This window comes from Hypomesus transpacificus, chromosome 10 (assembly GCF_021917145.1).
Source record: "Hypomesus transpacificus isolate Combined female chromosome 10, fHypTra1, whole genome shotgun sequence".
Taxonomy (NCBI): Eukaryota; Metazoa; Chordata; class Actinopteri; order Osmeriformes; family Osmeridae; genus Hypomesus; species Hypomesus transpacificus.
In genome coordinates, this window is record NC_061069.1 from 4,986,024 (window position 1) to 5,046,971 (window position 60,948).

General features: G+C 40.5%; 3 protein-coding genes across 4 annotated transcripts; 1 reads left to right on the top strand and 2 right to left on the bottom strand.

Annotated features, from left to right (window-relative positions):
- Positions 1–7,739: 7,739 nt before the first annotated feature.
- Positions 7,740–24,293, bottom strand: fam49ba (family with sequence similarity 49 member Ba). 2 transcript variants are annotated; one of them, XM_047028011.1, is made up of 11 exons: positions 24,118–24,293; positions 14,732–14,821; positions 13,909–14,030; positions 13,034–13,139; positions 11,804–11,940; positions 10,837–10,914; positions 9,770–9,886; positions 9,545–9,624; positions 9,193–9,319; positions 8,866–8,936; positions 7,740–8,439 (listed from the first exon to the last, which is right to left on the bottom strand). In XM_047028011.1, exons 2-11 carry the CDS (start codon positions 14,802–14,804, stop codon positions 8,370–8,372), a joined length of 981 nt encoding a protein of 326 aa, XP_046883967.1. In that variant the 5' UTR covers positions 14,805–14,821; positions 24,118–24,293; the 3' UTR covers positions 7,740–8,369. The 2 variants fall into 2 exon arrangements, with proteins under 2 accessions (XP_046883967.1, XP_046883969.1); XM_047028013.1 differs by lacking the exon at positions 24,118–24,293 and having other exon boundaries at positions 14,719–14,798.
- Positions 24,294–24,613: 320 nt separating this feature from the next.
- On the bottom strand, positions 24,614–54,112 carry asap1a (ArfGAP with SH3 domain, ankyrin repeat and PH domain 1a). Its single transcript, XM_047027645.1, is given in 31 exon segments — positions 24,614–27,456; positions 28,051–28,173; positions 28,301–28,815; positions 28,991–29,055; positions 29,254–29,329; positions 29,996–30,148; positions 31,526–31,760; positions 31,924–32,031; positions 32,148–32,215; positions 32,392–32,507; positions 32,632–32,717; positions 32,873–33,059; positions 33,421–33,506; positions 33,813–33,895; positions 33,898–33,945; positions 34,943–35,109; positions 35,305–35,353; positions 35,730–35,817; positions 36,363–36,432; positions 36,553–36,653; positions 38,155–38,241; positions 38,430–38,505; positions 38,647–38,732; positions 39,101–39,230; positions 39,550–39,599; positions 40,351–40,425; positions 40,712–40,878; positions 42,281–42,353; positions 52,285–52,411; positions 53,540–53,641; positions 53,903–54,112. Coding segments are annotated over 30 exon segments (3,432 nt in total). The 5' UTR covers positions 53,602–53,641; positions 53,903–54,112; the 3' UTR covers positions 24,614–27,381.
- A 2,778-nt stretch (positions 54,113–56,890) lies between these two features.
- On the top strand, positions 56,891–60,285 carry tmub1 (transmembrane and ubiquitin-like domain containing 1). Its single transcript, XM_047027500.1, has 3 exons — positions 56,891–56,977; positions 57,934–58,658; positions 59,186–60,285. The coding sequence occupies exons 2-3, from the start codon at positions 57,982–57,984 to the stop codon at positions 59,535–59,537; spliced, it is 1,029 nt and encodes a 342-aa protein (XP_046883456.1). The 5' UTR covers positions 56,891–56,977; positions 57,934–57,981; the 3' UTR covers positions 59,538–60,285.
- The last annotated feature ends 663 nt before the right edge of the window (positions 60,286–60,948 follow it).

A 60,948-nucleotide genomic window follows, 5' to 3' on the forward strand; every position in this document is an offset into this window, starting at 1 on the left:
GCAGTAATATTTGCATTGCTTGCAGCTTAAGGGCCCCATCAGTAGTTTGACTATAAAGAACAAAGAGCCATAAAGGTTAACGGTAGAGGTAAAAAAAAAATGGTTGATGTGAATTGATTTGGAAGGTGGGAGAATCCAGGAGAAAGTAAATTGTTCTTTTCTGTACGCGTTCAAAAAGAACAGCCACACATACTGCATTTTTTGGGGACCAATTGAACCAATGAATGATGGTCATGGGGTCAGACTGGATGTACATGACATTCATGTTTAATAATAGAAATGCAGTGTAACAACTGTCTAAGAGACAGTTAGTGGGTTAGTAAGATAGGATAGGTCTGTAAATGCTGGGGTTTACCTGAAGGTGAAATAGATTGGAAAGAATATTAGTATTCACAGAAAGGTTGAAACTCCTACTGTACTGTACATGAGTACTTAGCAGAATCAATACAACAGGATGAATAGAACCCTGCAGTGCAGACCCCCCTGTGGCAGATATGGTCTATCTAGCTTCTGTGGCAGAGATGGTCTATCTAGCTTCTGTGGCAGAGATGGTCTATCTAGCTTTGGAAATACTGAGGGGACCAGCTGTATTTCCTGGCCAGAGGCCTCATGCATTATCTGATACCACTGCTCCACCTGCAGGAACATCACATTCACAGAAGACTTTGAAACACTTTTTAATGTTGTTTCTCATTATTTTGTCTTAAAATGGTTTTGTTAAGGATTTAACAATGTGATCTTGAATGTGGGCTAATATATGCATTGGATTTTACATACATCCACACAACACCTGCATCATATTAGTAAGCACTGTCTCTTAGAAAATGTTTGTGTAAACCTGAATATTCATTTATATCAACTGCTCGTGCAAAAGGCACCCTTTAAAACACAACCAGCAAAACCAACCACTGAACATAACAAAGGCAACATTACAGAATTAGTTGCATCAAGGAAAAGAACACCTCAATATAGACCAGAATCCATGGCTGTGTCCTCCTATTCCTCAGCCATCTAGAGTCTCCCAAACAATCTCTACCCCTCTCCACAAGTAATCCGTTCTGGAGATGGGAATATGGCACAAGAGCACACAAAATCTACCACTGTATTGTAGAAGCCAAAAAAAACAATCCTGTCTGCAGTGCATGATTGATTCATTATAGGGGGCAATGACATTACAGGCTGAGATATTGGCCCCAGTTATGACTGTACCATAATATTATTACCAGTGCCAGGTCTTGTGCCTGATTACAGTAATGTGATTACAAGACAACAGCTGCCATGATAACCAGACCCCAGAGCAGTCCTTGGTTTTATCATTATGTCCCTGTACATTTGCTTCCATGGTTATCCTGAAAAAACCTTGCTCTGAACTGACTGGTTGGAAATGTATCTGTTCCCACATGCTTTAATTGAATGTAATTGGAGTACATTGTACCACGGTATCAGGGAGGGTCTGTCTGGGAAGAAGGAGTGTCTACTGTTTCTATTGAAAATATTTCCAAGAAATGACAACAAATTCCTTATGCACTGGCAGCAATGTCCTCACATCATTCAAAGGAATAAAGCTTTTGGAAATGCTGATCATATACAGCATGGAGAAGAATAGTGAGGAGACAAGCATGCTGTGCATTATCATCCAAGTGCAACGAATGACAGCAAAATGGCATTCTAAGCTATACATAAAATTTGCAAGCTGAATGAACATAATTTCCAACCATAAAGCAGTATCAAACATGTCGATGTAAACCGGCAAACTGTTCATTTGAGATGACCCAAAGACCCATCTATAGATATTGTGCAAGCACACTATGGGACTCTACAGTTTTTGTTTTGCTCTACAGTTTGTGTGTGTGTGTGTTTATTTATTTGCCTTTGGATGACAAACTTCCTCTTACTGTCTGTCTCATTTGGACCACATACTAAAACAGGAAGTGGTCTACCCTGTGAATCAGCCTGCACTAGTGAAGCACTGCTCCACGTGGGCTTTCCTGAGTGAGTTTCACATCTGCTTTTCATACACTTCTTTATTCATGAGAGTGTGCAGACATGGCTCACAGCTGAATCAAAGGGAAGAAGCAAGGAGCAAATATGCCCATTTCCTGGCACACTTTTTTTTTGTACGGATGTATTTTGTGAGAAGGTTGTCCACCCAAGTTCTACATGCTGATCACCCATGTTGACTGAATGAATTGGTCAATTATATACAGTACCAGACCAAACACAGCAGCAAGCAAGGCAGCCCTGTAGTTAAAGGTTGAGAAAGAGCCTAGGGCGCGGGGAGTAAGGAGTAGAACATAAGAGCATCCAGAGTCTGATTCTTCCTTTATGCTTAATAGGCCTGGTTAGTAAAACGACCCTAACTACACCAGTGCAGCTCCTAACCTTAACTAATAGAGGTGTTTGTCTAACTTCAAAATTGCAACACAATCAAATGTTCAGAGACAAAAAAAAAAAATGTGTCTCTTGGCACAATAGATTATGCAATTAGGTTAATGGTCCTGGCATGAAAAGACAGGAGGGATCAGCTAACCCTGACCTTGGCAGCTGGTCCCCTTAGATCTATGTAGAGGGGTGTCTGAAGGGGTCCTCTCATTGGGATACAGTCTCTCTGGGTCTCTACCCTTTACGAGTGCCTGTGGTGTACAGTAGTCTACAATAAACTGGTTGGCATCCTGTACTAGGACTACACCACTGTTGGGTGGTATTTTTGGGTCATACTGTTAATAAATCAAATGTATTTATGCATCTGTTCCTTTATGCATTTCAAAGCTTTTTACAATTAATTGTCGAAGCAACGTTAATCTCAGTGAACACACCCTACATGGAACAAGGCTCTGAGAATGAATCCAGGTTCTGCACACAAGGCTCTGCAAGCTTATAATGCATTTGGTGTCATTGAGCCTAATGTGAAATCCACTAACTACTGTCCAGACAGATCTATTAATAGCTTTCTCTGTAGCAGACTACAGTTGGTGTGCCAGACTGGGTGAACGTCAATGAGGATGTTCTGCTTTTGATGTGTTAGAGATGGGGCAGGGGGAGGTGGGGGCGCATGGTGTATGTAGCACATGCGTGAGACTGTCCCCAGACAACAGCAAGCATCTGCTGCCACTTACAGATCCCTGTTGGTATTGATGGAGTTTATTGCTGAAGGGCAGGTGCTAACAGTCCCACATAACTGTCAAACTATACAGTATACACACTCAGTCACACACTGCTCGTAAAAACAAGGTCGCACGAAGACCCAGCGAACAAAGACAAGGAGTCTACCTGCTGGAGTCCACCGAGGAAGGCCGACGAGGCGGATCACCTCTTCTGATAAGTATCAACCTATTAATATTCATATTTAGATTATATTCCACCTAGAATTTATTCATAGCTAGCATGTGTTTCCTTAGCATTCCTGTTCATTACACTACCCGTAGACGTAGATATGTCACAAAGTATATTCGGTCAACTTCTAACCTTCACTACCTATCCAGATCTTCTCCACCTGCCCTCTCTCTTTCTTTAGGGCTCTGGAACTGCCAGTCTGCTGTGAACAAGGCAGACTTCATCCCGGCGTTTGCATCCCATGCTTCTCTTCATGCCCTTGCGCTGACTGAGACATGGATCCGCCCAGAGAACACTGCAACTCCAGCTGCTCTCTCCGTCAAACACTCCTTCACTCACTCACCCCGCTCAACCGGGCGGGGTGGTGGGACAGGGTTGCTTCTTTCCCCACATATTAAATACACATCCACACCACTCTCTGTTACTGCCAAATCATTTGAACACCATTATGTGATGCTAACTAATCCTATCAAAGCATGCTTAATTGTTCTTTATCGCCCACCAGGACCGCTTGCCGACTTTGTGGAGGAGCTGGACATGCTCCTCAGCGTCCTTCCGGATGATGGAACCCCCCTGATAGTCCTTGGGGACTTCAACATCCACCTCCAAGGAACGCAGGCTGTCGACTTCTTGTCTCTCCTGACCTCCTTCGACCTGACGCTGCTGAGCACACCGGCGACCCACAAGGCAGGCAAACAGCTAGACCTCGTCCTGACACGCAACTGTATCACTGACTTACATTTAGTCATTTACATTTAGTCATTTAGCAGACTTAACCTCTGTAACCCCACTGAACATCTCTGATCACTACACCCAGCTGCTTGTCCAAGCACTTGTCCTCTCCAAGTTGGACTACTGCAACTCGCTGCTCGCCGGTCTCCCATCATGCGCAACCCGCCCTCTTCAGAGAATTCAGAACGCAGCGGCCCGTCTGGTCTACAATCTACCCAGACGCTCCCACGTTACCCCGCTCCTCATCTCCCTCCACTGGCTACCCATAACGGCCCGCATCAGATTCAAGACCCTGGTACTGACCTTCCGAGCAGTGAATGGAATTGCGCCCGACTACATCAAGTCTCTCCTGCAGCCTTACACCCCCACCCGCCACCTACGGTCTTCTTCAGACAACCGCCTGGTGGTCCCACCTCTCAAGACCGCCCGGTCCCAGCACAAGCTCTTCTCCTGCCTGGCACCCCAGTGGTGGAATCAACTCCCCACCTCCATCAGAGACACGGACTGTCTCTCCACCTTCAAGAGAAGGCTCAAGACGCACTTGTTCCGGGAGTACAATGGTACTTAGGAATGGTTTGCTGAATCCAACGCTAGTTTCCTCAAGGTTCACAATGACTCTTGCTTAGACTGTTGCTCTTGTTGGTTAGTGGTAGCTGATTTAAACTGTTGTATTCTTCTTTTTTAGTTAATCCTATTTTTATTGCTTTCCTACAGGTACACCTGCACTTAGAGATCAATGTTGTGTAATTTTAACTTGTTTAACTACATGCTCTTATGGTCTCTTCCCTTTAGCACTATTTTTTGGTTGTTCACAATATGTACTTCTTGTCTTTGACTACCCGCAATGCTGTGGGGCTATCTTGTTGTTATTATCAGTGACCTATGCACTTTGTGAAGCTCTCTCTTGGAAGTCGCTTTGGACAAAAGCGTCTGCTAAATGAATAAATGTAAATGTAAATACATTCATTCACACACACTCTCTCTCACACAGGCACACAGACATGCATGCCTACAGTGAGCAGTTCATCTCTCCTTAAATTCACATCAAGTACATTGTTTCATACCTCATAGTTTAATTATTTTAAACCAGGTCCACTTCGGTTATAATTTCCCTCATAGGGAACGGACATAATTGAAGTCGAAAAAGCAGCGTGGCACAGTGTCCCCGCTCACTCTTTAGGTACTCTGAGTGTTAAAGGACGACCTCTAAACAAGGCCCCTGCTGCCAAGCAGGAGGTGTGAGATGGCTGTTGGCCTGACGAGCCTTGGCCTAGTTCTTCACACTCGGTTGGGTCCCACCCTGACTTTCCCCTCAGTCTCACACTAACGAGGACCTTTTGTGCTAGCAAAGATTTTGCCCTGATCAGATGGATTTCTGTAAGGGGTATTTGTGGAAGGTGTGAGTTGACAACTCCAGTGTCAGATATAGATTTTGTGGAAACTATGTTATACTGATGCAACACATTCTAAAGTGTCGTATGGACTGGTGCAATGATTTGATAAGTGTTTGAGCTTTACGCCACGAAAATGCATTCTGTGTAAAATATTATTTCAAAGTGGCCTAGTGTACTTGCAAGATGAGCATTCTTAGATAGTCTGTTGGGAATTTGGAATTGTAATTTATTTGTACGTCAAGTGATGGAATCAGAAGATGTCTCTTGAAAGCAAGAGTAGTATGCCATTGTAATAAAGAAGATGATAATCAAAGAAAAAGGGAAGAAGGAAAAGCAATATTCACTAAAGATATGATACTGTCATCGAGGCTCGGTTTTCGTTGAATTAACCTTAAAAAAAATGTTGTTGCTCTGAAAAGTCCATCTTGACCTTTCTGTGGCCATCATGAAATGCTTTTCAATGGACAATTTGAAGTTTGTATCCCCTCCACCATTCTTTATGATATGATTGAACGTAAATTGGAGAGGACACTTTCTGTATGAGGATAAATGCCAGAAACATTTTTAAGACGTTTCCTACTCATGTCCTCTGAGAACCTCCCTCTGGGTAAATCCTCATTCATCTGAATCAGCCTATGGAAAGGCCCCAACATTACTGCGGAATATAGTTTAATGTCAAGATGTATACATTTCCCTTGACATACTGTAACTATTGATCAAATATTTGTCTTTGTTGAAGAAATAGGTCAATTGAAATATAAATTGGAAGTTTGGAAAATGTGCAGTCAGGTAAATAACATAAAAGGTTTAAGGATGAGTGAATATTATGCCTTCATGCCCAGCCTAGTATGTGTGTTTGCGTGTGAATTCCCTGGTGTCTATTTGGCCATGCATGCCTACGTCTTTTAATACTTTGTTTATTTGTTTGTGCAGACAGCAGCAGAAATTGTACAATCATGTGTAACGTAAATGGCCGTCTGTGCAGTAGTCTGGCGTTAAAAGGAGGCCAAATTGTGGTGATATCATCCCTGACCTGGGGCTGACACGTTGTGTTTGGTCTCTGGCAGGAAGCCACACTTGGATCCAGGCTTTGTCTGGGTGCACACGGATTCGGGGTGAAGATCCAAGGGACAGTGAGGGGCCGGAACTTGGAGCGTGGGAACTTGGTCCGGAACCGGAATGGATGGGAAAGCTGTTAGGAAAACAAACTGCAGCTCGTCCTCATTGAAGAAGGTGAGAGAGAGGGAGGAGAGAACAATGAGGAGCTCGTGAAAAAGCTGAGGAGAGAATGGAGATGAGGAAGATGAGGATGCAATCATGGGACTCGTGTCACCAGTCATGATATGATGATTCAGTAACGTGAGGTACATAGGATTTTAATTAGGTCACCAATATGGTTTCACCTCAATTCAGTTTGTGAATTAACCGAAATATGGGTCACCAAATGCTGTCCATTTTGTATGCTGGTACCACATTTTCCTAAACACAGTGGCCAGCAGTGGGGCCTGGGGATGGGGCGAAACAACTCTTTTCACCAAAATAATTGAGTGATTAAGTTCTCTGCTGATGCCAAAACAATCAATGGCATGTATGAACTTTCCATTCCCAGCCAGCCTGCCAACCAACTCGCCTCACTGTCACAGTTCTGGTCCGAGCCACGCATGAATGTGGAATGCATTACTCACTCCACACGCACTCTGTGTTTCCGGGGTTCAGCCAGGAGGAAACACAACTATCGCCCTCCACTTTCTTTTATGATCATAATCCATGGGAGAAACAGCTGATGCGCAGGAACCAATGGACGGCCAAATGGTTGTTCCACATTCTATGTGCTTTGGGAGAGAGTTGAGTCTCCCAACCGACTTTATTACATGTGTGTAAAACGGAAATTCTTCATTCCTAAATTTCAGCCCACAGTCTTACTCATGTGGGTGGGGGTAAAGTAAATAGTTTAAACGTGTGTGTAAAAGAGGCATGCCTCAGATGGGAAATGGAAATAGATAAGCAATGGAATGTAGAACCTCCAAGACTGTAGTGTACACCAGGGCAAATATTTCTCACTTTAGTTAGAGAGATGACATTGAATAGTAATTCTATTCTTCTTATTTACACATGAAATAGCCAGCATTTTTACAAAATTGATAAACAAATATTATCTAGTATATATATATTATTTACACTTGGGATGTTTCCAAATCAAAAGCTTACATTTACTCAGCTATTCAATACTGAACAAACTGAACAGTACTGTAGGCCAAAGAGTAATGAGACAGAACCAAATTTAAAAATAAAAACATTATTTTTATTTTGTCACCTCAAACATTCTGTACCTCTTGCAAAAATAAAAATACATTTACATTAAAAAAAATGCTGACACTGTATCATACAAGTTTAAAAAGAAAGATGTTTTTGAGTGCTTCCAGTTATAATTAATACTAAACTGTCATTGTCCAGAGATATTTGTTTTGGCAAATGGGTACCCATCACTTCACAGCACTCTTGTTAAGAGTGTAATTTGATGTATAAGCACACTGTTGCAAGAATTGCAATCTGTTTTGAATATAGAACCATATGTAATTACACACTGCCATTTAATATGTTTGACAGTGAATGCATGTTCAATTTACAAGTTCCTCTGAACTTGCATGCACGAGTAATATCAAGTAAAGTGTTACCCAAAAATATTTTGAATATATAGATTTGTAATGCACAAAACCATATTTTTACAGTCAAATTGCTCCAGTGACATGACTTATGGAAATATAGGGCCTTACTACTTACCTGCAAGTCAACTAAAGGCCTGATGTCTGTTTTGTTGATTAATAAACTGCCTTTTTGAAATTAGACAAAATACAGCAGTTTAATTAACTCTGTCAGATAATGACAACTCCTGATACTGAACCGTTTCAGTTAATTGACTTGTAGCATATTCTTTATTTGCTTGGAGGTAGTCTCATCATTCAAATGCTTTGTTGTGTACCTGTGTGTAGAGGAATAGAGTTGTAAGTAATAGGTATGCAGTCGTAAGTCACTAGTTACCAAATACACAAATCTATGATTATTGACGTGAACTGGTAACCATTTTACCTTAGTTAACATGAATCATTATGTATGATGTGTTATATCAACACCTGTAGGAAATACACCTACTAAAGCTCAGCTACTAAGCACCTACTAAAATTCCCCTCCCCAATACTTTGTTTCACTTGTGTAGCTGATGTTTCTATACTGTAATATCATGTTGCCATCACATAGCCATGTATATGTAACTACAATGTTATCACTACCGGTGATTACATCCATTCACCAAAAATTGTGAATGGATGTAACATTGGTAGTTGTACCCCTGCAAAAAAAATCACAATAACGACATTAGTTTGTAGGAGAAAGGTTCCTGCCCTCTTACCTGAGAGCATTTAAAAGGCCCTCCACACTGCTTGGAGGCTGATCTTTGAGGACTTTGATGCATCCTTTCATCTATGTACAATATCATTTAGAAGATATAAGATACAAGTCCATTCATTAGTTTTTTTAATCTTAAAAGTTGCCTTGAATCTAGATGCTTTTGGGGTTTCGGCCACAGAAAGACTATGAAACGATCTTTTTTCACATAAAAATAAAAATTTGGGTTTATTCAGTTGAGCTTCATCCACAGATGGCATATCCAAACTGTGTCAGAATGCCTGATAAAGACAATAGCAATGATTCGATATTTGATCCTGTTTATACGTACGTCTATCTTGGAGGACCTGGTGAAGGCTCCTGCAGGGTGGACATAGTCGTAAAGGATGATTACCCCCACCATCACACGCAAACAGAAGGACACAGTGTCCTCGTTGGCAAAGCGGCTACGGTACTCCCTGTTGACCATACAACCATACAAGCACACATGTCAAAAGTAAATACTCAACATTTACATAACAGTGGTAGCCAGGGTGAACAAACCAGGTGAACAATCATAATACTGCTATCAGAATCCTGCATTCAAAGGTGTTGAATTGTATTTTTTGTATTTATTGTATTTTAATACACAGGAATGATAACTTGAAATTGTAAGTAAAACACAGTGAAGGCAACCAACTCACGGTGTCTCCAACATGACTTTACACACACTGGCCATTGTACTGAGGCAGTCTGTCGTGTTCTCAATGGGTAAGTCAGTGTTCTGAAAAATATAAGCAAACATAAAAAATAGGACATACATGTCAGAGACTTGTTAAAGTATGATGTTACCAAAATATACTGTACATGGGAGGTGTTTGATGTAAAACAAGCTTTGTTCCAGCAAGTTCTCAAGCTTCCACACTCACATCTGAGACAAATTTTGTTGTGGCGTCGCTTAGCGTTTTCAGCATCGGCGTGGCATTGGCATAGAACAGAGACATCCGATTGGCCAGTTCATTATTGACCTCGTTATGCTCCTCCGCCTGAAAACAGAATTACTTTTTACTATTGTTTGTATCAATGTCACAGACACTAAAAACCCAGGTGTTCTCAAAAGCTAGGATGGAGGAACTTTTTTGAGCATTAGGACCCAAGGTTAGACCATTGGCATTGCAAATTAAATCTATTCTGCTTTTGCTGCCTCTGCTTTTTAAATTGGTGTGCTCATTTAAATGTAAATCAACATGAGACGGACTACCAAATTGACTAAAAAAGCCGCATTTACAGCTGAGCCAACTCATTACATTAAGTGAAGGCAATTCATTATATCAAAGCTTTATAGAAAAGGAAGCAGTCAGCATGCAATCTGTATGCCTCATGCATGAAGCTGTACAGTATGTTGGCATTGGTGTAATGAGCCTGGGGAACTTAATGAATTATTCCCCAGCGGTGTGCTAATGGGGGGGATACAAGGTCAACGAGCCCCTTGTCTCATCCTTATCCATTGTTCATTGGTGTTCTCTTTTGATCATCCTTGGAGGTTTAAGGTGGTTAAAGGTGGGATGGGTGAGTTTTGCAAACCCAGCTATTTTAGCTTGAGTACAAAAGGATCCAACCCAAAATATCACACCCCCTCCCCCAAAACACATGAACGCGCTGCCTGGAGGTAGGTACACAGACAAGTAGCCCGTCCAATCATTGCATTAGGTCCGAATGCCATCCAATCATTAAGTTTGGTCTGAACTTAATCATTGGTCAGGTTTATTACTGTCCTGAGATGCCCAAAGATATTGGATTGATTTAATTTTACTGTTAAATAACCAATAAATCTAAAGGTTTATCAGGATGTGGATACACCACAACGTATTCTAATAATAATTAAGGTTAGGGCAGTTGATGCATAAATATATACAATACTATTATAGGCATTTTATTGCATAAAAGTTGTTTTTCTGATAAATGTTTTTCCAATCTATCAGTAATTTGTACTCACAGCGACATTGTTAATGCGCATTCGGCTCAGTGTCCTTCTATAGTAGCTGAAGTCATTTTGTATGGCGGGGTTTGTCATCTGTCATGGAAAGACACAAAATCACCCCCAAAAACTTGATCAAAACATGCTCCTACCCTGTGCTTGACATTTACACAAGTTATGTACAGTGTATGCCTGGAAATGTGAGGAGTATTACGGTTATAACAGAGGAATTGTCACGAAGAGTCTATAAAAGAGTCTATAGTAGATGTACCCCCAAGTAATCAGTTCTCTTAGCAAAGTATAATTCCAATACCTTACATTTCTTTCAGTGTATTGACATTTCTGAAGGTTTTTTATTGAGAAAACGTTGAAAAAGGGTTGATCTCTTCGTGTTCATGACATTCCCTTTCATTCATACCTACTTGCTATTACTCTCTACCAGAGTTATGCAAATCATGACCTCTAAAGGTACAGTGCGATCATTTAAAAAGAGAGGAGAAGATCCCATGGGGACTTTCTTCCCTCAATTCTTTTCACCATTAATAAACATGCAGTTCAAAGAGAACAAAGATCCCAGTCTCATTTGCATGGCATGTGTAGGTGGTGCCAGTGACACAGTAGCTCAGAGGATAGGGATGAGTTGAAGATGCATTGGAGGAGGGACAGAGTGGGGGAGGGGAGGGGAAGATGAGGAGTCAGCAGTTCTTAAAAAAGGAAGAATGGTGAATATGCTAAGGTACAGGGACATTTTAGTCAGTTGGGTTTTATGTGGTAGTAGTTGTAGAGTGATTTTGGTTGGAGCTGGAGTAAGTGCTGTTTTATTTCCAAGATGGATGTAATGTATTTATTTTCCATGTTGTTTTTTATTTTGTTTGAATAAACAGCAAGTTGAGGGAGTTGACCTCATCTATACTTCTGAGTGAGTTCACCAAATAAATGACCAATAGCCAAGCCCAAACACAATAGTAGTAGGAAGACACCAGACCTTAAGCTCATCAAAACGCAGTGTGAAGTGGAGGATCTCGGCGAACTGTCTGGCCAGGGCCTGCTCCTGCTCCAGATGCTGTGTGGGGCTGCAGCGTGCACTGGTCAGAGACTTCAGCAGACCATGCAACGACCCCTCTGAGGAGGAGGAAGAGGGAGACACAGGGAGGGAAAGGGGAGAGAGAGAGAGAGAGAGAGAGGGGGAGAGGGAGAGGGAGAGGGAGAGGGAGAGGGAGAGGGAGAGGGAGAGGGAGGTTAGAATGAAAGTATGTGATCAGGACGGATAGAAGATCGCAGGAGATCTGCAAACGAGTCCTCTCGTTCACCTTCTGCTCCATGCAAGTGACAGGCAAATCGCCACAGCACATTTCTCATGCGTATCTGAAATGTTTTGTGCCATACAGACCCATCTAAGATGACATTTCTACCTTACTATTTGTTTGTTTTTTACCAGTAATGATGACCTGTATCAATAACATATATATTAAACGTTCGAAGGGAACAAGGAACCATGAACATTTCTTGGTCACCCATAACCGCATCACATATCTGGGGCCGAGACGCCATTCATATTTAATGTATCAGACTAGTCTGGGTTCTCTCCTGATGGCAAACCAACCCAGTTGCTGAGTTCTGTAGGGATTTCATGGCAAATATTTAGCTTGTCTCTGTCACAGCCCATCTCCTGAGTGATGCGCCATTGGCCGAGGTCTAGACGTGATCATAGCATGTGGCAGATAATTAGGTCACTATCCAGTTTTTCAGAGGCGGACCACATTTTCCGCCTGTATCATTTAGTGAATAGAAAATCTTTAGCTTAAGGCAATTCATGTCTAAAGACTAATGAGATCTCATGGACTGTGTGTGCTCCATATGTTTTACATTGAATTATACCTACATACATCCTTGTCAATAAGAACATGTTCCCGGTTAAATCAAGTTGTAAAAAAAAAATGTGTGATGTTGACTGTATATTGATTTAAGAAGGCAGATGACAGGCCTGTACTTTACCTGGGAGCAGAGAGTTACTGCAGCGCATACAAATACTTATTTTTTTCTTCTGAAAAAAAGCTTTGTAACTGATAAATAAGGTGGTCTATGACTCTGTACCTACCAGTGGGAGCAACAGAGGTGGTGAACACTATGGATCAGCCCTATTTTGCTCATGTCCATATGTTTCCTCAGGAGAAGCACCTCGCCACAGTGTTTGTACGTTTTGTGATGTACTTACCTAACCTCAGAGAGAACTCATAGAACTTCTTCAGTTTCCCCACCAGCGGCACCACGGCAGCCCAGGCTCTCTCCTGGACCTGGTCCACACTAGGATTCTGTATCGCCTGGATGGAGGGGGGGGGGGGGGGGAGGAAGGAAAGTGGAAGAGATGAGGGTGGATGCTAGACCAAATGAGGTTTGGAAATATTGGAGAGGAAATATGAAAAATCATTAGACAGTTGGAAAAGCAGAAAGAGGGGAATGAGGGGTATCAAGAAAAGGGAGGGAGAAAGGTTTGGAGAGGTAAAAAGAAAGAGCTTGGGCTGTTTTGTCTTGGGAAATGCTTTTCACTTAAATAACTAAGAATAGAATAAAACTGACAGAAATGACTGCTACTGTTTTAATATTGTGCTGTGAGAAAATGAAGCTGGTGAGGAGGGGGGAGGGTTCCGTAGCTTTTCTTTTCTCCAAAAGGACACATTTTGATCAAAAGAACAAAAGCATTGAGAAGAGCAGGAGCCTATTTCCAAAATAATTCAGGAACCTTTGCACCCAAAAAAAAAAAGGAATACATGATTGACAGCTTGGCGCATGCTGCCCCTTGGTTCCTGCTGTTACCATGGCAACCATTAAAAGTACCTAGCTGAAAATAAACTGCGTTGCCCAAACCAAAAACCATGGATACAGTCAAAACCCTGTCACTACCGCAAGCCTACCAAGACAACTGCACAGTGATTTTTGTTAAAACACCAGATTTAATGTTCAACCTCAAATTACATTATATTTCAGTCAGGGTTGGTTCCTATCGTAGCCTGCTGAGCATCAGCCAAGGTCAGAGTTTGAGGAACGGTTACATGTCAATGTCAATGCCGTTTGTTTTCTTGTTCCTCTCACCTGTCTGATCTCTTCTCCTGCTCCACGGTAGGACTGCAGGTCATCCAGTATGGCCAGAGCCTCCAGCAGCACCTTGTTCACCTGCTCCCACTGCTGCCTCTCTGCTTCTGTAGGCTTGGCATCTGGGGACAGTGCACAGTAGCAGTGAACAGAAGCCTAACCATGCTATAGGATGTTGGGAGGACAGCTGTAATGTGATGCTTGTAAAATGAATGACGATAGACGTCCCTAGTCTTTCCATAAGACTAGTCAAAAGGATGAACGGTAGCAACGGCATGTGACAACTAAGATATTCGTCGTTTGCGAGGGAGATTTTCGGAATTGTTAAAGTTACGGAAACACCCATTGGAAGCAGTGTACTCCTTGGCCCGAGCGTAGTCCACAGGACAGATGCTTAACGGATGAGGGAAATGAAAAGAAATTTGAACAGTGTTCTACCTACTAAGCTAGGAAGAGGAGACTTGTGTGTTGATGTAAATAAGCTGGATAAGTGAATCCTACAATCCTGGTTACAAACTTGGCAGTGAGGACACATAATCCAAGTTGTGTGCAGGAATAAAGGGAGAGAAAAGAGAATAAAGATGGGATAGAAAAGGGAGGGGTGATGTAAGGAGAATGAGAGACAAAGTTGTGAGAGGTTTTTTTCTGTCGCAGCAACCTTTTGCTTTCCCTAGCTGAAAGGGCATTACCAGATCACTCCTACCACCTCTGCCCCCTATAAATACCTGTCCCTCCAATTGAATATGGATGGATAGGTCGATATGTAGATTGGATTGATTGGTGTGTGTTCTGGGGTTGCTGTGGGTGTACCGTTATTGCTTACTCTCAAAGTCCAGGAAGAAGTTTCCCGTATTGTTATCAATGTCCCTCGTCAACACCTTGATCAGGTTCCCCATGATGGACAATGAACCACCTACAGACAGTGGAAGGGAATTGGTCAGTTTAGATATGCATACATTTCCTTCCATTCTTGTGGGTGTTACTGGGAGCAAACTGCGTGTGTGCTTGTCTGTATTTTGAATTTAACATGGTAACAATATTATATAATTTTTCTTATAATGTCCTAATGATGTTGCAGTGATGCCAGGCTCTGAGATGGTAACTGTTCATTTCCAGAGGTTAATTACTAGGGTTCTAAAAAGAGTAAATATTCTTGAACTTGACTAAACTTGACATCACAATACATTTCAATTACAACAACACAATTAACCCTGTAACCCTACAGCCACATGCATGTGGCAATTCATTTCACTGTATCGTTAAACAATAGCCATGTATTTAATGAGTTCTAGGCAAAGGGAGAAAGGGTGTTTTGTATGTATGACGTATAAAATATGGAGGAATCCTCATACTTACTGATGCCCTATAATGAATGAATCAGAAGTGTTTTCCCTTACTTTTTAGCTTCTCACCAACAGAGGTTGTGTAGAAAACACATTCAATACACTCAATACTGAAAATAACCCTTTCATGGAGCACTATCATGACATTAGGTAACCATGTTGTTGTAAAAACAATAAGCAGAGTTGCTGTTTTGTGGTTGAGATATTAAGGATGGGTGCTGTTTTCATCAAATAAGGAACTCAACTCTGTCAGTTGGCATTGGCTATTGCAAGTTATTAACGAAGCCTGTCCTTACAAATGTCATTGCACATCACCGACACTCCCTTCTGTCCATGGGATGCTACAATCACACACAAAGATGTATTTTTCTTTTCAAAATGAACATTGAGTTGTCTACAGCTGAGTTGTCTACAGTTGGTAACTTGGGGGCGAACCCTGACTTTTAATATCTAGTGGTGGTCAATGCATGACTCACATACAGTGAGACATAGTTAGCTGTCATCCACAGTGCCGACAGCCTTTAGTACAAGCAGACCACATACTGTTGTCATAGACAGCTGCTATGGTTCCCTGCTTGGAAAAATACATGAATATACACAAGTTTTGCTTACAGCAGAACTAATATTTTCTGGCAAAGGTCACTGATAAAAATGTAAATCAAATCAAAGTTAAATGTATGAGCATCGAAGACGCCGCTTGGGCACAACACTCACTTTCTGATTACACAAACTTAACTCATATATGATAGGAATCGGACTGTGAGGGCACAGCAATGACTAACTCAGTTGGTCAGATCTTCATCTCTCGGGCGACTGGATGACTTCCTACTACAATAGCTTGCGGGGTGGTTGCTAGTTTGTCCTTCACTGCCCCCTGGCAGTCAATCGGGCACTGAAAGTTTAAGTGGTCGTCTGCCGTTGTTTACAACAGGATCCTGAGTAGCTTTTGCTCCAACCTAATCTAATCCACCTGAACCTACTAATGATATGGTTGATGAGATTAATCTGATTAATTACAACTGGGGTTGGAGTCCAAGGCCACAGGATGGGAGCTCTTCAGGAAAAGGATTAATCAGTTGGGAGCGGCACTAAAACTAACTGAAGATGGTACACACTGGTTTAAATCAGTTCTACTGTACGTCTATCATGGTTAGAGAACTACAAGGTGTGCAGACTTTAGTTTGGGTCAAGAAAACACTGACCTAAAAATGCCTCATCAATGTCATCGGTGTGCTTAAAAATAGTTTTCTGGATTAATATTATTATTGTTATTCTGTGGCTTCTTCTGTACTGTACATGGTCTTAAACTACAGGATCATCCATCTGGTAAAGTAATACAGAAAGTTATATCTCTCTAACGTTAAGGATAAGACCTGAGGCCCTGCACTTAACTAAACATACCCTGCTACTGTACACAGTACCTTAGAAATGGGCTATACTTTGAAACTGAAACTGACTTTTGACTGAACTATTCTACTTTATTCCAGCTAATCTATTGATGAACCATAACTGTAAACTAAGTGAACCTGCTGAATTCTGCTCTGCCTGGTGACATGCACTGAGCAATGTCATAAAGTACATTTGGATAACTCAAAGAAAATGATTTACCATATGCTTAAACCAATCAGCTATTGGGCCTGGCTAATCCAAGTCATTGCAGTTTGGCAACATGGCAAAACACTGGATTAGGCTAATCAGCCTACTACAAATTGGCTTTAATGTGGAATCTAAATCAGTCATGTTTAACAACTGCAACAGGCCATATAATCCATGCAGTTAGCCTAGCCAAACATGCTTCAAGCAGAAAGATGGATAGGGCCTCCATTTTTAGTTTCAACGCTAAAGGCTGTGGTGTTTCAGATGTGCACCAGAACTATTAATCTGTTGATCTATTTGTAATGTTAATAAACATACACATTTAATGGATTAGTACTGTATGTGGCTTTTATATGAACCATGTTAACTTGAGATGTTCTTGGCATTCATTTACATGTAAATGAATACAAGTATACAGCTTTTTTATTTGACTTGTCACTTGGTCACCATAAACTGTACTAGGCATAATGTAATCATAAGAGTAGTATATTATAGCAATACCTTATGAATTTATATTTGATACTTATTCAAAGATGTTATAAATAAAAGGCAGTAGTAGTTTGACAAACAGGATCTCAAGGAAAGACTGTTGGTATTGGTGTGCGTGTGTATTTGCATTGATTGTTATTAGTTTGTGTGGACCTGTGTGACCTCTCATGACACGTGTGATTTGTTTATCTAGGCTCCAGTATGATGGAGGCAGCTCTAAGGTGGACTACTGTTGATGAGAGAGATTCAGGGCAATGTGTATGACATCACTACTGACATCACTTGTTATTGTTTACAGGATAACAAAGCCCCACCCCTTACTATCACCCAAAACCTTATCATCCCCTTTGAGCTTGCCATTGGTGGGGGGTTGGTGAGCCACAGCAGAAACGGGTTACAATTATCTGAAGCTCCCTCATTCGTCTAGAGCTCCTCTATCCTTCTTTCCCATTGGTTGAGTAGGGGAACTCAGCATTCGACTGTATCCATGGAGCCCCCAAAATATATCTCCACTGAACAACAGTCGAATAGCCAATCAGAGGACAGCTTTGGGGAAGGAGAGGAGATTACTAGCACTAACAAGACATGAAAAAGGGATACAATAATATATGCATTCAGATTGAGTGCTGCTTGAAAGCAGAACATGACTTTAAAACAACAAAAAGCTGTTATTTCTGTAATCTGGTTTTTGAGAAAAACAAGCTTTGCAAGAAATAGGGGGAAACTTTGTAAATTGGAGAGGTATCTCAATTAAGTTTTTTTTGTTTTTTTCGTTTTTTTTGGGTTTGTCTCACATTTGAAAATGTTTTGCTCTGGTTTAACAAAGCAATCAAAACATATATTTAGTATGCAAGCCGAAGGAGTTGGTATCGCTTGTCCCATTAGTGTATCTATTGTATTCTTTTCTGGATATTAAAACCCACAAGCTTCTGCACAGTGGAAGGGCCGTTAGTGTGGAGAATCTCTGCATGTTGAATGAAGCTGTGTTAGTACATTCCTAAGCCTCTACCGCAGTGCAGCATGATAGTCCACGTGTCCTCCATACAACTACTACTACTACCTCAAACCACACTATGAAAATCACCCCCACTTCCCTTCCTCTATCAACAGCTCTCTCTCTCTGTGTGTCTCTCTCTCTGTCTCTCTCTCTCTGTCTCTCTCTCTCTCTCTGTGTGTCTGTGTCTCTCTCTCTCTGTGTCTGTCTCTCTCTCTCTCATAAACACACACACTACTACTACTACTACAACACAATTCCTAGCCAATGAAAAAGACTCCCTCCTCTCTCCCCCTCACACACACACACACACACACACACACACACACAGAGGTAGAGGTGACACGTGGGGGCGGGCGACGCAAGGCTAGAGAGGAGGAGGTTGACTTGACCCAGATTTGCCCAATGACACGCCATGTAGCATTAGCCTCCCTGCTATTGCTAGCCTCTAGCTCAACGGGGTGGGAATGCCATGCTGGGGGGTGCTGACTGCGCAGTGAAGTAGAAATCAGTGGGGTATATCGACCCGCATGGGACTGGCACAGATTAAGGCATGTATGCTCCATTTAGTGGGCATATTATTTTATTTTTTATACAACTTAGACGCGTACCTTTTAAAGTTACCAACAGTACTGTACCAGATTATCGATGCCCTTAAATTTGCCTCTGAAGGTTGGTAGCAACTTCCTACCTTACCCTGGTGCAGCCAAAACCCCAGGGAGGAGGAAAGACAAACACACATTGTAAGATATTGATGTAGAAAATGTTTGTATTTAGTTTACAGTGTTACTATTGTCTGTAGAGTGTGTGTGTGTGTGTGTGTGTGTGTGTGTGTGTGTGTGTGTGTGTGTGTGTGTGTGTGTGTGGTCTTACAATATCACTTCATCATTCTAAATATCAATTTCTTATACTTCATCGATATACAACTGGGATAGAATAGAAGCACCCCACCATTATTGGGATCAGTGCAATATTAATGCTTGAAGTATTTTATTTATTTGTTTACTGGCCCGTTGCTGTACATGCTTTATTAAGCCCTTTGTTTGACCTTGGCACTGCCCTCTACTGTTAACGACATTTGATCAAAAACACAGCTTAAATCAGCACACAGTGAACCCAACCACTCCCACCCAAACACTGCCATAGATAAACTGTTCAGACACCCATCTAATGTCTTGTCAATTCCAATACACACACACAAACATACACACACACAGGCTGTACCCAGCTCTTTTCAAATCAAAACAAGTCCTTCCACCACACACCCTTGGCATGGTCTAATGCCGAGCATAGCAAAGGCTGGTACTGAAGCATCTTAACTTGTTTACTACTGCTGCAATGCAGTGGTCCTGTAGTACTTCAGATGTGACTAATCACAATATGTTGTGATGTTTTACGTCACCCTGTAATAGTGTGTGTGTGTGTGTGTGTGTGTTTACGTGATAGTTGTCCTCTATGACTGTAACCATGTTTTGGCAGAGTGGGGGGGTGTAAAGTTGCCAGAATCCAGGCTTAGAAGGGGGGTGAGTGGAAACATAACAGGGCATTGAAAGGGCACAGACATCCTCAGACATTATCAGCACAGTGCTTGGAGGCAAAATACAGAGGTGTCTTTGAAGAGGCTTGTTTGCAAGCTTGACAAATATGCCACACACGAACCCCCGCACAACATGAGGATGTCAACATGAGATGCAATATTATTGGTAGACAAATTCACTCATTTTGCAAACCAAATACAGTACATTTACTTGCACACACAGAGTACACATACACAAGCCCTATAAGATAGCAGAGCCAAGAGATACATTTTACGTAACCTAAATGTTTCTAGTTTAATATACAGTATTTCAATAATACTTCAGAATGAAAATCTTGATTTGCACTTTCAAATTCACAAATCCATAATATTAAATTCAAATGTGATTCTTTCATAGAAAACCATTTAGTATTTACATTTACATATTTTGGGGCCCTCTATCCTGTCTATCTATCTATCTATTTATCTATCTAGCGAGACAGCTGTGCTAGTGTTTAGTGGCTTTATTTTTTTATTCTTTTTTTACATGATTGCAACCAGGTCACAAAAACCAGGGCAATGTTTCTGGAGTTCCACCCTAAGGGTGCACAACACATCTGACATGCTAGAGAGGTGTGGGAGAACACACGCCTCCATGTGTGTTTAGTGGTGTCACTTTGCCCTCTGGTGGAATAAACTGGAACTGCAAGGTGAAAAAACACCCAAATGCATCTGCAGTTTGCAGATGCATTTTTGACAGTTGTTTCAAATGAGCACAGACACGAGCACAAATAAGCACAAACAGGTCATTTATGTTTCTTATAGATTGTTCATGAGAATTATTATTCTTAGTATTTGGTATTGAGTGCAAGAATATAGTAATTTGAATATATATCTTTACTATATAAAGAATATAGTATCAAGCTGTGGCTGCATTAATCTTTTACGATTTAATGGTTTGTGTAAACTCAGAGATGAAAAGTGAATTATGCCAGGTCAATATTAAGCCTAAAAATAAGACCTAACAACTGGTAAATCATCTACTTTTACAGTTATTTTGTGGTAAACAGTACCCTCTAGGGACAAGCAACAAAAAACAATCCAATGAAACACATTTGTGAATTGAATATGTGGAGAAAGCATGTTACAGAACCCCTGGGCAAGGTACTGGACCACCGACACAATGCTTTTTGGATGATTGCCTCATGTGATCAGGTCAAGAACAAGTGAAAAATAAGTGTTTTGCAAGTATTTAAAAAAAAGAAACTTCTGTTGAACCGGAATCCATCCACCAAGACTTCCTGTCTGGATTGGGGGAAGTGAGTTCAACAGTAAGAGAAAGAACTATCTGTCTGTGGTCTACCGAGTCACCTAAAACTGTCACAAACCCACTGTATACACAGAACACCTGAAACACATTATTGCACATTATACAGACATAAAACTGTACTCTGTTGTAATTAAAAGAGGTTGATATACAGTGCCAGAAGTGAAGCACAACTTGCTTACAGTACTGTCAATTTTGGTCCAGTACAGCAGCCTTGCAGATACAAGACAGCAGGACAACTCTTAGATACAGCAGCTATAGTATATTGGCACATATGCCATTTAAAGCTTCCAAATCACACTGAAAAAGACCCCCTTACACACATTTATACATAATTCAAGTTCAAGTCTTTTATTTGTCAGATGCACAGAACAACACAAGGTTAGACTGGGCACTGAAATTCTTAAGACAAGACAACGCAAGCACCGGACATAACATAACATATAAGTACACGGAACAAATTTACATCTATGCTGAGCTAATATATATTCACTACACATACCTAACTACTGCTGTCTTGGAAATGAAAAATTCAAAACAGCACGGAAAAATGCCAAGAGCTGCATCACAAGAGGTGTGATGTCAAGCGCAGCAAGAGGGGAAACTTGTGAGAACTTGCCAATCGTGGCGTGACTGTGCATGCTATTTGTCTGAGCACAAACACCAGCAGCTCTAAAAAGCCATGTGGGGAACACATTCACAAACAATAGGGGCCTTTAGTCAGAGTAAGTTTGTATTCTATCGGCCGTGAAACAGAAAATTATTCTTATCATCTGTATGTTAATGTATTCATAAACATGTTTTTTTTCTTATATATGTACATTACATACAGTGTATGACAGTGATTATTCAAAAATACAACACTCATGTTGTTTGATGGCTTCTGGGTCTAATTTCACACGTTAATATTGGTGGGTGCTGCAGTTCCAGACACTTGTGGTTGCAGACACAAGTGAACAGAGATCCACACTCAAAGAAGCCTTCCAGGAAGTAGAGAAAAGCAAGAGGCTGGTATTTCCTGTGCATTTATGTTTCTCTGTCTGTACCTTTTTGACTGTCTTTGTCAACTTGAAGGTCGTTCTAAGCCACAAAAGATATTGTTGCAGCTATTTGTCTTGATCATGAAAAGTGATAATGGCATCAGTGTGTAAGCCAAATAAGGCAACAACCCATCTTATTATGCTGCGGTGAAATACGTTTTACAACCAGACAATTTCTGAGGTGTGAAAATAAACGGATGGTTTAAAAACGATTCCCCATGACCATACTAAAGTTCAAACTAACTTCACAAAATATATGGTGCAGAAAGTGCAGTAACGATCTTTAATCTATACAAAGGCTTTGCTCCTGTAAACTGTCTGAATAAATAACTATTCTAATCATTTTATGTGAAGACACTCATTAATATAGGTCCCTGTCATAGAAACAGTACAACTTTCATAAAACCTAAACTTTAGTATAAATAAGCCTATCCATTTGAAGAATCCTAAATAATACCCCCTCAGGCTTAAAAGAAACAACCTGTAACTGGGGTAGTCTAACAAGTGGCACAGCTTAAAGAAACAACCTGTAACTGGGGTAGTCTAACCAGTGGCACAGCTTAAAAAAACAACCTGTAACTGGGGTAGTCTAACAAGTGGCACAGCTATCATTTGCAATCATTTGTACAGGAATGCACAAAGTCTCACAAATGTAAAAAAGTTACGTTTGTCCATAACAAAACTCTGATATATAGTTATTTATATTTATGATTGATATACTATAACATCTGGAGGTTTTGCTTATCCAAAAAACAAGATAAAGAAAATCCTCTTGCCTTTGAGATGAAACATGTGTATCTTTTTGTTCACTTTAAGTGTTAATCTTCTGTAGGCCTACAAATGATATGAGTAGCAGGTGAATAAGACATCATAAAAGGGTCAACAGTCATTCTACAGTACGCCTGTGAGAGAAGTGAACCTAGTCAAGACAGTACACAAGGTTTACTGTCAATAGTAATGTATTTACTTATATTCACACTTGTTAAATCATCCTGTATGGACACGTATTTGAAAAAGTATTTAGGAAAAATATGCTAGTTACTGTACTATGATTTTGAAATATGATGGTCTGCATCAAATGACAACAGGTTCTACTATGCATTAAAATGTCTATGCTGTCCACAATGTTAAGTGGTCTTCTCTTATCCATTCATTTGACAGTAACACAAACAACATGTTGCTGAACATCCTATTGCATTTTTACAACTTAAGGGGCCCATTGTGTAACATAATGTAAGTGTTACTTCACGTTACTTCACCAGTTAAATAGGTGAAGCAGATTATTTTTTGGTCTGAGATATGATTTGTTGATAACTAACAAACGTTGAGTTAACTCTACACATCAAGTAAATATATTCACTTTGTTTTTGTCACCTTACATTTCTCATTTTATAGTGAATCGATGACGATGGGTAAAATATTAATTATCAGATGCAGTACTAGAAGTCAGACACAACGATAATGACGGATGACGGAACTAAATGGATTGTGCGTGTTTTGAATAAACAAATGAGGAAGTGAATGGTTATAGTTTGTCAGTTCACTACGGAAAATGTAATATATAACATTGTCCAGACAAGCATCAGACAGTATAAAACTGACATCTTTAGACGTCATAACACATTTTGTTGTTTTAACACCGTGGAGACCATGCAAAAATGCTGCGTTGCATTACTGTATGCCCTTCGCACATTTAGTCCATAATTGAATAAAACTGTTAACTTACTTTGTACAATCAGAACATTTAGGTAAATCCTGCTGCAATTCAGAATTCGCGTGGAATGTATACCTGAATATGATATTACCACACGTTTGCAACCCCCGACACGCATGCCATTATAAGACCATTTCCAACCGACGTGCAAGCGCAAGAGTAGTTACATTTCTGTACATGTTTGACCTACCTTCTAAATGTAGCCAATTTCCACCTGAAGTTGGTCGGTAAATGAATGTTTTATCAAGTAAATAGACAACCAGGTACACGGTCCCGTACGTCTCTAGGAAGATGATTGGTCAACCCGGAAAAATAATTGCTTCTGCTCAGGTCCAGTCTGGTAAGGCTTTTGAAAGAGAGCAGCCCATAACTATAAAAGGAATTGATTTCACGAGTAGGAAGTGACACTTCATGACAAAGGCGGCAATCTCCAAACTTTGACAGGGTGTGTGAAGAGATTCAATACATAGCCTAAAGGTAAAGTTGATGTATACGGTCAGTATGCCACAGTTCACTGCTCGATTAATGACATTACCTTTTCTTTGTACTTTCTCAGGGGCTTTATTTTGGCCTATTTGCAATTGCACATCATCGACACTGCTTGATTTTATCCACTCATTTAAAAGTAAAGTGATGGGTTGGTGTAAGATATATTAAATATAAGGTATTGCATTCAAACAAACACATTTCACCATAAAATATTTATTACTGAATCATGGAGTGTCCCCAATACAAAGTGGCAAACAGTGCAGCCAGTACACAGGTAAACCAAAAGTGGGGCAAAGTGGGGAAAATGATGAAGGGATTAACAATTGAATCCAGTTATTTCACAATAAAACAATGTATAACTACAAACAAAACACTGTTTGCCAGCACCCTTTACGTATAATAATACACATCCAGTATCTCATGTTAGGTACAACACCAACTGGTGAAGAGTGTTGAGGTGACAATGGTGAATTTATTTGCATTTATTTGTAATTCCCCTTATCCAGCCAGGTAAAATTATAGGTTAAATAAATAAAGTAACTAATCTAACACTGCACTTTTTTCTATTTTTTTTTTTTACATGTATACATAAGCGACCTGTGAGGCAGTTAATTTATTGCCACAGCTGTAACTTGTCTTCAGGTTAGCTACATCAGTGGGGCTCCACTGTTTTTGCATGGTCTAAATGTTCGGATTTTCCATTCCACAGCAAGTGTATTGGGGTAAAAGTCTTGTGATAGCATAAGAATTAAAGCATTCTCACACTTCAGCCTCTGCTCACGAGGGGCCCTTTCAAAACGTTTTATAAACTGAGGAGGTGATACTGCCAAAGCACAAGCTAAAATGAACACATTAAATGTAAATGTCAGAATTGAACATTGGTGAAATCTTACACTTCAACTCTTTCTGTTATTCTTTCCTCGCAAAACAACAAGCGTAATGAAATGTAAACAGAGAAGTTTGCAAACCGCTGAGGCCTTCTGTCTGCCCAATGATTCAACATATAACAACTGACTCTCAATACTCTGGAATGGAATTTGCTTTCACACTTGTACTTACAACAGTCCATAAAAATACCAGCATCCAAAATACAAGAGGCATTCATAAATACATCATCTGTCTTTGTTAATTATGACAAAGTAAAACCATTTGGTGTTACCTCATTACAAGTGTTTCATTGGTCACAACTGATTCCACTACAAGAACATAAACAATGAAATTATATTTGACCACAATAAGAAAGCATAAAAGTCCTGAAGGTTTAATGAGATTATGCATATGTTTTTTTCAGCAGATCCTTGAATGCCCGTTTCAATCAGACTGGTCTGTGACCTGTGTCAAGGGTTAGGGTTTGTGGGCCAGTGGGTATCCCTGTGTTGTGTTTCTCCAATCCCCAATGCAGTCACCAATACTGGACTGTAATTCCATGATACAGGCCTTCCAGCAGTCTTATGCATAGAAGAAATTATAATAGTGAATGTCATTTTAAGATGACACAGGAAGTTCGAAAAGCCAAGTTAGACCTCTCACTCACCCGTCATGTAGATGCCATATTCAATTGTGACAATGGAAACCGCTATAATTGTTTACAATGGCAGTCTTATTAGGGTGCTTTTTACCTAAAACGCCATCTGTAATTGGTGAGGGGGTGTATAAGAAGCAATCAGCCCTTTCACCATAAACTTTCCATATTACAATTCTAGGATTGGTTACAATACATTTCATATTGTGATACAACATGGATGGTGGGCACATGTTCACATTGTGGCCTAATTCTATGTACATGCACAGATGTCAAAAGGAGTTTTACATAAAACTGGGTTCAGCACGTATCTCAATTAACATTTAGACACTGATTGGAGACTATGAATGTGCTGTCACACAACACTTTTTGATAACACATCACTTGATTTGGTCTTTAACAATACTATAAATATTCCCAGGAAATTAAAGGAAATTAGCAATACTGTACGGAAGTATGAGTAAGAGTGGTCACAGTAAATATTAGCATAAGTGAGCATCAATGACAGTCAATCATTGTGATTTTTCCTCGACCGTAAACATTCAAACATAACATTCTCAAATAAATTCCTAAATGCTTTTACTTCCATTAGATGTTATCACACCGGCAGCATGCTAATGGAGGGAAACAAATGGGTCTAAAATGGAAATGTTAGCTTTTCTTTCCCATAAATGTGGGGACAGCAGCTTTTTGTGAATCTACATAACCAATACTGTGGGAAATGGCCTCATATCAATATTAAACAAACCTTCAATGTATGAAAACGTTTGACTTTTTAATTGTAACATCCCTTTAAGGGTTTATAACAAATGCAATATAACTAATGAACTTATCATAGACCCCCCCTCATGGCCATCAATGCCCTTCCCCCAGGAGTTCAAGAGATGATGATGACATAAAACAGTCCATCTAAAATGGTATAACATTAGAACACCAACAAGATAGCCCTACTTCTCTAAGCAAGCAGGGTTATTACAGTAAGTACACTATGCAAACTTGGTTATGTACAACATGTATGTACATACATGAACATGTATGTACGTGTTAAGTACATAGATATACACTTGACGTGTACATATACATGTAGAAATACTAACAGACGTACATATAGTTTTGCTAACATATAAACATACATATAGTTACAGCGTACATCAAGAATAAAGAAATCAAGAAAGTGCGTGATTCCAATAGCTACTGCAAACCCAGTGTTGTGCATGCCGGGTTGCTATGGTAATACTGGTAGGCAGGATAACACCGCATTTTTACAAGTCTTCATTACTATGAGGCTGGGTGGGATTTGTCTTACGTGTTATTTTGTTGTTATGTTTGTTTGGGTTTCCACAGCAGCTATTTACACAGACTCCCCTCACAGTCCGATGTGAAGCCAGGGGAGGGCAGGGCTTGTGCTAGTGGGAGGCAGCCTCACACCTTTCTCTCCGGCTGTCAGTCAGACAGAATGTGCACAAAGGACATAGGAAAGGCCCCTTTTCTCTCGGGGTGTCCTTCTATGTGCCCGATCTAAAAAGAAAAAACAAGTACAGTAGTAATAAACAATGTTGTACATCCTTAATATAATGAGTGCTATCTGTATTATTGGGAAATTTCATTAGCAAACTTTTAATTTACAGTTTGTCAACTTACAGCCTGCTCATTTGAAGCCTTTTCACATGACATTAAAAGGTAAGGTAGGTAAGTGGTGCGAAACTAGCAATTTTGGTGTGAGTTTGAAAGTATCCAACCTAAAATATTTCACCCCCTTCCTTCAAAGCCACTCCCCCAAAACACGAGCTGACTACTGCAATGAGTACATGAGCAGTGTGCTCGCAAGTAGGTAGGTAGACATGCAAGAAGCCCGTTCAATCATTGCATTTGGTCCGAATGCCATCCACTCATTAAGTTTGGTCTGAACCCAATGATTGATTGTGTTTATTATAATTCTGTGACAGCCCCAGATATCAGATGTATTTTATTTTACTGTCAGGGAATTCGATTTATTGATTGCTATCAGGCCGCAAAGTTTATTTCAGCAAATATGACAAAGAGTCCTTCTCAAATACATGACCTATTCTGCCTTTGAAAGGCTCTTCCAGATGATGAGTTCTGACCACTTACCCACCACTCCTGGTCCTCCTCCCCTGTGACAATAATGACCTCTCCCTCCGCAAAGGTCAGTTCGTCCTCATTATCTGCCAGACAGTCATAGATGGTCTTCACCCGTTTTAATTTGCTCTTGCCCTGCAGGGAAAAAAAAAAAAAAAACACACAAAAGACGACGACACAGCATTGTTTCTGAGTGCTAGGTACAACACAGGACAACTCAATTGTAGAACTGGGAGATTTTTTGGTTTGTTTGTCGTCTTACTGTATTAATCTTCCTAGGCAGAGGTACAGGCATCTCCATGGCCCCTGGTGGGCTCCCATTGGTTTCCTCACTGGCCTGTTTGGGAGATTGCTCCCCTTGTAGGCCAGACAATTGACCATCCGCCACAGGCTTGGTACCTGCCATGTCTGGAGGGGTGCGTTTTTCACTGACGGAGGGTTTCGGGGGGATGTCACCCAGTTGTGGCTTGGGAGGAAGGTCTTTGAGTTGAGGCTTGGGAGGAAGGTCGGATATCTGTGGTTTCGGGGGGAGGTCGGACAGTTGCGGTTTGGGGGGCAAGTCAGAGATTTGGGGCTTGGGGGGGAGCTCACTCAGCTGGGGTTTCTCGGACAGAGGCGCTCTCTGAGGGGTGTCCAGAGGGGTCAGTGGGGGTTTAGGTGTGGTGTCAGGGGGCTGGGGGGACTTCTGGGAAGACTCTGTCTTCTGGAAAACCTCTGGTGGCTGACTGGGCTTGTCCACAGAGGGGAGGTGGATAGTGTCAATCTTACGTAGTGCCACTTGAACAAGGAGAGAGAGATGCAGGGGAAAATATGTTGGTAGACTACAGACAGGATTTGTAAACAAGATTTACATCCAAACTTCAGATTATTTAACTTTTTTCTTCTTTTTTACAAATGCACTAGTATATTGAATTGTATTTATTATCAAAAAACAGAATGAGATTAACCCTACCTTTCTGAGGTAGTTTGGGAAGAACCCTTGGACCAAGTGTTGATTTTGTGTTACTAGTGGTAGTGCTGAAAATAATACATAAATACATTGTATAATGTCTGGGATTTTTGGGAAGTTAAACATATACTGTACATTTAAATTTACAAACTGTTTAATTCGAACTATCATTTTAGGTGTCTGAATCCAATAGTACTCATATTTAGGCAATTCCGATATGAGCCGAAGGTTGCCCTTTGACTAAAACTGTAGTGATGGCTCTGTACCTTTGCTGCTGCTGAATTCCTTCAAACTTGTTAGCAGGTGAGGTCCTATTTCCTGGTGGGGGAGTGGACTCACTTCCTGTGTAGAAACAGTTGGATATTACATGGCTGCATGTGGCGTGTCACACATCACATTAAGTTATATTGTTCAACACAGCTAATTGCAGTTATACACTGTCTTTTAATCTGTAAATATTAAATGTGGTGTCTTAAAATGCACCTTTACAAACACATCCCAAATAAGTGATATCAGTAAAAATTATTGTGTAGGAGCAATGACTACTTAGACTGCAGGCCTCATGACAAGTTGTTCTAGTGTGAATGCTTTAAGAGGAAGTAAACTTAAAAAGTTGCAAAGCAGAACCACATATGGACAGTGCACAGGCGGAAGACCAGCTCTATTTGTGTATGCCTTTTTATTCAACCTTTGCTTATATCAGCCACACAGGAACCAGTGCATGCTGAACATTGTAACATGGATTATGCTGGATTCCTTGCAAGCTGACACTACTTAATAGCAATACAACACTGAGAATCCAAAACATTGGAACCAGCTCCCATTTGAAACTCTCAGAAACATTTTTAAAGGGAACCCATTCAGCTGACTCACTTGTAACTCATGGTGAATCACTAAAGACACTTTCTGTCGTTATTTTAAGAATCTATTGTTACATGCAATACTCATGTTATAGCCGTGACTTTTCTCTTTCCGGTCCACAGTCCCACTCACCCCAAGCGACCCCACCTTTGCTCTGGGGGCCTTGCAGGACGGGGCTGGGGGGGTCGGAGTGCGTGCGCTTGTGGCCTGGGGGTGGGGGTGGGGGTCTCTTTTTGAGGGTGGAGCTACCTCCTCCGCCTGCAGACTGGGATCCCAGCGGCAAGGAGGTGGGAGGGCCACCTAGAAGAATGACACGCATCAAATGTGAAGGGACCAATCAGAAAGCAGACTTGTAAGACAGAAGACAAATAAGTCTGTTTGTCCAGCAATTAAATTGTTCCTGACAAACATACCAACCCAATAGTCAGCTAAAAACATTGCTGGTCTGACAGATGGGCCTTGAATTTCAAGTACATTTCAGACCTGCCAGTTGACAATGGAGGTGAAGAGGTGGGGTTAGAGACTCACTTTACTGTCTGTTCAACATGCAGAATAGCTTTGGCCAGTGGCAAGGCTTGTTGAGAGTCATGCATACTTTTTGGTCAATGACATCACAGCTTGTCTGAAGCAAAAATTATTTCAGCTTCAACATCCTCAAATTATTAGATTTTTTTACCTTCCCCTCAATGCAAACTTGCAGTTTCTGAATGAGGGAAAGATGGGATAACCTGTGTAGGCTGCACAGACTGCACACTTAATGTAAACAATCATTTTTTTTTAATCTACGTATGTGCTTTCATTTTGAGTTGGGTTTACTGAACCAAGGCGTTGAGCAACATGGTGCTGGCTGGCAGCATTTGCATATGAAGGCAAAACAAGCATGTGAAGTGTGAGCTGCTGAGGTGTGAATGTGTGTGAATGCCTTCTGTCTGACTGCTTCTTACCACAAGTTATAAATATTGAATTGATGGTCGGTTTGGTGTCTTTTGACACGGACAATAACACAAAGCAATGTCTAAAAACAATAGATTACCAGTTTATTTATTTGTATCTCCATCAATATGAATCTAAATGTTAAACACAAACCTAGTCACATTAACTATGCAGCAACAGTAACTGACTAAGAGTTTGTCGTTTAAATGTCTCTGGATCAAAACCTTCAAACTCTGAACACTGTTACATTCCTAGTTAAGGCTTATATAAACAGTGCTGTAACCCTCTATGGCACCTTCCATTTACCCAAGGGCCCAAGGCTGGAAAAAGGTGGATCCCAGCTCGGCATTCAAACTTATCTGGCTAACCGCTGTAGATTTCACAAGTGTACTAGCTTGTGTGCTACTCTGGCTGCTATACAGTGTTGTGAGTGCAGTCTTCTCTGTGTGTTAGTATGATCAGCTTCTCCAGCTTGATGGGGTTAACTCCCGATGAATGTCCCGATTAATTGCTTACTTAGAAAAACAAAGAATGTGATACATGTTTGTGTGATTTATTACTTTGAGTTTTAAATACAAAAGCAGAAAAACAGTAAAAACCTCTTCAACTTTGGCCATCCAAATCTAGTGTGTTCTGTTGTGTCAGTTACCTGTATCTTATTGTTCCAAAAATAGGAACCCGCTTCATTACAAAAAAAACGTAAGGTACAAAACCCTCCAGGAACAGCCAGTCAAGGAATCCTACCTTTCCCAGTGGTCCTTCCCCCCAGGGAAGCCCCAGAAGCATCGGGCCCAGGTGACGGAGGAGTGTCTGTGGAGGTGCTGTAGACTGGGTGGGCAAAGGCCCCGTAGGACAGCCGCTGCTTGTCTCTGTGCGGAGCATAGCTCCCTGGGAGAGTGAGTTTATCTTGGGGGGAGACACTGGATGAGTGGCAGAAGCTCTGGGGCCGTGGGGAGCGCTCCTTCTTCACCGGGCTGGGCTGAGGGTGGAGGTTGATTCATTCTAACATTACCCTCACGGGACTGGTTGATAAGCTTACACTAGATACTCAGACCTGTGCTAAGATGTGACGTTTGATCTGCTCACGGAATAATGAGATGCAAGTGCTCACAGACACAATTACAGTCACACGCATTGAGAACCTTGTCATCCAGGTCGTCGTCACTCTCGTCTATCTCCTCCAGACGCAGGCTCCACTCATATTCCACATGGACATGAGGGTTGAACTTCCCCGTTGCTGCCTCCACCAACTATGGATGGAGGGAGAGAGAGCACCCAAGCACGGTAAGCAGGCTCAATTGTACAGAAGGTTGGTCTCTCGTCTGGTGGCTAAGGGCAAAGGCTACGGCGCTAAACTGGTACTTACTGGTTCCTCACACTGGGAGTTCCTCAACCTCCTGGCAATGTCCAGTGCTGTCTCTCTGCTCTGATTGGCTGAAAGATCAAAGTATTGAGATCACCACTAGAGCAGTCTACAATTTTGTAGACATTATCATTTCCATGAGATTACCATAATACGACTGCAACACAAATAGTTAAGCCAACATACAGTAAATAAATAACAAAGTGGCAATAAGAAATAATTTTTTGCAAATATTCCAGAAGCAGACCTATGTCAATGTCCGGTTTGCCCCGCAGCAGTAATTTGAGGCACTCCTGTTTTTCATATATGCAGCAGTAATGCAGCGCAGTGTTGCCGCTCTCGGTCTGCCTGTCAAGGTTTCCACTAGATGGAGCAAGAGAGGCGAGACAGAGGAAATCAAATCCAGCAGGAAAAAAATGACTAATTTAAATATAAATTCATAGATCCTGCACAGGGTTATGTTAGAGTTGGTGTTAGGCCTATCTACCTGTTTTGCACTAGGAAGTCAACCAGATGCAGAGAGGTCTGGTCTGCAGTCCTCACAGAGTAGTGAAGAGCCGTCTCTCCAGCCTCCTGTACAAACGACAGTTTTCGGTTTGTATTCATCATGCTAACTGCAGACGGTTAGCCCCTGTGAGATAAAGGCTTTGTACAAGTCTGGCATATTGTTTGACAGTCTGTGAAACCTTCCATTGGTCTGTTTAGGTTTGAGTGACCGGTCTCTTCACCTTGCCTGCCTCTGGCAGTGGCTCCATAAGCTCTACCCCCTCTGCGTAGAGCTGGACTAGTGACAGCAGATCTCGTGAGCGCACCGCCTCGTACAGCTCTCCCTGCCTGCTGGTTGCTGTGGCCCCGGTCCGCCGAGCAAACTTATGATCCATGTATTTGGCATTGATATACTCCTTCCTCACTGTCCTGGGATAGGGAGTCACAAGTTTGTTGGCAACAGGGAAATATTGATTGGAACCAATGCATTACCGGCTTTTACCTTCATCTGTCAACCTGATTGTGCTCATACAATAGTGGAGTGTCGTATTTGGAGTTTTTGTCATTGGATATAAACCCGATAGGACCTTTAGGGTTCAAGAATATGACTACCAAGTGTTCTCTTCTAGCAATATGTATTTCTATAAGATCTATGTTTAGTAATATCAAGCAAAAGAAAACTATAAGAAGAAACAAATGTAGTTAAACTGGCTAGCTCGACACAGTCAAAGTTCAACTGTGTCAGACAGGCAGCCTAGCTTGTAGCTTCAGTGAATACGTGGACACTCACATGTCACTAGATGGGGTTGGCTTTGGCGATGGGAGGTTTCCCTCCATGATATCATTGAAACTGCTGTTGCCTATGTTCTTTGCCAGCTGGGGAGTGGGGGGGTGGGGTAGAGGGAGAAAGAGACTGACTTCAATAACACATCTTTTAAAAAGTTAAATGTAATGGAAGTGATTGGTAACTTGAAAGGCATTAGAATATGTCTAAACCAATTAGGAAAGTGCAGAAAATATATAAAAAGTGTTGCATAACAGTTAACATCTGTAAATAGCAGTTTATCACAATACCGGTCAGCCAAACAGTATGACAGCTATTGATCATAATTGTATTTGTATCATTGTTTTTGGATAAGAAAAACCATTAAAATACTAATCCAAAGAAAGTTTCTGTATTACCAGCAGTTCGGAGGATCCTAGCTTGTCCAGCTCCATTGACTGGATGCGGGAGATGTGGACACCCATCTCCCTGTGGATCCCAGGCACTCGATACACGTCACTATACCCAGGTTAGTGGACAGCCACTTGGGGTCTGGGGAGAGAAAAGGAAGACAATGAAACAGAAGAAGTTCATTTTCTTGTCCTCCACAGATTTCAATGATATCGTCATAAGTCTCATGCTGGAATCATAAAGTGGCCATTTTAAATCATGGGTGTTTTCCAAATGTTATCAAGGAATTTATAGTTTTGATTATAAAATATCAAAGTTGGTTTCCAGTTTTAACTTGCACAAAAGTGAACCGTTGAAAGTTTCCTCATAGATCTATCCCACCCACTAAAACTAAGTTAATTAAAGATCTGTTACTATTTGGAGATGATTCATACGAAAAGGCTTGATTGCACTTCACTTAATCAGCAAAAGAGGGAGCGTGATCCATTCCAGATTAATAGTTTCATGCAACGTCCTTGAACAGTAAATTAAATCCATGGTGGAGTAATTAAACACCAAACTGTATTGGGTGACAACCGCAGCATTACACCATGTTAACGGTTTAAATTGAAAAAGAAGTTACACGCACAGATGAACACATTTCATTGCGCTTAATTCAATAAAATTAGTAAGCAAAGAATAGGTCAAACGAGAGAGAGAGCTAAGGGAGGAAAGATGGGTTGAGAGAGATAGAGGGAGGGGGTACAACGAGGGGGGGGGGGGGGGGGGGGGGGTGGTGGTGGTAGAACTGCGTCAATTTTTGCTGCATTCACAGAATACACAAGTAGTCAAGAGTGCAGGATCTGCCCAGATACCAAAATGGTGGGTGGAGTCTTACTACAGGAAGTGGAACAGAGCAGGACTCAGGAAATAGAGAGCAGCAACACAGCTGCATGAAACTGGCTCACTTAACGGATGACTTGAGCAACTAAAACTGAAAGTAAATTGAACTAAAATGACACTTATTTCTTCATTTCTTTCACACCAGAACACATATACACACACAAACATGCAATACCCTATTTGCTGACACATATTTACTAGCTCATGCTGGTTCATCTATGCTGTAACACACTGTGTGTATGATTCTATAGCTTACCTGCAGCGCCGCAGTCACAGCAGAGCTCATTCCCGGGCATCCGGAGTACATCTTCAATGATAGCTTTGGTCAGGTCCTCCAGAGTGTCCTCTCCTGCTGTGCTCTGACCCCCCTGGAATGCCATGTTCAGAGCCTCTTCCTTACTGTTGGTCAGCACCGAGATCCAGCTACATGCACACAAACACTTACACATTAGCACAAAGACACCGCTGGCAGAGATTTAATCAAGGTTGATGACACACGTCACTCACACACACAGACACCTTTTTATTTACTGTTGAAAAAGATCTGTTGGCACAGTCACAGTACACAATACACCTACACTCCCATGTAGTACAAGAATATTCAGTAAAGCATCTTACATGACAAACTCCTGTTCATCTTCAGCCTGGAAATGATATGTGCGATTATCTGTGTGAGGGGAAAAGACACCATGAATACAGTAATATTAAATTAATACATTAACATAATAATATTACAAACTTTGTACAATCGTGTCAACTGTAACACATTTTCGAGTTCAGTCTGGTGTGCTGTGTCCCATTCTAAGTGATCACATGATCAAAAATGCACATGCGCTATTTATTGACAAATACATTGTTTTAATGTTTTCATCAGTAAGCTACCTACATTTTAGCAGAGTTCAAAGTGAAAGAGGATCTGAAATTATCTTTCTCTCTCTTATTATTTTCCTCTTCTATAGTAAAACAGCAGTGAACCCTTTTCACCCCGTCGTCATGTTCATGCAACAGTAAAATGGGCTTTATATGGTGGACTAGTAACCTACGGGAGATGAGGTCAAAGCACTTCTTATCCTCCCCACTTGGTTTGACCTGGCAGGTCAACAGGTTTAACCTTACTGGCTGTCTGTTGGACTGAAAGACAAAAGGGAAGATGAACAGCATTAAAAAGAAGCAACAGTATCACATAGTCGTTCAAATAATTTCAGTGAGTAACCATGTGAGGTGTGAGAAACAGCTACAGTGCACCGTCTGCTACTGCATAAACACCACAACAAACATCCAGTGTTGACTAGCCAAGTGGATTTTAGCAGCAACCGAAAAAGACATAGTACAAACACGGACGGGGACACACACACACACACAATGTTAGTTTCATAATGTTGACATTGTGTAGCTCACAAAGCACACGCACGCACACATGCACGCACACCCCACCAGGGATGAAAGGGACGTGAACAGAACATTAATGAAGCAACCTCATTTGCACACGGCCCCCCTGCAGCGTGTGAACTGTGGGTTTGGTGGTAGGAGACACCAGCCTCAGCATTCCCCCCTACCTAACCCACTGGAATATAATCAGTGGATCAGTCACAGCTCAGTTGAGATGGCTACAGAGAGAGAGAAACTAAAACCGAGAGAGAGGAAGGGAAGAGAGGAAGTTATGATGTAATACTGACCGTGGCATGGGAGATGGTGAGGATACCACTCTTTACGGAACACTTCCTCCTCTGCCACACCTTCCGTAGCCTTGAAAATGGAAAACGGCTCATTTAGGCAGAATCCTTACTTGGAAATGGCCAACCATGTTCATTTTATTCATGGTAATTCATTTAGTTAGAATTGAGTGGCACCAGCTATTCCACTCACCCATCACTCTTTTTCATCAGATAGCCCTTTTTCTCACTCCCAAACTCTTTGTTTCCTTGGAGCTGGTGCATACTGTAGCCACTCTGCTTGCTCTGAGAGTCCTGCACAGAAACAGCCATGTAGGATAACACAACATGTCAAATTATTGACAATGTCCATTTATGGATTTCAAATGTATGTACACAGAGGAAAGGTACTGAAAGAATATTGGGCTACACATGAAAGTTTGGAGTACCATGTAACTACATAGCAATACTTATAGTAAGGTACAGGTTATTACAAGTGTAAGAAGCAAGGTATGGATGAAGGTAGTTAGGGGTAGGTGGATGTTGTAAAGAGGCAGTTGAAGATTGTTTTGCCAAAACAAGATCAACATCCACTTACCCCTGGAAAGCCCAACTTCCCTATACAAAGTTTCAATTGTGTAATAACTTGTACTGAAAAAGTCTGTGTAGTTCCATGGTAGTTAAACACTACAAAAATCAAGAAAAAATATCATTCTGTTACAAAAATAGCAAAGGTCATGCAAATTCTTTTTTTTCCCCCATCAACTACTATCCAAAAATGTTTTACAAAGACTAAACCAAACTTACTCTCCTAGACTGCAGTCAGAAAGGGCAATGAAAAGGAGAGAGAGGTGGTAGGTTAGGCACAGGTTGTGTAGGTTAGATCACAGACACAGTGACAGTTCAAACAAACTGAGGAGTGCATGGTCTGAGATGAACACAGCACTTTCTGATCAAATAAGACAAAAGGGCGACAAGACGAGAGAACATTTAATGTGCGTTTTGTTTACACAATCTTATGAAGAGAAAGTAGAGGTGGACGTGCTATTCAAATATGCAGTTCAATCAAAAATAAATTAACCTATACATGACCAAATTTCTACATCGCTCAAATTGAATAATAATTACTTACATGATCAAGGGCAATTAATTGATCATAGATTAAGCAGGAAGCCCCTAATTAATAGTTCAAAATATCCACCTGCTGTAAGGAGCCCAACCAAAAGCTAAAGTGACGCTGGGTTCATATTTTACTGAGTAGTTAGTGTATGACCCAGGTCACTGGCTTCCAGCACAGTACTGGCCATTGACTGGTATAACTAACAAAGTGACAAATGTCTTAGAGATTCATCAAGTCATGTCAGGTGTTTAGCTGTGACAGCTAAAATATGTTATAATAACATAGATGCTATTATTTGAGACGTTCTCTCAAGTTAGTTCTGAAGTTGCCATTTTCTGTTTGATTATTTTACTATTGTCTAAGAATTAAAAAATAAATATTAGAGATGCGAGTAGCATTGAGCTGATCAACGCACTGAGTACTGCTAGATTGAACACACAATATCTCCCTTTTCCCTGGCCAGTGGTCATGTCTCGGTGGGATCACCAAGGAAGTGAGCAAAATGAAACAAGAGCTTTCTCACATAGAACCACTTATATCATGTAGGAGTATCCCATTATTCCCATTTTAGTTAAGTTCAGACTTTTGGAACTGATCCCAGATGTGATTTGAAGCAAAATTGTACAATAGGGAATTTCGTCATTCACAACACCTTCAACATGGACATCTTTGTGTGACATGGAACATGTGGCTTACCTCCTTTTGGTCAAGCTGTAAAGAGGATTTAATAAGGTCCCGGAGGGCGGTTAACTGCTTCTTCTCTTCATCCTGGGTTTGCTTTATCTGTGAAGACACAACATCATTGGCAGAATCCCTTGTTAGTGGTGCTAATTAACCTCAAATTATATATTTGAAACACTGCTTGCAGAATTGCAGAACGCCTTTTGTCACTACCCTTCATTCGAAAAGCAGTGCAGAAATAAAAGTGGTGTAATAAGTAGTGAAAAATGAAAGCCAAGTGTGTCACCTACATTGTACAGGTCAGCGGCAAGCTTCTCGATGTACTGCTTCAACTTGTCTGCAGTTGTCATGCCATCCTGGAAAAAGCTTTGAACATGGAGATTGCGATTTATAACTAACTGTTCAAGGATTAAATCATTAAATAATTTTGGTATGCTTGGTAAACTTGATTTGACTCTAGCTCAATTCCCATGTCAGGGTTAACATTGTACCCATCAGTGCACTTACTTGCACTGTGCGTGGTAGTATTTTATGAGGTTCTGGAGCAGATCGACTCCCTTCTTGGTCTTGATCTCATTTACTTTAATCAGGTACTGTTGGGAGAAGGGTTATTGTACAAGAAAAACATGACTAATCAGTTAGACATCTGCTATTGAGAGACAATCAAATAAGAGTAAACACATTTTGCAATAAAATGCAAAAAACTGAGTTTTATGAAACATTGTCCTTAAAGGAGACGTGTATTTCTTTTTGTATATTGCATTGTGTGAGGGGAGAAAGTGTGTGAGTGATGAGAGAGGGAGAGTGTGTGAGTAACTGTTCGCACAGAAAGAAAGGGATGGCCGTGTGACATTACAGGTAACAGTGAAAACAAGGAAGGTTTAAAGTATATCCTTTCAGTCCGCAGAATAAGTCAATCACGTGTGTAGGTGAACAGACAGACATTTACACCCACACCGACCTCACACATCTGTAATTGGAAAAGCCGGCGCTCCTTCTCCATTTCCTCAGCTATCTCGGCACCAGTAATCTCCGTCCGGATCATTCCATGCTGTTTTGCGTGCTCTCTTTTCTCCTTCTCAATCTTGGTGCTGGGATGAGTCATTGAAAATATTATTATATTCCTTCCATGTATTGTTTGTTATGTTAACATTTTGACATTCATTTAACAGACACTTTTCTCCAAAGCGACGTACAAAAAGTGCATAGAGTAAGTGCAGCTTATTTCATTGTAGCTACAGTATGAAGTTTGAATACCCTACTGTGTATTCTCCAGTCAAGAGCACATAGGCCTAATGATACTCAATGATCAGTCAGTACTGCAGGTACCAAAAGAAACATAAGGCTTAGGAAAAAGAAGCATTACACTTTGAATCACACAAACAAAAGCATGTAGAAATGTTGACTCACAACTTAGCTTCGTAGTCTTTCCATGCCTTGTCAAAAGGTTTCTTTATATCCTGGGGATGACAGATAATTGCATTGAAGTCATTTCATATTGATCTTCCGATCCACTAACCAATCGCATTTAACTCTATTTTCCATGATATTCAGAGGCAGATTGTAAGACTTTTGAGAAAATATAAGTAGTAGAAAAGAGTATTAAGCCAATAATGGGAAGGTTTAGGATTACTCATTCGATTCAATGCTGCTACTGTAGAAACCATAGCCCAATTTTTTATATCCAAGGCAGTCAAATCTGGAAAGTCACACTCAGACATCAAATAGGTCTTTAATCATAAACCTGAATTAATTAGTGTTTTGAACTCAAATGTACTTGGCCACAACCCAGCAAACATGAAAACAACTGTAGTGTGGATATTAGAAGGAGGAATGGTGGCAAATAAAGGTTGATTTTATGAAGCAGGTGATAAACTTGCTGGTGTCCAATGTTTTGCATTCAGACTGTACAAAACAGTCTCCAGAGAGCACTCCGTCCAGTTTAACACCCAAACGAGACAAAAGTGTCAGCTCAATTCATGGGCTTCGTCTGATCCTTGGACACAGGGAAATGGCAGCGTCGCAATAAAAAACCAAAACAAAGCAGTTTATTTCAGACTGTGACAGCCTGATGAAAGAAACTCAATGAGTAGTGCTTTCAAAAATTTACTATGTAGACTTTCAAGATGGTAATGAACAGTGGCACGGGGACTATTTCTGTGCCAAGTTGCAGCACTTGGCAGGATGGGAAAAGGGCATCGTTTTTCTTACCCCCTTCACTCCTTTCAGGTCCCCTTTGAGAAGCGAGTCCAGGGTGAAAATTAAGTTGTGGCTCAGGCTCTGAAGCTGACGAGAAAAAGAGAAAGAATGCTCTTTTAAAAAAGGAGTATATTTTGGGGGATTTTTATTATCACACCCTAACATGTCCTCGGTATAAATGGACATGGATACACAAGACGTGTTCACTTTTCCTCTTGTCCATAGAAACATTAAAGTATTGTTACAGCCTTATCACAAGGTTACAGAAACCTCCAGCCATCATTCCAATACCAGAATGAACAAACAAAACTAGCTGCTTGCCCATTTCCTATAGTGACAAGTCTTAATCATATTTTAAGTAATTTTCCCTCACCAGATTCTTGAGCAGTGCTGACAGCTCCTTGACTAGACTTGAAAACTTGACGAAGGCTGTGCCCAGGTCTGGGTTGTCTCTGCCCAGGTCTGGGTTGTCCCTGCCCAGGAAGTTGCTGCCAAACCTGTCCAGTGCCTGCCCATAGATCTCCTCATTCTGAACATGATCTGTGTTGATAAAAAAAATTAAAAAAAAAACGGAAAAGTTAAGCAAAAAACTATCTTTGCAGATATTTACACTTGATTTCAGAGACATTTTTCAGAAACAATGTTTTAGACAATGCAATTTAAGTACATCAGCACAAACTTAAACAACACATATTTACACAAGTACATGGATTTGCATTCTGCCTTAATCCTACGTAGCATGAGCATCAGGTGCAGTCTAAACTCTGCCAGGACCACATCTTCCCCAGAGCCACTGGGTTGCCTGCCAACTTATTCAAGATTTGACCTTGTATGGGAGCTTTACAATGATTGGGGCAAAGTTTTCTTTTGTTGTCTCAAAATGACAATGACCACCAGACTACTTGGTACAGCGGGGAACAACAAAGCTAGTAACTCTGCTTAAGTTAAATGAATGGTAACTACATCCCCTTCCTTAGACAGGCTACAATTTAAACAGCAATGCTTCGAAGGTCTTTATCTAAAATATTTCTTTACCTCGTGGGAAAGTGTGTTTGTGGCTGGCTAAACCATGACATCAAAGCAGGGATGTGTGCATCTATCCAGTGTGAACACAACGACAAATGATCCCAACTAAACACCCCTGGGAAAATCAGCCTCTTTGCTTGTTTCTAATCCCCAAACTGGAACATACTATCATCTCTGTACTCCAACCCGGAGGATGAAAGAGGCAATAAAGCTGTCTCTAATCGAATCAAAACTTTATTTTTCCACCATCAGGAAGGTTTTTCCTACACAAATTTTGCACCACACATGGTCACTACACATGTAACAGTGTGTTAGAGACCGAAAGAGGAGGGGTCTGTGACAATAAATGTCTACTGAAGAGAAATAATTTTAAAATTAAATCTATTAAGTATACAGAATGCATTCTTACATACTTAGTCAGCCCGACCGAAGGACAGAACTTTTAAAGTGACGGACGGCATCATCAGCAATGGCATGCACAAAATGTTGGAGATAACAATAGTGTAAATGGACCATTACAATATCTAAAAGGACCTTAAAACTTGTAATTGTCACAATCATTTTTATTGTTGTAGTTTTAAAAGGCTGGAGGACAAACGCTCAAGAAGGAGCCGGGTTCCACAACTTTTCTGCCCAAAAAGTTATCCTCTGATATTCCATTCTCATCTGGCATTGATTCTCTCCTGTTTAATGGAACCATTCCTAAGCAGTGACAATAGGTCACCTGTCTAGTAAAGAATGAGAACATTAAAAGAAAAGGCCATCCATTAAGCATTTGCATTCTGTTGAACTTTAAGATTTTACCCCGTCAAAAAATATGAAACCCAAAGTGGCCATGCAACGCTGATTTTTGCAAACACCAAGAACAAGATTGACAGCAAAATGATGGCTTGAGTCCACATAAAATGCACTGTACCTTGCCCAGAGTTGTATATGGCTTTGACAGACTTCTTCACCTTCTGAAGCGCTGTTCGGTCTTGATCCAAAGCCTGTGAACACAATAGGATAACATTCTTATCTTGAACAATGGTTCTATATTCTTGATTTGAACATTCTTAACCAATCACCATTCTTCCACTGGTGTTGAAGAGCTTTATGGTTAGGGGTGTCATAGGTATGTTGAATGGCTACATTCGAAAAAATAATAATATTACTAAGTAAAATCATTATCATCATCATCATTTGGAGCAGATTATGGAAATGTAATGGGAACGAGTTTCTGTAGGAGTGTCATAAAGCCAGTGGAATTTTTGATTATATATTTAAATTGTTAAGCAAAATGATACTGTAGATCAAGTCAATGCATGTTACTGTAGGAGCACACTGTTGTGTGCCTATTCGAAAAGTTGAAAGCTGAATTATTTCTCAAAGGACCTGGCCTGAGCAAGAAACACAATGGTAGCTTCACTTAGTGTATTTATGTTTACTGATCCCTCAAGCATCCCTCAAGCACATTTAACAGTTGTACATAACATAGCAGCCCATTACTGTCATCGTCCTCCAAAACACATTTAGGGGACACACAGCTATGCAGGAGGATCAATACATCATTAGAACTCTTACAGGTACAGTACTGCAGTTTCCCAGCAAAATGGTATGGGACACAAAGTCGATAGCAGACGTTAAGCCTACTGCAGCACTACGCAAGGGCACGGCAGTGGCCCTGTAATTGCAACTTTGAACAAACAGCTTTAAGAATTGTGCTGATGAATTACTTCCAACATTACTGATGGCTTGCTACATTGTTGCTGTTGAGCTAGGTAGCATAGATAACAATACAAATAATGTTGTTTCTATGTTTTTACCTTATTAAAAGTACTTAAACATTGTACATTAAACTAACCTAAGCCTAACAATAAAATATAGCTCTTTGTAAAAGGCTAAATGGAACTCAATTTAAATGACAGCGGCTTGATAGGAGTGGCAGATGGATATATACTCATTGTAATCATGGCAACAAGGGCTTCGCTTAGACTCTGTCTAGTAAACCCAGATGGCCTGTACAATGGTGTGATCCAAAAAACAAAGATACTGGAGCTTGTTCGAGCTCTATTTCCACTAAGATATTTTTCTTTCTTTATATAAAAAATAATATGCAAAAGAAAGTTCACAGATGTGGAAAATGTGGGTAAATGTCAAGATTGACAGGATTACTTCGATACTGTAACCAATCCCATTTAAATTATACTAATTTGCATTTCCCAACAATTTGTGTGAAAAGCTAATGAACCCCGCAGCGAATAGTGGGGCTCATGTGGTATCGAAGCCAGGAACAAATCATTAGCCTTCGGATAAACACCTGAACCTCTCCACCAAATCTGATTAGCCATAAAGGAGATAAGAGTTGTTGATTTGTCTAAATCTAGAATAGGGTTAGCTCATTCTAACTGAAAACTACATTTTACAGAATGTGTTGTTGGTTTGTTGTCTACTGCACTTCAAACTGTAGGCTGTGTACTCACCATCACTGGGCAGGGTAGGATTCAAACTGTTAACTCTAATGTGTTCTAATCCAGTGTGTCTATGATGTAGTTTACTGAATTTGGTTTACATTACAATTACATACCCCAAGGAATAAGGACAACCAAACCTGTAGTACCCAAAAAGTGGTATATGTCAGTTGACGTGCCAAATCATTACCCTAACCCTCAAAAATAGGGGATCATTTCGAATTATGTACAAGAAAACATACATTATTAACTGTATCATTAATTGTTGGTGTGCATGTACAGGATCGGTGGCATCTCGATGAGCTGCCACTGAAACTCACAGGTTACAGAGAGGTATAGATACGCTTAGCAAAGTGGGCCAGACTAAAGCTGGTGCCCATAGGGAGTACTGCCTCTCTGTTCGGGTCCTCTGGACTATTTTAGTCACTTCCAGTGCCAGTCAGATGAGGAAATGCCAAGACAAGCAGAGGGCAGAAGAGGTACAGTAGGAGTGTATCTGCATCCTCACTCCTTTGCCCTTTTTGTACTTTACTTTCAAGCCTCCTTTACGTACAGTTTGGTATATTGAACTGGGTATTACAAAAAGTCAGAAATAGCTCTGTCTTCAGACAGGCTACATTTGAATAACCTAACACTATATAGCACCATTAACAAACTGGCACTGAAACAAATCATACTACTCAATTTATGCCCTTCACAAACACGTTAAGAGCACCCAAAAATACATCTGCTGACTTGTGCCCTAGAACTACCAGCTGCCTTCACAGAATCAGAGTAAACACAGTTAAGTGGACAGAGCTATGGGGCACAGACACTAAACAAACACACTTCCTCTCTCTTTTTCTCTCTCGCTTTCCACCTTTCTAACACTATCTCAGAGACCATATCACAAAAGCTCTCCCAATCCTCTACCATCAGCTTACAAAGCACTTGAGATTCTTTAATAATATCCTTTTCATCATAATTTTTCAAATTTTTCCCTCTGAGCCTACAAACAAAAGCATCAGTCATAGTGCAATTCCAGTTTAAATCTGATCAAATATAAATCTCACTGATCAAGGAAAATATGGAGGGGGTGGCGATGCTGTAGGAAGGGGAAAATGGGAAAACGAAAGACAAACGGAAAATGAAAAAGCATCAGGTCCCACAATTAAGGGAGGGGGTTGGGATGCAAACGCCACGTTAAACAGCGACAGACGTGTTACTTCTCTTGTGCTGCCAGCGGCATCCATTGCCATAGCAACCCAACCCAAAAGATGTAGGTCGTTGTGAGGCGCGCATGTAGTCTGACCTATAGAGGGATGACGACCAGTCATCTAGGACACCAAATAACATCCTTCTCATGACGAATAGTGTTTAGACTAAGGGACTGAAGGTTTTTCTGTATTTCAACATGTTTGCCTCTGTTTTCTTAAATGTATTTGACAAAAGACTACAAATGGTTGAGAAAAGCTGAACACATGTTGTACAGTACAAATGACCTAAAGAGATCCAATAACCTAACAAGAAAAGGTTAAACAGACGAATGCACATACTGTACACACACAGATTAACAGTGAGGTCATTACAGCAATGTGTGCCAAACTTAACTGCCAACATCTTGTCTGTCTCCTGCCAAGACAGGTCAAGTTCACAGCACAGGACTGGGTCAGCACTTAGCAGAGAACTGCATTGTGGGAAGTGTCCTTCACAGGCCTTTCACATTTACCAAGGCCAAAGAAACTCAGCAAACTCACAAAATTACTAAAAAGACACACATGCATGCAATGCAATGTTTGTATGTACCATGTACTGCACGTTTGGCTCACAAATAGCTCTTCATGTGACTCCTAAACGCACAAAGCCACACAGATACTGCTGAATACACATCTCACTGCCAAGCTATGCGGTCAAAACATTAGCAAACAGACATCTTAAAACCTTGTTTTGATCAAAAGCTCACTCTCACACATACTAAAAGATACAAAGTGTGAAGACATTTCATTTTTACATTAATTGGGCCGTTTTATAAAACCATACTCACTCGATGTTCATTCTCCCTTCATGCATATCATGGCCAGTCTCTCTCTCTTTGTAGCATCAATGCATTTGCTCTTCTTCCCCTTTTTGTTATCCTTTCCCACTCATTAAAACAGTGTTTTAATTTTTTTCCGGGGAAACCATGCTAACTTGCTAACTGTGTTTATGTCTTCATGCACAGGTATCCCTAACGATACAGACTCGCAAGCACTGCGGAGTCATCCAAGAACAACCTGGAAATCACGTTGACAGCAGATTTCCAAGCTGAGGAGAAAAAACACTGCATCCTTGATGTTTTAAATTGTGGACACTAAAGTATTCATAGCACTCAAACACATTAGCTCTTCTGCATTTGCTGTATACAAAACAAATCAGTCCACATTTGATTCTGAGATAGATCAAACCAACATCTATAGTACTTAAACAAAATGAATGCAGATGGAAATGCAAATGGGAAATGCAGCACCATGGTTGTTTCCCTGGGTCAATTGATTGTTGAAGGTTAATGCTTTCTGAAAATCTAAACTGTTCAAGTTTAAATTGAGCTGCTAAAAAAGTACAAGTCTGCCTTGTGTACACTGAAGAACACACTGTGAGAGCTAGGAAACTCCTATATTTCCTTAAGAGGCACATTTAGCCAAATGCATGTCTTTTGCAATTACCATCACACTGTGCAAAACAGGGCTTTTGGAAAGTGTAGCGTCAACACCTCAGAGCAGTGGTGAAGACACTCACTAGATAGATGACAAGAGCAACTGCCTGGTGAGTTTTGTAACAGAAATCCTGCACCTATCTCACTGAGAATTATTACTAGGAAAGCTACTGGGGATCTCGCTAAAAGGAGATCCATTGGCATACTGGCCTATTAGTTTTATTATGTATTTATTTAGTTTTTATTGCTCAGATTAACATTTTTGTTAATATTTTTGTGTTTCATTTTAAATCTCTTCAAATTTGGTATAAAAATATTGCTAAGCTATTTTGTTCTTATTTTCACCATCCATTAAAAATTGAGAAATACATTTGAAGCACCAAAAATACATCTTATTATTTATATGACATTTTTTTGTTGCACTTGGTGACCTCACCCGAGGACAGGGGACTCTGGCTTGTGTAGCTCAGCCTCAGAGGCATTGTCCGGAACAGTCCCTGTCTCCCAGACACGGTCACTACCACATCAGACCAGTCAACCACAATGACACAGCTGAGCCCAGCTAAGTCAAACAATTTCACACAGACACAATAAAGGCTAAATCCAAAAGATGTGCCTTTTATCTAAAGAAAGTTATGCTGTTTAGTTGAACAAAACCATCTAGTACATTCTTGTTTGTGATTTTTTTACAAGTCTTTTTATTGTTGCTTGTCAATACAATGACATTTGTTTGAGCTCCATCTAACTGGTGATATTTAAGAGTTCTATAAATCTTACAAATTACAAACGACAACTTGAAATAAGTTGTTATTTTTATGTAATGGTTTGTTTAATGTTTGGCTGCAAGTGAGACAATAAAGAAGACCATGACCTGTATCCGGACAAGCATGTGCCAAGTAAAAATCTACATACCACCTTAGCCATCCTTCTGTAGGAATAAACCCCTGACAGGAACTGGGGGGACAAGGTCTTTAGGTTGTTAATCTGTGTCTGTGTCCCTAAAATACCTTCAAAGAGCAGGGTCTCTGCCTGGAGTTCTCTCAGTCTGGCTGTTCCTTCTCTCTCTCAAGGGCATTATCACTGTTGCTAAAAGCATTATGTGTCTCTGTCATTCTCTCTCAGTTCTTAATCTTCTCTCTCATCAAGTCTCATAGTTAATCATGTCACTCCCCACAAAGTGTGGATTTGTCAAAGCCAAATTGTGAACAACCCAAACCAATTATTTTCAATAGACAACACATTATTTCACATTATTATCACTGCATTCATGAAAGAAAAAAACAGACAGCTGTATATAAGGTCACAAGCTTTTTAATGGACACAGCTTGCAACACAGATGTCTATACCAGACTGCCTACAACTATCTAATGTACTGTAACAGCCAACACTTCTGATCTAATTTGATCCACATTTTGGGATTAGACAGATGGCATGCAAAGGTTTCACGAAAATGAAAAATTATGCATTTATAAAAAACATTTGTGATGCAATTTTTCATAGATGAAAAACAAGTTACTAGGTTTCATTCAAATTATATCACAGTTAAATTGGATATTTAAGCAATGTGATTTGTAGCTCAACTTATTTCCTGCAACAGATTAAGGCTACAGTGCCATTGTACCATCATACTTTGATAACTAGTCTAAATGTTCAGGTTGATGGCATGGGCAGGCATCGCTGGCAGCCTTTCTGGCCTGTCACTGTCGGTTCACTGCCACAGCCCTCTGATGCCTTACGGCCCAAAATAAAGAAATGTGGAATTGCGCCAGCAAAACCATTATCCATCTTAAGAGTGGTCTTTATGGGGCTAATAGTTTGGAAGACTTAACTACATTCTCTTAGACACACACACAGCAAGGCAACCCGGAGAGTATGAAATCATCTACCTGAACAAGGACAACTCCATCCTACATACACAAGGTGGGTTCACTCTCCTACTGTTAAAGTACACCTGAAAAACAATGACACTCAATACTAATGAATCATACCTGTATATTTGACCAAAGGAGGACAAATGTAGAATAAGATTCCTAGATGATATGGGTGGCAGAGGTAACCAAGAAGCAAATGTGGATTGTTAATACAGACAAGCCATAAATGTAAGGTATGGAAAACTTTCCTTCTCTCAATCCAAGTCATCACAATGAAATATAACTTCTGATTAAGTAATCAGTGCGTTTTGTGATTTGGAGCCAAGATGTTAGTTAAAATGATCCTCAATCACAGGGTTGGGCTGAGCAGCAAGTCAAATTCACCACAGAAATGTAAATGTGAAAGCTATAGCAGTGAGCTTGCAGTCTATCCAGGATATCTGTGCAAAAGTGTATTGTATGCCTGAAGGCAAACATAATCTCTAGGCGCTCAGTATGTCTGGGAAGGATTTAATGTGGCTGTGTTTGGCAGTGCAAGACCTATAATGCTTCTTTTTGCCAATGCAAAAAAGATACAGCTAGAAGAGGAACCACCCGATATACTGTAACATGCAAGTCCTGATTGCTCATGCAAGTAAACACATGCTCAGTGCACACATACATGTGCACATGGGAAGGAAAGATGAATTGATCAATTAGCAGCCACTGGAAAGCAGAACCTGACACTGTGGATGACTCATCCCTGTGGCTGAGTGCTCCAGCCAGCCTGGCATCACTGGAGACATCATTAACTCAAATCACAGGCTGCTTTCACTTTTAGAGCTGCGTTCCCTCTCGCCCAGCCTGCCTCCCTTTTAGCAACAATCCCTGTCAAGAGCCTGACGTGCGTGCTCATTTAGAATTGTATTCAGTGCTACCTGCTTGTCTACATGTACCACTACCATGGTTATGTTTGATGCACTGGATCAAACATATTTGACTATACACACATTGCCCATTATTCTCACCCATCAACAAACGCCCACGCAGCAAGTCTCTCAACAAGCCTTCACAGATACATTAGCTATTACTACCCACCACAAGTGTTTCTAGCATACTCCCAGATCGAATGCATTACATTACATACATTTAGTCATTTAGCAGACGCTCTTATCCAGAGCGACTTACAGTAAGTACAGGGACATTCCCCCCGAGGCAAGTAGGGTGAAGTGCCTTGCCCAAGGACACAACGTCCTTTGGCACGGCGGGGAATCGATCCGGCAACCTTCTGATTACTAGCCCGACTCCCTCACCGCTCAGCCATCTGACTCCAGCTTAACGCATTAAATCGATCCATTAATATTTACCCAGACACAGTGTACAGCATTAAAACAACCATGGCACAAATGCAGTTCCTCCCTAGGCGATGGAGGGAGCTCCCCTTCTGTGGTGCTTCCTGGATCCCTATCAAGGCAGATATCTAGCAGGCCAGGTAAGAGCAGAACAAAAAGTCTAAAAGTAGGTTAATCCCTCGCTCGATCCTTCCATAATACCATAGCTCCAAAGGGATGAAAACCACTCCACAGTTGCACAACTGCGCTATGGCCGGGCGTCTATATTTAGCCCCACCACAAATCTCCACTCCTCAGAGGATAAGATGACTTTACATGTTAGCTTCTGAAAAGGTAGCTTGTCAAAAGGTAAAGAAAATGTTTTTGCTTTATGTCCAGTGTTTGGTTTCCTTGACATCCTTATTCTTGAATGGAACCTAATTGATACAACTCTATACAACTTGCTTTACTAAGCAAGACGCACACACCGAATGATGAGGGAGTCAGGCACTGATGTAAAAAGAAAAGAAAAAAGAAGCAATGTCCTTGAGACATGTGTAACCGTTCCTAGTGCTATGGTGTTACAACATCGGTACTAAATGACTTACAAAACAAAGATGCAGTACTGTGCGCACAGGGGGAACTATAAGTTACACTTTGGATAGCACAGTGGGACAGATGATTCATCATTTTTCCATGTGCTACAGCACAACTGGTAGATCACCAGGTGCAGTAGCAATAAGGGAGCAGAAACACATCTAGATAGATGCATATATTTAATTTAAGTTTAATACAAAAATATATGGATCGTAAACAATAGGCTTACATATTTGAGAATTATGTGTGTCTTTATATCCTTTTCCTACCGACATAAGACGAGGGACACACTGTTGTGAATGGATCCACCTGTGAAGATGCTGATTGAAACTTTGACTGAAACAGCCTGGCTTCTAAACGTAAAATTCGTGGCATCGGGTCTTTTGCTGTGCATTGTGCACTAATCAGAGCCACTTATTGGATTATTACCACTACAATTTCAGAGATTGTCCTACGTCACTGGAAGTGCAGATTTACAAATTTTGTGGAGTGCATTCATAAATGAATATAATGGGTAGACAACTGGGTCATTGCAACCAGGTGGTCTTTCGTGACATTCCTGTGCTTTTGCCACCTACACTAATTAGCTGACCGGTTATTCAGCATGGTGATAGTTGGTCACAGGTTTGTGATGCTGGCCTCATAAAATGATGTTATATTGATGTTTGTATCATTCCAACAAACCTTACTACATGGGCTATTATACTATGGACTACATAAAATATTGTTTACTGCTTCCTAATGTTGAAATATATACCTTCCATTTTATATGTCTGCTCAAGAACAGGTGTGACCAATCATCAGTATTTTCAACCTTCCACAGGTAGTAATATTTATATGAAGTAGCTGGTTTAGAGGTTCCCAAAATTCATCACAATTTCTCAGTGTGCTAATCTTTAGACAATATAGGGAATCTTTAAAGATAACGTTTTTACTTGATAAATTAAACTGTATATCATTGTATTTGCACTGTTCTCTCTGATGAATCATTGGCATTTCATGCCTCACTGCACAAGATGCAAACAGTTATGCGGATTTCTCCGTCATTTGACGTAAAAATTTTTTTTTAAAATGTTGACAACTGCTGTCAAGCTAACCCTAACCCCATTGCAACCAGGTGGTCTTTCGTGACATTCCTGTGCTTTTGCCACCTACACTAATTAGCTGACCGGTTATTCAGCATGGTGATAGTTGGTCACAGGTTTGTGATGCTGGCCTCATAAAATGATGTTATATTGATGTTTGTATCATTCCAACAAACCTTACTACATGGGCTATTATACTATGGACTACATAAAATATTGTTTACTGCTTCCTAATGTTGAAATATATACCTTCCATTTTATATGTCTGCTCAAGAACAGGTGTGACCAATCATCAGTATTTTCAACCTTCCACAGGTAGTAATATTTATATGAAGTAGCTGGTTTAGAGGTTCCCAAAATTCATCACAATTTCTCAGTGTGCTAATCTTTAGACAATATAGGGAATCTTTAAAGATAACGTTTTTACTTGATAAATTAAACTGTATATCATTGTATTTGCACTGTTCTCTCTGATGAATCATTGGCATTTCATGCCTCACTGCACAAGATGCAAACAGTTATGCGGATTTCTCCGTCATTTGACGTAAAAATGTTTTTTTTTAAATGTTGACAACTGCTGTCAAGCAAATGTAACATTTCATTACCAAAACAAGCGCGTTATAAGTAAGCATGTTACATCGGCCTCCTAGAACAATGGACTGAGCTTATCACTGACCTCTTCCGCATGCCGACACTCATCCCTGCGGAAAATATGTGGGCTTTCATATTGCATGCACTAGGCTATAACTGGGAGAGCCGAACTAGGTTGCCCGTTACATTGTCGTCTGCAGAATGTTATGGTGCAACTGCGTTTAAACAGGGATTTGTCTCATTTATCACGCTGACAGCATTCCATGGTGCTTTACATGCACAGGCAACACCAATTGTGCAGTATTCATCTAACCGGCTGACAAGCGATTTTCAAATTGGCCTTACCTCCTCCAAGATGTTAACCGTGTTCCGACAGCTCTGCAGCCGGGTGGTAAAGCTGGAGGTCGTTGGCGAATTGTAGTCTTCTGTGGTTTCCGAGAGAAACTCGGACACCGAGATTTGGTCTGGCATCCTTCAACCAAGAAGTCGCCACGACCGAAAAAAAGGATGAGGAAAAATTCAGAGCCTAGACCATGAATATGAAATTAACAGTTGAAGGGTTGGCTCTTACCCTTGGATATTTGATGAAATACGACGTGGAATTAAAATGTTATTGATATTGACAAATATGTAAAAATGTCCAAAGCCAAATTCAACAAAATTCCACTTCTGCCCAATCCGTTTTAATGCCGCGCTTTTATCTATAAAAACAAAGATTCTGTTGTCTTTCCACTCCTCCAAAACGAATTGTGCGTTCGGATGACAAATATCCACATTGCGTTTTCCAACTTTGATGTGTTGGTTGGAAGATATAAAGCACAAGCGCAAGGCAATTCCGTTAATTAGGTTATTTTAAGGGCTCGGGTGACCGCTTATATTACTCTTCGCTTCCCTTTCCTTTCCCTTAATTTTCTTTCGCACTGAGTAGACCTATCTGCTTTCTGACACTAGCGCACGCACGCACGCATACTTTCCTCCTCCCTGCGTTCGATGACGGCAATAAACAAGGAAGCGGTTTGCGCATGCTTCCGCCAACAAAGATGGGATAAAATAACGATAAACCATTTCATAAAATGTGCACCAATTGCCTTTAAATTAGTAATTGCCTCCAAGATTAGGATCACTTTTGGCCTGCATATTCAAATAAATGATCGACAACTATTTTTTATGCAAATTGAAAAGGCTAGGGATCAATGCATTCCATTTATCAATTTCAAATACATTGAAACAGAAACAGTGTAAAAACCTCCCCAAGATTTCCGGTTAAGAAAACTTAAAGCCCCCTTTTGATTTGTAATGTCTTATGTTTGGTAGGCTAAATTGCACGCTGCAATAGCGTGGCCTGGAGGTGATCACTTGTAGCACATTCCAATTTATAAAATGCATTTTGTTGGTCACAGGTAATGTGAGGTGACTTGCGCAAATGGCTTTAAGACAGTGGATCAATATGCTATGACTTAATTGTAAGAACGACAAACAACGTAGCTCAACTATTGCGCAAATGACTTTTCGCTTACAAACATATCATGGGAATCAGTTTCAGAGTGACATGCTTATTGGGATAACAGAGGCTACGTATGTATTCATACAGTAAACTTACCGGTTCCATGATAGTGAGTCACGAGACGAAAAACTGGATAAGCGGGAGGATGAGGCCCTCATGTCTAGTCAACACCAATAGGTCTCTGTACCAGACGGATAACTGTCAAGACAGCCTAACATTAGGCCTAACTATGACTTTTGTGATGCATTAACATGTTTGTTGTGTTAAATGTGCATTGCCTAAATACGTTCCAATACAAAAGAACAGACAGATTCTCCTACAATAATTTAGTTTCAGCGCTAATTTGAAGGATCAATATTCAAAGTTGGATAGGTTAAGACAAACATTCAATCTTCACTTTCACAATACCTAGCTAGATTTATATAACAGTAAAAACTAAAACACGTTTGGACAACTTACCAATAGGCTACAGCTATGGTTCCCCCGTCACCGTTACTTTGCCAAGTGGACTAAATAAAAAGTCTGTGTGCGTTAAAGTTATGACATGAAGTACAACCATGTTTAACTTCCTTTGCATATCCATACAGCGCACCTATGTCATTGTGAACATGTAATTTCAAAGCGTAATAAGTTTGACCACTGATATAGTCTACAAAATGATTCCTCATCAGAACAGAGAGGAAAAATCTACAGCGGGTGGACAGGAAATAGGGATCAACCATGTGGGTGGGGGGATAGTGTCTCTACAATGGATAGGATCTAGGAGCTAATAGCACAGGAACCATAGACAGGAACCTAGGATATATCCAAAAACAACTTAGACAGGAAGTTTGTACCATGCCCCCCCCTGTAGTTTAAACTGTTCAATAGAATCTTGGTAATTTTATAACCAATCAAAAGCACTACAATTATTTCAGTGTTGTCCAAATGAGTAAAGCTTGATAAAGGATTATTAGGATTATGAATAAATACATACAAACATTACAGAACGTGTTGTTAAACATTTTTTATTTAGTTATTAAACATTAGCATACTTTCAGATGCTCTTGTATAGTTTTCTTTTTAATAAGTGAAAATGTTGTCCATGTAAAATGGTTCTTACTGGCTAACATAGAATGCAGCCGATACAATTAAATATTATGTATTTTCAGCATGTCTACGAAATACAATACTTTGTGTGTTAATCGGTTCATTGTTTCATTTTTTTCTAAGTTATGTATGACTTTATTATTAGTACAGCAACTGTATTGCAAAACTAGATTTTATAATTTGGGGAAGACATCAAATAACTTCCCAAAACATTGAAGTAATTCTCGACCTCTACTTGACTAATGCACCATTTCGTAAATTCAAAATGTAAATAGGACTACAGAATTTAAAAATATATTCATAATATTGGAGGCCGCTTCAATTCTACCAGATCCACCCAACCCTTTGCATTACAAATCATTCTTTGGAGCAGTCCAACATTGGAAATTGGTGTTGTGATAGCTGCATTGAACTGCACTGCATTTTGGGTGCCCAGTTGAATATTTTTAAATTCTTAATGCATTCATGTGATTATATAGGCCTACTTCACAATTCTCCTTCACTTATTCATTCCTATAACTGTATCAATTCAAATGTATATTTGAATATATGTTTTCATCTACACACAATAAACTGTATTGACACATTAGAGAACTTCTGAGAAATACAGAAATATTGAATTGGTCTGAGTGTTTACTTCCCTCATTACAGCTACAATAAAGTAGTCATGCTTTGACTTTCCTTTAGTCTGCTACCAGTCTGCTACCTATCAGTTCTTGTTAACCTGTTAGGTGGACCTCCTCCAAACTAAAACTGCAAACAAAATGTGGTTCAACGTGTTTCTATAATAATTAAAGCAAATCATCAAAGGTCTGATGCTACAGAATATAATTTAACTTGCTATCACAGTTTGTTGTAGGTATGGGTCACTTAAGCCTTTGTTTTCCTTGACAATTTTTCCTCTCTGGGAAAATAAGTCAGGAGAAACATCTGCTAAAATGATCTAGAGTACCACAAACCTCAGAAGCAGTTGTGTCATGGTTTGGTTCTGGTTTACCCTTTAATGACATGTTGTCATTTGAGTAGGCTATTCCATACTGTGTGTAGACAGGTAAAGAACAACTGATTTAAATAAATTTGAAAGGGTGCTGTAATACTGAAAACTGTTAATTGATTTCTGTCTATCTATCCGCCTGCCTGCCTGCCTGCCTGCCTGCCTGCCTGCCTGCCTGCCTGCCTGCCTGCCTGCCTGCCTGCCTGCCTGCCTCTCTCTCTCTCTCTTTCTCTCTCTCTCTCTCTCTCTCTCTCTCAACCTATTTGTTTTCTGTAAATTAAAACACCATGGGAGTTGTGTTCCCTTGGAACTAAAAGGCAGACAGGCAGCAGTATGGAAGTTACCCGTGAAAGCAGCCCAGTCTGGGGATCTCTTATGGGCCCCGCACACTCAGGGGTCAAGTTACAGAAACTAGGTAATACATGCATATCTATTTGAGTTTCACAGAAATTAGAGCCCACTGGGTAGTTCAGATGTACATAGATAGACACACAACTATATCATAACTGTTCCACAATTATATTATTATTATTTTATATTCTATTACTTGACTATATATATCCACTTATCTGTAATTCCGTTTGTTTTCCATTTTACACTGGTTCAGCATTGCACATTTTCACCTTTAAAAGGATGTATCTATTTATGCAGATACAATTATTCTACCTTTTCCAATATTGTGTTGTTTTCACAGTGAAATAACATAAATACAAATGTTATTATAATGAAAAGTTACATAGAAAATACCGGAAATTATTCTATAATTTTTTTTTGTATTAATGAATAATCAGGTCAAATACAGAAGCATGGTACAGATACCGTTTACAAATAAAATAATGTTAAACATAAAATACAAAAACAGTTATAAAAGTAAGATTAAAGTATAGTGGATTACAATCAAGACAGCCAAAAATAGAAAGAGATATATAAATTAGAGCAGAGACCAACTGTATTTGAAAACTGTTCCATATGATATTGAATAGTATAAGGCTTTCTTATTTCGTTGCAGATTAAGAGATTCTATCAAGAGATTAAAGTCTATCAGAAATACTGTAAAGCACGGAATACAGTTTGAAAATGTACCTATCAGAACCATAATGTTAACAATCCAGTTTAAGGATATTAGAGTACAGTCAAAATATGCAATAACATATTTGTCTTAGATAGTAATAGAGTGACCAGTTTGATTTAGTATGAAACTGTCTGACAAATTTAGGATGTAACAAAACCTTCCATATCAGAATCTATTCGTAGGAGGACAATAAAAATATAAATGTATAACACTTTCAGCATCAGTGTTGCAAAATGAGCGTTTGCCATCCACCGGAAATTATTTTCCTTGCTTCACTCAACCTGGTTTAGCAATCAGGAAGTGTAATGTGTGAACGCGGTGTTATTTTCGCTAGTGCTAGCTAGTTAGCCAAGAAGAAATGCGGTTTCAAATGTTAACAGTAAGTTCATCAAACAATTAAAATCTTGGAAATAGTGTGATGCAATACAAACAAATGTTATCTGTACATCTAGCAGTATATGTCAATAGATAATAGTGTTCTAAAACATCTTCTGCCAGTGTGGCTGTAGACTGGTTCTAGCCAGCTAAATGTCTGTTACATTAGCTAGCTAATGTGTTAGCCACGTTAGTCGCTAACGTCACCTGGCTCAGACATGTCGACATGGCAAGATAACTACTTATCAATCTGCTAACCAATAGCTTTCTAGCTAGCTTGTTCAGTCATTTAACTAGCTAGCTTGAGACCAGTAAATAGGTATGACTGTAGATAACTTAGCACTTCTGGTCTAGCTAAACCATTCTGTTTTGCTAGCTACAGTAGTTGTAAGCTTGTTGTATACTAGTAAACAATAGCTTGCTGCTCCGTGTTAGCTAACGTTAGATAGCTTTGTTGTTTGCATAGCTAGGTTATCTGCACAGCTGGCTCGTTATACTTGGGTTATCTATAAAATATATTATAAATGTAAGCTGGCTAGTTAACGTTTGTTGGCCATTTTCCATGCAAGTGTCAGTCACACAGCACTGCATAAAACTAGCCAGGCAGACATTTTTTGACAACACACACTTGCGTTAATATAGTAGCAGGAGCAGCTGGCTAGACACATCTAGCTACAACATAAGTTTTTTGTAGTAATAGTTTTACTTTGTGCAGTGGTTAGCTACAATACAGAAGATAGAATAGGATTTTGCCAAGGTGCTGACGTGTGCTACGTTAGCTGCGAACCACTGCTGGGCACTCCATAGTTTGCTTTGGAATGGTACAACTACTATGTAGACAGTGCATCCTAGGAAACCACTTACGTTGACTGCTCTGTATTATACCCAATATTATTGTTCATATGTTTGAGTTTGCTTAATTCATAACAACCTAACTCTTTGGTCTCCTCGGCTCTCCAGGTGCCTACCCTTAACTTGCCTTAGTGTGGGATTTGCGGCCCCGGGGCCATGGCACTCATTGAGGGGGTGGGGGATGAGGTCACCCTGCTCTTTGGAGCTGTCCTCCTGCTGCTAGTACTGGTGCTGGCCTGGGCCTCAACCCACACTACCGAGCCCCCCGAGCACCTCTTCAACATACCCCCTTCCTCTGCCTCTGCTGCTATAGCTGCTTCTATCCATCTCCAACGGAATGCCCCCTCGCCAGATCAACACTCTGCCCCCAGAAATGTAACTGATGGTGATGGCCTGGAGCCGCCACCAACCGCCACAACTTTGGACACTTTGGACACTTTGGCTCCTCCTCTAGGGGAAGAGGGGAAGGAAGAGCCGCAAGGAGAGGCGTGTAGCCAAGAGGACGAGGAGAGGACCCCCGTGGGAGAAGTAGGGGCTGAAGGTTCAGAAGACACGGGAAACCCTAACGAAGGTGATGGAGCTGGTTTTGGGAGAGACGGATTGAGACACAGAGAGGGGGCTGGAGGGACCCAGACCGGTGCTGGACCCTCCCCTGCCACCTCCTCTTCCTCCTCCTCCCCTTTGCTAGACAGTACCTCAAGTGCCAACCCCTTACCTGACGGTGAGCCAGCCAATGGCATGGAGAGAAACATGGTTCTACGCCTGAAGTTCCTCAATGACACAGAGAGGACTGCCCAGGTCAATCCAGAGGATACAATTGGCTACATCAAAAGGTTGTAAAGTTTAGACAATTGAAAAGTGTATTGGCCTATAAGAAATATTAAGGCATTAGATGATGGTTTTCAATACAGGGATTTTAGTTATATAACAATTAATCTCAATCTTCAATCTCACTTTAATCTTGAGATAGTAGATGACCCAGTGTGAGACAAACTAAAGCACCTAGATTTGAAGATTAGGGTCATGGGGCCATCATGGTCATTTGTTAATTCCACTTAGATATGCTAGCATGGCCAATTGGGATTGAGGATCATTGAGATCACTTTCAGCCATACAAAATATATTCTCCTGATTCAGATGAGGTTTGGTGTAGGTCTCTACTCAAGGCCTTAATGCTATATAAACAGACTGTAAGTGGAGTTATTTGAGCAACATGCAGGACCCATTCAGTATTAAATGATACATTACATTTACAAAAGCTTGCCATCAATAACCTACAACAGTAGTCTATTACGCTTGAAAACTTCGACCTTGTTTGACATTTAACTTAAACATTTTTCTCACTTCTCCCCAACTCTAGAACCTACTTTACTGGCCAGGAGCACCAGGTGCGCTTGATTTACCAGGGTCAACTTTTGCAGGACGACAGCCAAACTTTGGCCTCCCTCAACCTGGCTGACAACTGTGTTCTGCACTGCCACATCTCGCAGCATGCCACCAGGGCAGCACCAGCAGGCGCCAGGGCGGCAGACCAGGTCCACGTTGCACTCAACGTGGGCAGCCTAATGTTGCCGCTCTTCGTGCTCATGCTCTCCGTACTCTGGTACTTCCAGATCCAGTACCGGCAGTTCTTCACTGCACCTGCTACCGCCTCGCTAGTGGGGATCACCATCTTTTTTAGCTTTGTGGCATTTGGAGTGTACCGTCGTTGAGAGTAGCCATTTTGGTTCGGCTGCACTCTGGACCGCTAGAGTTTAGGCTTAAATCATGAAGAAACGGTTAGAAGGGGTTCCTCCTAGTGAGATGTCTTGTGTGCTTTATCTCGAAGAAATGGATCGGCGAAAGTAGCAGTAAGAGATCTGCCAAAGTGCTGTCAATCTCCTTTATTCTAGATTCAGTGCACATGAAGAGGGGAAGCCACTTGAACTATTCAGATGCACCCTTTAGCCTTTCTCCTTCTCCCTTCCCATAGACGCAAACCCCAACTTTTTGATCACTTGAAGCTCAAGTCCACCTCTTGATGTCCGTTACAGTGGGAAGGAGGTGTCAGAAATTGTCATCATTTGCCGTTAAAGAAGCATACAGATTTTGGTCTTACTTTTGACTAATTTACTAATCATTCATCAGATTCACAAAAAACGGTGTCACACAGATGGATATGTGCTATGATAGATTATTTTTGCTCTAAGTCTTTTAATGTATAGAGATACTCATTGTGCCTATCCTTTTTTGTCATGTGTTCTTTAGACAAGGGTCTGTTTACGGCGGGGTTACCCTGTGTACTTAGATGGGACTTTGACTAGGCCAGACCCCAGATTGTCTGTCTGTTGGTCTGAGTATGTCTGCAGCACCGGAGGTTGATCTGCTGTTGTGATGTATGTATATTGGGACTTAAAGCATCATTGTGTAAAATATAGCTTTTGAAGGAGAAAAAAATATATTAAATAATTCTTCTATTTACTTGCTGTTTCGTGTGCTTTATTTGAAAAAGGGTACGCTGACTAAGTTGTATTTAAACTACATCTGTTACGTAGGCCCTATATGAAGAAAAAAAAACTGATATAGACTGCATAAAGCTGGTAATCCATTCACACTTTGAGTTCAGGCTTAAATATTCTCACAAATTAGACATGATTAAATTACTGTCTGTTTCAAACTAAGAAAAACACGGACATCAAGGTACCGTGATGAAGTTGAAATAGGGTCAGGGTAAATATCGTATAGTAAAACCTTTAGTATTTCACCCTTAAAGCAACATGATATTTGTTCACTGTAGCTAAAGGCAAACATCATTTAACCTTTTCCTTTTATAACAGTAGTTGTCAAACAAGGTGGCAGTTTTTTTCGATCATTTTACGACGCCCCCTTCAAAATCTGCCGCTGAATTGATCGGACTCTGGTCGTGGTCGCGCCTGCGCCATTGTTTCTGCCGCACTAAGCATCCTCTGCCCCTGTTCATATTCCAGGTTCCGGCCCATATTGAGCTACCATACTTGCTTACTGTTCGCCACCATCACAAGAGGACTGGTAGAGAAAACACGCGCCGTGGACTAGAGAATACGCGACACGCTTAATTTTCCAAGGTTTGAGTTTTTCTCCTCGGCTAGAATGGAAAGAAAGGTA

Coding starts and splice junctions, on each gene's coding strand:
- tmub1 (XM_047027500.1), top strand. CDS start 57,982: ATGGCACTCATTGAGGGGGTGGGGGATGAGGTCACCCTGCTCTTTGGA. Junction 58,659..59,185: donor ACAATTGGCTACATCAAAAG/GTTGTAAAGTTT, acceptor CCCCAACTCTAG/AACCTACTTTACTGGCCAGG.
- fam49ba (XM_047028011.1), bottom strand. CDS start 14,804: ATGGGGAACCTGATCAAGGTGTTGACGAGGGACATTGATAACAATACG. Junction 9,625..9,769: donor CAACAAAATTTGTCTCAGAT/GTGAGTGTGGAA, acceptor TATATTTTTCAG/AACACTGACTTACCCATTGA. Junction 8,937..9,192: donor CCAGGTCCTCCAAGATAGAC/GTACGTATAAAC, acceptor TATTGTACATAG/ATGAAAGGATGCATCAAAGT.